General features: G+C 35.6%; 2 protein-coding genes, 1 long non-coding RNA gene and 1 pseudogene across 4 annotated transcripts; 1 reads left to right on the top strand and 3 right to left on the bottom strand.

Moving 5' to 3' along the window:
* Positions 1-21391: 21391 nt before the first annotated feature.
* Positions 21392-23063, bottom strand: LOC127118939 (probable mannitol dehydrogenase). The gene is made up of 3 exons (XM_051049171.1): positions 22986-23063; positions 21847-22000; positions 21392-21750 (listed from the first exon to the last, which is right to left on the bottom strand). The coding sequence occupies exons 1-3, from the start codon at positions 23016-23018 to the stop codon at positions 21545-21547; spliced, it is 393 nt and encodes a 130-aa protein (XP_050905128.1). The 5' UTR covers positions 23019-23063; the 3' UTR covers positions 21392-21544.
* LOC127120967 (probable mannitol dehydrogenase) lies at positions 22000-22697 on the bottom strand. Its single transcript, XM_051051593.1, has one exon. The coding sequence runs from the start codon at positions 22695-22697 to the stop codon at positions 22077-22079; it is 621 nt and encodes a 206-aa protein (XP_050907550.1). The 3' UTR covers positions 22000-22076.
* A 6328-nt stretch (positions 23064-29391) lies between the features above and the next one.
* Positions 29392-31478, top strand: LOC127118940 (uncharacterized). Of its 2 annotated transcripts, XR_007802457.1 has the most exons (4): positions 29392-29975; positions 30085-30173; positions 30272-30367; positions 31050-31478. It is a non-coding gene; the product is annotated as an uncharacterized LOC127118940 (long non-coding RNA). The 2 variants fall into 2 exon arrangements; XR_007802456.1 differs by having other exon boundaries at positions 29394-29975; positions 30272-31478.
* Positions 31479-36225: 4747 nt separating this feature from the next.
* LOC127118938 (probable mannitol dehydrogenase) lies at positions 36226-37892 on the bottom strand (annotated as a pseudogene).
* Between the last annotated feature and the right edge of the window lie 34197 nt (positions 37893-72089).

Consider the following 72089-nt stretch of genomic DNA (forward strand, 5'->3'; position numbering starts at 1 on the left):
CCATGAGCCAAGAAGACCTTTTTGAATATAGAGAGCTTGAACATTTTTGGGGAAGTTTGACGGGTAATGACGACCCTGAGGAACATGAGTTTCTTTCTGGAAACATACATAACCCAACTTTTCGTTATTTCGACAAGATCCTAGCACACACTCTTTTTGGGAAGAAATCAAACATCACCACAGTATCACGTGATGAACTCTTCATAATATTTTGTGTTTCTCAGTACCGTCCAGTGAATGGTGCCACCTATATGTTGGTGAGTTTCGACCGCCTTATTCAAGCTGACCGTGCACCGATCCTAATAGGAGGACTGATAACCATGATTGCTAATGCTATTTGATTGCGCCAACCCATGCTTGATTTGAACCCTTTATGTGGCATTGAGCCTATGAATATACCTTTCCTCTTCAACACTATGTTTATAGGAAACCTTGGACCTGAAGAGTTTGAACTAATAATTAATAACCAAGCTTTCTACCTATTCACCATGCCTAGTCCGATGACTAGTGTCCATAACCGAAACAATTGGCTCTACAACCTGAATGGAATACCTTCCCCTGTTAGATCTATTGAATCCATCCAAGACTATGAGATTTGTGACGACCAGATTCCTTATGCTGAGTCTGATCCACGGACACCTACAGGTTACCATGATGTTGCCTCTCCACCTCATCCTATCCTGACCGCAGAATCGGCAATACCTGATCTTAGACATCATATGCCCGGAACTGATTATAACACCGCCATTCAAGCCTTGATGTCAGAACAAGATGCCATCAGAAAAGAGTTAACTAATATGGGACATGAATTTCTGGGATACATGAGTAGTATGACAAATCAATTTCATGAGTTGCTACACCGTGTCAATTCCTTTGCCCCTCCGGCCAGAGATCCTGCAAGTGGCTAGAAGTTTTTAGTTAATTAATTTTAGTTTTAGGAAATCTATAGTTTCGTTTAACATTGTTTTAATCTTAGTATTTATTTTTCCATGTTTTCTTTTACCTTCAAATGTTACATTATGTTTATTTTATGAAGCTATTGCATTATTGGTTAAATTTTATTTTATTTTGATTTATGCAATATCTACAATTATCAATAATGATATTTACTGTATGCTGCTTACATAGCCTATTAGAGAAAAAAAATATTTATACACTATGGTGTGTAGCAGAGTAGCATGCATGGCAGTTCAAAAATATAACAATAGCAAAATATAATAAACATAACAACAACAAAATAAAAATAATAAAATAATAATAACAAATTATGAAGCACTCACGTAAGTGACCGTTGCAAGCTGACTGGTGTGACGAGCGTCACACAAGCCATCACGGTCGTCACGCAAGTGCATGTGACGCCCGTAACACCTTCCGTCACGAGCGTGACAGCTTCAGAATAGGTGAACGTTGGTGACCGTTGGGGACACGACCGTTACCCCCCCACCTTTTTATTTTCCCCATTCATTCACCTCTTTACTCCATCCCACTCACATTCCTCCACATTTATTTTTCTCTCACCCACTCCTCTTCCAATCTTCCAAAAACTTTTCCTATAAATACCTACACTCCATTTCTCCCTAAACCACATCATTCCAACAAACCACTCTATACAAATACATTTGCATCCTCTTTCCTTCTTTCAACCCACCTATCAATATGGCGGAAAACCAACAGTTCGGAAATATTATCTTCCGATCCGAAGATGATAATTATCAACGGGAGCAGTTCGATCGGTTTCAACAACGAGGTGTCGTCTCTACCAGATATCCTGATTTAAATTATTTACAAGAATTATGATTACTTCAAGGTGTGCAATGGATGCTTCAACTTGCTGATTTAACCTTTCTTTGCACACACAATCAACCTACCTACCCATCACTCACCTTAGAATTTTTAAGTTCTTATTCATACACCACTCCAACCGGTGAAGACGGGTACTTAACCAGTACCGCAAATTTCCGCATGTTCAACACCGAGTACTCACTATCCTAGAACCAATTGAGTGCCATGCTACACTTCCCTGTAGAAGGCCAAGTCCACCCAATAATCCCTCCGAACTCACAGTGGCACATAAACGCCTTCGACCTCTTTAGAAAAATATCCGGTGTGGAAACCAACAACTGGGATGTACTACTTGCTTCACACATACATAACCCAACCATCTGGTATTTTATCCGCATCCTGCAAAACACCATTTTTGGTCGACCCAACAACAACAAAGTCAACGCGAAGGAATTATTCTTCCTCCACTGCGTCTTTGAAATGACTACAAAGGTAAACGCCGCCTCTTTCTTATTTCACCATATCCGCACCCTATGTGCTAGAGGCCACCAACCTTTTGTGATTGGAGGATTAATAACCACCATAGCACTTGGTCTGAATCTAGGGGACCGACTTCAAAATTTACAATCTCTGCCACCCCTATTTATGGATATAAGCTATTGTCGCTCCAGCCGCTTAATCAAAAATAGGATAGGCGGAAGGTATTATCTTATGGTGAATAACCAAGAAGCCCAAGCGTTGTTTTGCCCAACATTGCCCTCACAGATGTCACAAACCCCGACCGATTCATCTACGATCTGAATGCTCCCGAACCTACCGAGCCTACACAAGCAAACCCGCCCCCAGACGAGTTTGAGGAAATGGAGCAAGGTGATCACGGTCTTGAACAACAGTCAGCCCCGCTTAACCCTTCCGATAATGCAACTGGTCAATCCTCCCGACGTCGTCGAAGAAGAAGGCCATCAACTAATGATGACATCATGGATGATATTGATGTTGTGCAGGCGCAAAATCTTGAAGTGATGCAACTGATGCGCCAGATGCAACATCAACAGGAAGCGAGGAATGCAATAACCGACCAGCGGTTCACTGACTTGCTCAACATGTTTGATGACTTGGAAGTACGTCAACGCTCACCGGGTCCGAGAACAAGAGGACGCAGGCAGAATTGAACATATTTATTTAATTTTCCTTTCTTTTCGCTTTTCTTTAAAACATTGGGGACAATGTTTCATTTAAGTGTGTGTGTGGGGGGGGGGGGGACTTTGTTTCCGTTATGATTATTTCTCTTCCAACATTCCTCTTTCAAGTATGTTATTTTCCATTTCATTGTTATTTCCCTTTTACAAAAAAAAAACAAAAAAAAATATAATATATTTATTTTAAGTCGAGTCCCTAGTATGAAAATTTTGCATTATCTATTCCCCTAAATTTTCTTGAGCCATAACAAACAAATTTAACACTTAACACACTCGATAAGTATAAAGGTTGCTCATTTTATAAAACTTGAGTGAAATCAAGACAAAATTATTACCACCTCAACGCTCTAAAAATCTCAACATGTTAGATCGGGATAAGTACCTATTATATCAATTCCTTGTACTTTTAGTCTTATAGTAACCCCGAGTAGTTTATACGAGAAGTCGGCACCATCTTAATAGCAAACTACGTGGAGAGCCGATGAATATATATATATATATATATATATATATATATATATATATATATATATATATATATATATATATATATATATATTAATATATATATATATATTATATATATATATATATATATATATATTATATATATATATATATATATATATATATATATATATATATATATATATATATATATATATATAATATATATATTATATATATATATATATATATATAATATATATATATATATAGGAAATACACTAATTAAGTTAGGTGATCCTTACCAGATCATTTAATCCAAAGGTTGCGGACCCTACAAAAGCACAATATGAAAGATCCATTATGAGTTGGTTCAGCAGGTATCTGGTGCTGAACTTGGTAGGGCGGACTACGGTCCGATCCCCCGCAATTTGCAATGGACTAAATAACGAAGTTATCCAACTTATGTACCAGAACTTCCAGCTAAAAAGAGAATCAGAATCGCTAACCGGTTACTCCACTATGTGCGCGAAAAGATAAAGGGCTTAATGTGATTTCGCTAGAATGAAAACGGGTGAAACAAAAGTAAAAGAACTAGGCTAGCTATAATAGCATGACTCGAACTGGTTTGCATAAGGTGGGGTTATCTGAGGTTGTAACGGTAGTTGTTGATGTTAAGATTAAGCTCAAGTTATTTTTAAACAGATTTACTTGCGACCTACTACGAATCGATGTGTGTTTGGAAATTTCATCTGGCTAGTATTTTAAACCGATTTCTACATTGAATCTTGCTTGAGGACAAGCAAAAGTCTAAGTATGAGGGAGTTTGATAACATGAAATAATATCACACTTTTGGACTCGATTTAATTAAATTATATTATTATTTGTTTCGATTTATTTTATATTATTCGATATTACTTGGTATTTTCCTTCTATTTATTACAGGTGACACTATTTGAAGCATACGTGAAAAAGAAAGAAAAGGAGGTGCAAAAAGAGGATAAAAAGCAATCCACTAAAGCCCAGCCCACAACTACAAGGAGAGGCGCTGTGATGCTGTGACGACCGCACAAACAAGGTGTGACGAGCGTCACGCCCCCTGCTAAGTGTTACGAGCGTAACACATGGTGTGACGAGCGTCACACCCCCATTCCTATATTTTTGGCTTTGACGCGTAACAGAAGCACGTTCACCTTTTTCTTCGCTTGACCAGTTGACGCGTGACAAAACCTACTGAAGGACTTTGGAAGAAACGGTCACTTGATGGATTGGTATAAATAGATCCAATGGTGGAACCCTGCGGCTCTCTCTCAATTTTCCAGTTTTCGGCACCGTGCATTATTTTTTACTGCTTTTTAATTTTCCAGCACTATACTTTCCTAGCAGTTTTTATTTCCTTTTCTTTTCCAGTCAATTTTCAAAGCATTCAATTAATTTTCTCACAATAGTTTCTACACCGGAAACTATTGTGTAACTTTTACTGGATCTAACCTTACGTTAGGTCATAGTATTTTATTCCTTCGCCTTTATTTTACTATCTGATCGAAGACTGTGAAGAACAAATCCAACCGGCTTGTGATGGAGTGTTCAAGCATCGAAGCTAGGAACAATCAAGATTTCTATTAATTTTACAGGTTCATTAATTTATTATTTTAATTTATATATGCTCTGTACTGCTGTTTATCTATATTGTCTGTCTGATATGGCTGTATTTAAATATAATTATTGTTTAGGCTTGTTTAGCATGTCCGGCTAAATAAACTTAGATATCGGTATGTAAAGTAAGCGGAATGAAGGAATCAAAACTAAGTTGGTTTAAATTTATTTAAAAATGTAATCACTCTTTTTTATGGTCTCAATTTACAGAGTTAATACCAAAGTTTTTGTACGAGAGTAAAAAGCATAAAGAAGTTAAAATCAATAGAACGACGGTTTGAGCTTTTAACTGGACAGTGTAAATTGGACACTAACTTTAAATCAGGGCGAAAGCAATTTTTAGAGTTAATTAAATTCTAATCATTTTCAAAAAGTATTTTTAAAGGTTAAATGTGAGGACGAGAGTTAAGCATTTAAGTTAATCATATAATCTAAGTCAATAGAGTGAGAGTTTGAGACAAGGGTGTTTAAATGGTTAGCATTTTCTTAAAAAGAGTTTCTACAGATTCTATTGTTTTCAAAAAGTGATTTTGGACTTAACTAAATAGTGAGAGCGTACGTTAATATAAAGTCATAGTTTGATTCAACAGAGCGAGAGTTTGAGAAAAGACTTTTAATCAATAGTGTCTGCTGAAAAGATTTATTTTAAAACTAAGAAACCAACGAAGATTTGATTCCCTAATTACGACGAACTACATACCGATATCCGCGTTATTTGATATTTAATCTAGATCTTATTTTAGTTTTACTTTCCCCCCTAATCATCAAAGGATCATCCGCCTTAGCTTTACGAAGTAACCTTAGAAAAACGGTATATCGATTCATAAAGTCCCTGTGGGATCGATATCTTTTAAAACTACGCGATTAGACTGTGCACTTGCAGTCATTACCCCATTAGACTCATAAAGTCGCGATCATAGGGATGAAACTATGAAACTCGTATAATTATAACATTTAAATGATTAACCTTTGATTGTAACTTAACAAGGAACTGAGGTGTTTTTCTAAGTTGATAAGAGTTTAATCATTATGAAATTAGGGTTAAATAGTCTTGGAATTGAGTAATCACGAAAGATAATAATGTTAACTAGCAATGTCGTATAAGGCATGCAAGAGAAAATATAAGTTATGACGATCCCCGAAAATATTTTAATATTTAGTATTACGACTAAGACATTTTCATTCAATGAATATAAATTTAGATTTTATACTAACTGTAATATTCCTGTTTGATACTTAGTGGTATTCACCAAAATATTAATTGTAACGTTTTGGTACACTTTTCAAATCACTATGATGTTTTTGGTGTTGTTGAAGGGCTCTTCAACAAAGTTTATTGCTTTTGTTTTTATTTTAATTTTACTAACATTATAAAAGTGTCTAACTTTGTATGTGAGGCTAACTTCTAGATGAACTTATGCACAAATAAAAAAAAATTGCTCGTTCAAATTAGAAGATTCTTCGATTAAAGAAAAAAAGATAGTTAAATAACCAAAAGAAGTTTGAGTAAAATAAAAAGATGAGTGATCCTAAAAACCAAGATCCCTTGAGACAACCAATAGTTTTGAGACCTAAAAGGCTACATACAGACTATGGTGGACATACATTTGATTGTAATATATTGACCATTGTCAACCAACCCGTAGTCGAAGTTAAGTTCGAATTTAAACGCATGTTACTTTTCCAGTTAGAACAATGTCAGTTTTCAAAAAGCACGAGTGAAGATTCCAATAGGGACTTAAATATTTTCCTTATCATGCGCACAACTATCATAGTTCTAACAAATGATGCATACGAATGATATGATCAACTAATGATACATAATAATCAAATGATCAACGAATTGTGAGTGAAACTTTCATTATATGTACTTTGCATGATGTCAAAATTAGGATACTTTAGCGTTAATGTATATTGGATGGTATCCTCTGATTCTCTATGTGCATCTTAGCATTAGGAAGCATAAAAGATTTTGGAAAGAAATAGGAAAAGGTCTCATGCATAAAAATGCATGGAAAATAATTTTTGTGAAAATTGAATTATAGGTCGGCATATACGACTACAGGTCGACCTATAGAATTTTTTTCTACTATAGGTCGACACATGCATCCCATAGGTCGAGACACATGTTGCATTATTAAAGCATGTAAGTTCTGTTCCATGTGCCACCTCTTCGGATCGACACATAGGCAGTACATGACCTTTACAGGTCGACACATGACCTTATACAAGCCGGCCTATGCGTCGAACAGGCCGACATATGACTTTCATAGGTCGACCTATGCAACGAAAATTTCCAAAATTTCACAATTTTTTCAAATCTTTTGCATTCCTTTTTTCTCCAAACATGCATGCATATAAATACTTCATACATGCACCATTTACTAGCAAGATTTCTAGTGAGTAAAACCAATACGAAATCAAGATTTCAAAGCATTCTCATCATCTTCAATCTCTCTTCTATGCATACACATAATCAAACTACACATAATCATTTTTTGGTTGGGTTCCATCTAGATTAGGGTTGATAACATCCAATTTAGGTTGATTGTACCGTAATATTTAGGTTGAGAACTTTGAGGATTTCAAATTTGAAAACCAAGGTGGGGTTTTCCTTCAAGATCTTTAGGGTTTGAAGGTTTTAGACAAGATTACGCAATCTGGATCCGACCGAGTGAAGTATTTGAAGAAAGAGAGGTTCTTGGCAAAGGAGTTGCATGGGACGGTGGATCATATTGGTAAATATTGGGTTTCAACGAGTGTGCGCTTGGAATTAATTCGACCGGGTGAAAGCTTTGAAGAACAAGGGGTTTTGTTTTCGAACGTACCGTGAGACAGTGAATTGAAGCGACATTGTTGGTTACTTGATCAATCTTTGATCAAGGTAAGAGAAGGTGGTAGAATCAACATCAAGCCTAGTGTTTGTAGGGTTAGATTGCTACATCTGATTAGTGCATTTTGAAACATATTCTTCTACTATTCTTCTTAGGAATTTCCTTAGTTTATTTTACTTATTTTACTATTTTATTATGTTTTTAGATTTAAGTTTATTTTTTGCTTTATTTTACTTTCGTACTTTATTTTCAGCATAAACAATTATTTGATACCTTGTCATTATGCAGATCATAACTTAAGCTATAGAAGTAGGATTAACGCGTTATGATATGCGTTGGAAAGCTAAGAAGAAAAGATAAAAGTTTCATTTTGAAGTCAAAAGCATATTCGGAGTTAAGAATGGCCAAATAATTCGTTGGAGTTTCAAACTTAATTAAAATAGTTAGTTTGGGCCGATTTTTGTAATTTTCGGGTCGAATATAAGGGTCCGAATTTCCCTTTTATTATATTAGGTCTTTCATTGATACATGAATCCAATTCTGAATTTTGATGATAAAATATTGCTTAGAAGATTTCATGGAGAGCTAGTTCTCAAAGAGTTGATCTGTTGTATTCCAATTTGAGGTTTTTATTAATTTCAGTTTAATTTCAATTTCTTTTCAATTCTTCCTATAAACTCATTTTCTTAATTCAATTACTTTTGTTTGCTTAATTCTATTGTTTCTTATAGGATAGAGTGGATTAAATTTTATTGTTTGTATGATCCTTGACTATAATCACGTTAGCGTAGCTTTTTCGTTATCGTGTTTGATTAAGTCACGTTTGCTTAATTCGCGTCTGCTTAAATCTGTTTGCTTAATTCAGAAATTAGGAACACACATCATATAATATCAATGTGCACTTGTCAGTGGGTATTGTAATCGAATGAGATTGAATCCTCTAGGGAATTGAAATTATAAGAATCGGTGATAAGTCGAAAATCGATACAATAGATTAGCTTATTTATCAATTTTGCTTTCATCTTTAATCATCTTCGATTTAAGTTTTGAACCTTAAAAAAACCCTTCTTTTCATTTTTTTTCATACTTGATTATTTTGCCAAGAGTCATTGTGATACGATACTCGAGGTGTTGTTTTCCGTTTACTATATATTATTACTCGTGTTTGACCCGTGTGCGACAACAAATCAAATTGGCGCCGTTGTCGGGGACTCTCATAGATTTTAACTATTATTATAGTCTAACCATTATTATAGTCATAGCTATTGTGTTTTAGCATTTTTTTTTGCTCTAACTTTCTTGCGTTCTGGTCTTTTCGCGGCTTAGGATTTTTTTTCTTTCTTTCTGTTTTTAAGAAAATTGTATCAGATTATTCTGATTCTTTGTTGATTTATTAGAAAAAAATCAAGGATCAAAAGTCTCTACTTAGGTACTAAATATTGGATGCCGCCCTAAAAAATCGAAATTCCCTATATTTTCTATTTTTTATGATTTATTTTCTGTTTTGGTAGTTTCAGAAAATTCCGCAAAAATTCTCAAAATTCTTAATTGACGTTATTAGATTAATTTTCGTGTTTTTGTATTTTTTTTCCTTTTATTTTAATAGTTTTTTTTCGTATTTCAATTGTTTTTTCCTAATAGGGACATTGTCGGTATTTTTCTATTTGTTGCTGCATTACTGAATTAGTTATGTGTTTTCTCATTGTTTGTTAATTTTTTTTTCTATTGAGTTAAATATGGTTGAACAAAGAACTCTGAGAGAACTTGTTGTCCCTGATGTTGATTATAATGCATTGTGTATTGAATATCTTGTTGCTGTCAAATCATTGATTAGGAACATGTCACTTAACTCCCAACAATTCACAACAATGGATAATTTTATGGTCCAAGTAAAAGGTATGAATGAGATTCAAGTTTCTTCTTCCAACAAATCTCTAGAAACCAGAATTGATGAACTTACCTCTTTAGTGAAACAATTGATGTTACCCATTCCACCACCACCACCATATAACCCTCCACAAGTAACCACCTCTTCACCTTCTGAACCTTCACTTGAGGATCTTGTCAAGCAAATGGCTGTAAATAATCTTCAGTTTCAACAATGAACAGATTCTAGTATCCAGACTTTACAAACACAAATTGGACAGCTTGTCACTTCAATGAATGTCATGCAGCAAGCTCGAGGATCGAACCAACTACCTGCCCAAATAGTAGTGAATCCAAAATGCCTCAATGTGAGTGCAATTTCCTTGAGATCCGAAAAAGTTGAAGAACCAGCCCTAGAAAAAAATAAAAAAATTGTTAGTGTAACACCTGAAAATAAACCTGAACATTCTATTGTTGTTGAGGTTGAAAAAAAGTATGTATCACTAATCCCTTTCCCACAAAGAGTACTGAAAAATAAGAAGATTGGCGAGGAAGATCATTCTGCTTTTCAAATAGAGTTGCTTTCTGAAGTTGTTGATGAAGCTTATTCTGATTTGTTTTCAGCTGATTTTCCAACTTTATCTAGTTTTGATGATATTTACTCATGTGATGATTGTACTAACACTAACCTTTCTGTTGTTTATGTTGAGATTGACGCTGCCTTGCAGGGTGATAGTGTAAACAAAGTTGTTTATGTAGTTGACGCTTTTGACATCCCAACTACCCCAAATATATCATCCATTGAACAACCATATTCTGTAGAGCCTGAACCACTTCCTGAGGATTCATATTATTCATCAAAGCTTCAACTTTAGCAGAAACATAAGGGAATTCAATGGACCTTAGCTGGAACTCGTGATATTAGCCTATCCATATGTATGCATAGGATCTCACTTAAAGATGAAATAAAAGTAGTGAGCCAACCCTATAATCCTTTCATTCTTGATATTGTGAAAAAGGAGATCACTTTCACGTTCCCATTCAACACTTTTACTTATCGAAGATTCTTCATTGATCCTGGAATACAAGGCAAATTCACTAATCAAAATTTCAAGGTCAATGGGCACTCCCCAAAGCTACTCCATGAGAACCTGATTTTGGAAGAAGAGACTGTAGAAGAACTCTCTTTGGGAAAGGCTGCTTATGCAATCATTTATCCGCCTTGACTCCTCGGGTGTGTTCTTTCCTTTTTCTCACTCTTATTTTATATTTATGTTCTTTCATGGACAATGTATGTTTTAAGTGTGAGGAAGGGAACCATTTTTTTTGTTTTGTTTACTTTGTTTTGTTTTCAGTTTTTCTCTGTTTTGGTTTTGGTTTGCTTTCTTAAAAAAAACTGCATGCTTTTTCCTTTGGTTTTTGAGTTACAATTATGAGTATTTTTCTTAATTCTCTTGACTAAAGTCTTGTGGTGTGATGTGAAAAATTTGTTGTGCATTTTTAGTATGATAGGTAGGACTAAACTCTAAATTGTACATCATTTGTGGTAGATCAATTAACCTTGTGAGATTTTGAGCCTTATATGGATAACATACAAAAATTCATCCTTTTCTTTCTTGTGTGATTCACTCATGTCTGTTAGTCTTTAGAACTTGAATTGACTCTTGTTGATGATGTTGTTTACTTGTGCACACTCATATGATAAAGGAAATTTTGTTTTTTGTTTTTTGTTTTTTAGTCAGTAAGCCAAAAAGGAAACCCTGAAATAATAACATCCCTTGTTTGAAACCCCCTTGATCCTATTATCCTTTTTTTGTTTAAAACTCATTACAAACCGAAAAGTGAAAAACAATGTTATCGTCATATTCAAAGAGTTGAAAGAGTCTTGTTTGGAGTTGTGTGAGGTTGAATAATTAAGTTTGTAATATTTCAGAAGTTGGTAGAAAAAGAAAAGAAAAATAGAAAAAGAAAATAGAAAAGAAAAAAATGAATAAAAAAAAAGTAGAAGGATGTCTACATGTCAATACATACTCCTTATGAAAAATAAAAATAAAAAATAAAAAGAGAAATGAGAAGAAAAATATGAATGAAAATAGTTACTATAAAGTTGTTGAAGTGAATGAAATATTTTGTAAATTCAACTCCCGCAGTTTCTTTCAAGTCTCTTTTGTCTCTTTGATTTTTAGCCTAGTACCCCTTAGGATTTATCTCACTCTTACCTAGGCCACATTAAAACCAAATAAAAGTCTTTTTGATCTTTGTGTGCATGTATTTTAATTTTAGATGTTAGAGTCTTTTCAAACTTATGGTAGTACTAACTTTCATGTTGTACTTTGAGTGTAAACAGTTAACCTAAACACTTAAGAGTTGAGTGAATTTTATCCTTGAGGATCTTACTACTTTTGGATGTACTCTTTGGTAATCTGTTTTCTTATCTTCTTTGAATGTCACAAGAAGTTGCTCACTAACACCATATTCTTGAAGCTTAGACTTAGAATTTTGCTTGTACCTTGTATCTTGATAAACTTTGGAATTGCATGTTTTATTTGTTCTTGTTTTTTTCTGTTTTAAGTTTTGAGTTTATAATTTTGCTCGGAGTACAAAAGTTCAAGTGTGGGGGAATTTGATCAGTGCATTTTGATACATATTCTTCCACTATTCTTCTTAGGCATTTCCTTAGTTTATTTTACTTATTTTACTATTTTATTATGTTTTTAGATTTAAGTTTATTTTTTGTTTTATTTTATTTTCGTACTTTATTTTCAGCATAAATAATTATTTGATACATTGTCACTATGCAGATCATAACTTAAGCTATAGAAGTCGGATTAACGCATTCTGATATGCGTTGGAAAGATAAGAAGAAAAGCTAAAAGTTTCCTTTTGAAGTCAAAAACAGATTCGGAATTAAGAATGGCCAAATAATTCGTTGAAATTCCAGATTTAATTAAAATAGTTAGTTTGGGCCGTTTTTTATAATTTTCGGGTCGAATCCCATAAGGGCCCGAATTTCCCTTTTATTATATTAGGTCTTTCACTGCTACATGAATCCAATTCTGAATTTTGATGATAAAATATTGCTTAGAATATTTCATGGAGAGCTACTTCTCAAAGAGCTGACCTGTTGTATTCCACTTTGAGGTTTTTATTAATTTCAGTTTAATTTCAATTTCTTTTCAATTCTTCCTATAAACTCGTTTGCTTAATTTGATTACTTTTATTTGCTTAATTCGATTGTTTCTTATAGGATAGAGTTGATTAAATTTTATTGTTTGTATGATCGTTAACTATAATCACGTTAGCGTAGCTTTTTTGTTATCGTGTTTGATTAAGTCGCGTCTGCTTAATTCGCGTCTGCTTAAATCCATTTTCTTAATTCGGAAATTAGGAACATACATCATATAATACCAATTTGCGTTTGTCAGTGGGTATTGTAATCGAATGGTATTGAATCCGCTAGGGAATTGAAATTATAAGAATCGATGATAAGTCGGAAATCGATATAATAGATTAGCTTATTTATCAATTTTGCTTTTACCTTTAATCATCTTCAATTTAAGTTTTGAACCTTAAAAAAACCCTTCTTTTCATTTGTTTTCATACTTGATTAATTTGCCAAGAGTCCTTGTGATACGATACTCGAGGTGTCGCTTTCCGTTTACTATATATTATTACTCGTTTTTGACCCGTGTGCGACAATGGATCAACATCTCTCTTGTATTCATACATTTTGCAAAGTAAGATATATTGCATTATCTCAATTCTCATTCGAATTGAGGGCAGACATACCCATAACGAGGTCGATTAAGGAACTGCTTAAATAAATCCTTGTATACTCTCTCTCTCTCTCTCTCTCTCTCTCTCTCTCTCTCTATCCCTCTTTTATTTTCGGTTTACAAATTATCGATTGCATTTTTCGTTTGATCAATTTTGTTTGGATCATAATTTTGAACACATTTTGAAATTGGTGTTGTTGTGTAGATGACAAACCATTTGGTTATGATTGGATTTTAAGAACAACAAACCACATAGAATTCCAAACATTCGCACACTAAGTGTTCGGAAAATTGCTTCACTTGATTATTTGTGTGATTTTTCGTTGGAAGTAAACTTTCCCTATTACAATGTGTTCAACTAGTTGTGATTAGTTGTTGTTGATCGATTTTTGAATCATTATCATATTGTTGCTGTTAATACGCGTATCAGAGCTTTTTGATAGCGGGTTCCGTTAGACGATTTTTGATCCAGGATATTTGTAACCTTCTTCCACACTATACATTTTTCAAACTATTTTTGTCAAATTTTTAACTCGGGATCTATTCATCCTCCCCTCTAGATCTAGGCGTATCATCTAACATTAACGCCATAAAACATAATCACTTGGGCTCATATAGAGAATACATTCCTAAAAAAATACTTCCCATCGTATCTTTTTGTTTAGAAGAAGTATGTCACATCAACTTTCTAACATATAGAAGGAGAATCACTCTTAATTGCATGCCAAACATATTCATTGTAGATATTATGTAATAGACTTAAGATATAAACAAAAGAGATATTGGATATAGTAGATGGAGGTTCCACTAACTTCAAAACTGTTACCAATATGGTAAGAATAATGAAGTTATTGTTGCTAACAAATGTTTGGAGCTATATGACACATGTTATAATGCCAAAAACAATTTAGTTGATCTAAAGTTGGCGGAGGACATCAATAAGAATATAGAAGAAGATATAACAATCAAAGTGGAGAATTGTTCGAGGTACGTAACTCACCAATGATATGTTATTTATCACTGAAATGGTGTTAGTTTTAGAAATGTTCATACAAATGGTGTCAGTTTTAGAAATGGTAATACCATTAAAATATACTATCCATAGTTCTTACAAAATAGAAATGGTGTTATGTACTAGCTAGAAATAGTGTTATTTTGGATGAAATGTTGTGTGATGTGGCTTTGAAGTTCATGTTAGCGACAATAATTAGAAATGGAAGAGAGCACGTCAAAGGGCGGGTGGCGAGTTCACATCAGATGCTACACGCAAAGTGGTTGAAAAGATTGTAAGTAGATACTTTTTTCAACATTACTTATTTTAGTTAATTCAATTTGGTAAAGATGAACTTGTATATGTGTTGTAGGATGTACTGGTTGAACAATCTAAAGTTAGTAATTTCATCCCCCGAGATCGTCATGACATCTTGGTACAAGTGATTGGAACCAAGGAGTATTTTGGGTGTGTCTGTGTTTTTGGAAGAGGCGTCGACTTGAAGTTACATTTTGGACCATTATAATCATTTAACAAAGAAAGCGTAACAGAGAAATTGAAGAGATAGTTTCTAAAAAGTTATGGGAGGTATTAGAATAGGAATAGGATAAGTGGACTCAGGAGGTGATGTAGAAAGTTTTAAGTTTCGAAAACGTCGATGTGACGCCCTTTTCTTTATAGGCGTGCTTATTTACTCTGATTATATGTTAAATAATTTGGGGTAGAAAAATGGGTGTTACAACAGTGGTATCAGAGCATGGTCGACCAGTTGGTCAATAGTCACTAATGTGTTACATTAGTAGCAGGTTGGTCCGTCCGGCCAGGTTGTTTAGTTATGTTTGTTCCCTAGTATATGACATGTGTGTGAGAACATTGTCGGTGCTTGTTTTATTTTCCATTGGCAGGTTGGGAACTCGAGGATAAGATGAGGGAATCGTATTCGAAGTTGTTCGTTTGAGGAATTTTCGAGGACGAAAATCTTTTAAGTGGGGGAGAGTTGTAACAACCCATTTTTTTAGTATTTAATTATTATACTATTATTATTATATTTTAATTTAATTATTTGGAGTGTTAAGTAATTAATCGGTTGTGAGGTAGTATAATAATGGATTCATTAACTTAATTAGTGTGGGAATTAATTATTTAGTTGATATGAGACATAATTGAATTATTAATTAACTTGGTTGCATAGTGAGTGGTTAATTATTTAAATTTAAATAGAGGTATTTAAATATTAGGTATGATTGGGCCGAGTGATTAAATTAGATGATTTAAGCCCAACTAGAATATTATTATAAATAGTAAGAGTGAAGGAAGTGAGAATTAGAATTCACTTGAGCACTGAAAGCAATAGAGAAAGAGGAGAGGAAAAGCAAGAGGAGTCAAGGTTTCCATCAAATTGACAAGGTAAGGGGGGAAATCCTTATTATTATGGGCTAGTATGATTGGGTCAATGGGTAGGAACGTGTTTTAGGTTGAAATCCTTAATTGGCATGGTTTGGAATTATTAGGTCTTGATAAATACTCTTGAATTGTGATGATTAAATTATGCTAAAACTGTGAATGAATATATAATTGGATGAGTCATAATTTTCTGAACGTGTAGCTTTTTACAGAATCGAAATCGGAGGTCCGGAAGTCCTCCAACGATGAAAAATACGGGGAAATCTGCATTCTGTTTCGTGTTAGCGCAGGAACAACTTTCTGTTTTGCGTTAACCGGTTAACCCAGGGCGTTAACCGGTTAACACTGTTGCGATATTGAAAAATTACATTCTGTCTTGCGTTAACCGTTAACCCAGGGCGTTAACCGGTTAACACTGTTATAAATTGCCAAGAAGCGCATTCTGTTTTGCGTTAACCGATTAACCCAGGGCGTTAACCGGTTAACACTGTTTGAAAAGTGAAAAACTGATATTTAAATGTTGTGTGCGTTTTGGAATGAAATCTATGTGTACATATTTGATGATTGGCCTATATTGGTGAATAATATATTGTATGAATGTGTATGTATACCATTATTGAATTGTGAATGATTTATGGTTATGGATGTGTATATGTAATCGTAATTTATGTGTTGTGATGAATGTGTATATGTACCAATTGTGAGTCATGGTGATATGTGGGATGTTAAGACGGTATATAGATGGTCTTAATTGCATATGTGTTGATATGTGTGCATTCATTCATAGCATGGTTGACTTCATTGTGGAAGTGGTTAAGCAGTGATCCTTCATTGGAAACAGACGTAGCAGACGTTAATCCTTAATTGGGATTAGGCGTAGTATTTAAGCGGTGATCCTTCATTGGAAACAGACGTAGCAGACGTTAATCCTTAATTGGGATTAGGCGTAGTATTTAAGCGGTGATCCTTCATTGGAAACAGACGTAGCAGACGTTAATCCTTAATTGGGATTAGGCGTAGTATTAAGTGATGATCCTTCATTAGAAACAGACGCAGCAGACGTTAATCCTTAATTGGGATTAGGCGTAGTATTTAAGCGGTGATCCTTCATTGGAAACAGACGTAGCAGACGTTAATCCTTAATTGGGATTAGGCGTAGTATTAAGCGGTGATCCTTCATTGGTAACAGACGTAGGGCTTTGGTCTTGTCCGGATCGGAAGCGTGGCTTGGATTCTAGATATTGAATCGGAAAGCGGTGAAACTTTGAGTTCACATTGAGGTACCACATGCATAGAGTCACATTGTCTTGCATTTAGTCGTATATAGTTATGTGATCATTGAATGCATGTATTGATGTGGATGCGATGTACGTTTGAAATATATGAGATGATTGTTGGTTAATATTATTGACGTGATTATACCAAGTGTGATGAATTCTTAAATTGTGTTTTAATTCATTGTGCCTTATTATGCTATTTCATAATGATTTGAATTCTCACCCTTTCTGTTTAAATGTTACCTTTACATGGGTATCGTGCAGATACTACAGAGTAGTATTGCTGGAGTAGGTGGACGGTAGCTCGCTCAAGATTAGCTAGAGAGTTTCCGTATTTAGTTTGAAATTAGATAATGAGTCAATGCTCTGGTCATGTAACACTAGGTAGATTAGTGGTATTGAACTCATATCTTATTTTGATATGCTTTGTGTCATTAACTGTTTTATTTTATTTGAAGTGATTATTGAGTGATGATCATGGTATGGGACATGGATCATATTATGAAATACATGAGTATTCTTTATTTTCTGCTGCGAACGCATATTGCTTGAATATTCATGATGAGTAAAATGTGTTACTTCAAATGGCCAGGTGTATTGTTGGTTTTTGAAAGTTTTAAGTTTCGAAAACGTCGATGTGACGCCCTTTTCTTTATATGCGTGCTTATTTACTCTAATTATATGCTAAATAATTTAGGATAGAAAAAGGGGTGTTACAGACTCAGGAGGTGATGTAGAATCTGGAGGAGCGGGGGAGAATATTGCAGGAGGAGCGTGAGACGATGTTACAGGAGGAGCGAGGGAGATTGGTTGAGGAAGAACGAAAGAAGTTGTCAGAGGAAGTGCATGATAAGTGTACCTGCAATGTGGTTGAGGTATAAGTATAAATTTAAAAAATTGTGTTGTATGTTTTTATTTTTATTTGTGTATTTTAATTTTTGAATTATATTTCAGTTGTTTTTATGATGTAGATATTGAAATCAATGGGTGTACTCAACCACCCAATTTCAGACTAGTTAGACTTACCTGAGAAATTAGTTGAGAAAGTTGTTACGGATGGTGCAAGCACGAAAGATAGTTGTTCTGTCCTGCAACACAATATTGAGACTACATTACCTCAACAAAATAACACTCATAAACTATCAAAGATGATAGTGGATATTCCAGACATCTGCGAGTTTATTACATTAAAACATGAACCATAACAAGCTTATACACTTCCTATGAGTTGTATTATGGAATTTTTGAAGGGAAATGATTGGCTGGACATAATCATACTACAATTGTGGTGCTCGTAAGTATAAATTTTACGGATATTTCAATTTATATTCATTGTTCTCATACTTTAAGATAAATATTTGACTTTTGCATTAATTTTTAATTAGGTCCATGCATGAGATGTGTGTTGAAAAGAAATTAAGAAAATATTGTTTCTTAGATCCATTGAAAATTCAATTTCAAGATATGACAACAAACATTATCAAGATTTACATACAAAATAAGTTGGTAAATGAGAATAAAGAATGTTACATGAGACCGTTTTACCATGCGTAAATAGATATTAATTTGTGTTTTCTTTTATAAATCAATTTTATACACATTATTGTTTCTCAATACTTTCTCAATTTATATTCATTGTTCTCATACTTTAAGATAAATATTTGACTTTTGCATTAATTTTTAATTAGGTCCATGCATGAGATGTGTGTTGAAAGGAAATTAAGAAAGTATTGTTTCTTAGATCCATTGAAAATTCAATTTCAAGATATGACAACAAACATTATCAAGATTTACATACAAAATAAGTTGGTAAATGAGAATAAAGAATGTTACATGAGACTGTTTTACCATGCGTAAATATATATTAATTTGTGTTTTCTTTTATAAATCAATTTTATACACATTATTAGTTATTTTGAATGCTTATGCAATTCGCATTGGAAACTAGTTATTATATATCTGAAGCAAAAAGTTATAGTTATGTTATGATCGTTACACTATAAACTTAATGAAAAGATGTCACGACATATTTAGCGGGTAAGTGGTATTATTTGTAATTTTCAAATTTTTCCTTTAATTTTGAATAGTTTTTATTCATGTTTAATTTTTTATTGATAGATAGAGTTATGGAAGGATACAATTTTGTGAATCGTAACCTACAAGGTAGAAAGTCAAGGTTTCTTTTCCCAAAAGTAACTATTAGTTATTCTTCTTGATATTCTTTTATTTATGCTAATGTATTAATTGTATTTTGTGTGTATTAATTAATAACTATATGAAAATTATTTGTTGTCGCGAAAACAATCTGACAACGTTTCTTGCGGATACTATGTTATGAGACATATGTTAAATATTGTCTCTAGAGGAATCATCAATTCATAGCTTAAGGTATTAAATTTATCCATATACATTTAATTTATTGATATTTGTTAATTTAGTGTTGTTGTTCTTAGCTTATCACAATTTATTTTTTCTCAAATTATAGGCGTTTAGCAACGAAGTACCATTCTCACAAAAGGACATAAATGACATCTAATCATGTTGGGTAGGTACCTTCTTTTCTTATTATGAATATCAACGACACTAATTTTTCTTGGTTGTTGTAAGCATTGAATAACGAATTTGTCATTATATGTGCAAATATGTATAAGTTCTCTTGGTAGAGGTTTTGTGTCTCACTGATGTCCTCATATGTATTGTAAGAATTATATGATTTTGTTTTCAAATATGTATAAGTTCTCTTGGTGAACCATTTTGGATATGTGTACATTTGATTTTGTAAACCATGTATATTTGGAATTCTATATTTATGTTATGTATAAAATAAAATGATCTGATTCAGTCACAAAATTTGTAGTTTCTGTGGAGACAAATGATACATGTCAATTAAAATGAGAACAACGTAAATACTGATCTTTTTTCCTCGATTATTAACAAAAACCGAGAGGTATGTGGCGCACTACATAGTTTTTAAAAATAAAAAAATGTTGTTGCGGGGGATTGAATCAATGAATATTTCAACTATTCCTTCGATTATTCCAAAATTGAGAGGTAAAGTGACAAGTTTTTATATCGTCCTTCATTACCTAGCATATGTAACCAAAGTAAAATCCTCGTGTCCGACATAAAATGTGTTTTTTGTAGTAACTAGTACATTCATGCATGAATGAAAAATATGAAGATTCATGACAATCTGATGGCTTATAAGATTTCACAGCCACCTCAAGGATGTTTTCCCAACACCACAATGACAAATTTTTTAAGAGAGCGTATAAGTGTAAATACCATCACAGCTAGAATTCATAAAGTTGTCGAAGATCAACCATGCTAAAAGATAACCAATAAAAGTGAAACATATCCCGACCACATAGAAAAGGATACGGAAATTCTTGAACCTACTAAAAATAAAATGAGGTTGAATATTAACTAATCATACTAGAGAAAGAAATGTTTCCAAAGCCTCAAATAAGACATCCTTATCCTCAAAGATCGAAGAAACCAAAATATGAGAAATGCTTTGACAAATGTCTAGAAATGTTCAAGAAGATACACATCGACATACTGTTTTCCCATGTACTAGAGAAGATGCTAACATCTACAAAGTTGATGAATTACGTCATCTCTAAAAAGTGATTTATGAGTTATGGTGACATCTTATTGATTCTTGATTGGTCATTTTTTCTTACATGTAAAATCACAATCTGGAAGACATTCTACTAACTCTAAAAGTGTACCAAGAGGTAGTCAAACTAGACGTGCTTAAAACCATGAAACATAAACAAGACAAATAATATTTATATTAACTCTAAAATGACTATTTGACTAATTAATAATTTTATGAAGTTTGAGTGATATTATGCTTTAACAAAATAATTGGTTCATATTCATGCCTTTATTCAAGGACAAAGAATTTGACAAAATCATTTACTACCATGCAAGTTCTTAATTTTTCAAAACCTAAAGAATTGCCAATTTATGGACCAGACAGACAAACCAACAAGATGTTCAAACAAGATTAAACTAAAAACAAGATAATTTAGAGACAAATACACAAAATGGAAAATCAAAATGATATCATGAATCATGATGTTATCACATCTTAGAATAGCTATATTATTCATTCTCATAATTATGAATCGTGCAAAATTTAAATCCTTATCATTTTAGCCTAAAGACACTTGATCTCATAGTCCAAAACCTTTGTTCACACCCCAATAATAAACAAATTGCGAAAATTGGATAAAACAAAACATTATTTGTTTCAGTGATTTAGAAACTGCCCGAAATTCAAACACTAAAGTTATGCAAAATTTAAGAAGCTGGTTTCAAAGTGTTTCCAATGTCAATCACAAATCGATATTTGACATCTGCTTTCAAGAGTCGCTCAAATGCGGTGTTAACATAATCCACAAGAATAACTTCAACATCAGGTTTCACACTGTGTTTAGCAGCAAAATCAACCATCTCTTGAGTCTCCTTCAACCCTCCAATCGCACTTCCAGCAACCAACTTTCTTCCTGCCAATCAATGTTATGTTACCATCATGAATACGTTATCGCTTCAAATCAAACAAGAGTTCTAGGAAATTATTTTTCATATATATTCTTGCTTACCCAAAAGTAAAGGAAAGACAGGAATCTCCAAAGGCTTATCTGGTGCACCAACCATTACAAGTTTTCCATGAGACTTCAGTAATCCAGTCAGAGGTCCGATGGGATGATTCATCGAAACTGTATCAATGATACCATCTAAAGAACCAACTGCAGCCTATAAAATTGTTACCATAATTAGTTATAGTTAATTGATTACCATTGCTAATATTTAAGTATCATAAAATCTGAATCTATATCTGCAACTTTTCTTGGTCGTGGCTTATCAGAAATGAGTCCGCCCCCAAGTGTTCTAATGCCTCATTTTCTTTGTTAGGCGATGTACTAATTACAATAACATTAGCACTGAAAGCTTTTGCGAATTTCACAGCTATGCGACCAAGCCCGCCAAGCCCAAAAACACCTATACGAAGCCCGTGCTTGTCTAGTCCATAACATCTAAGAGGACTATACACAGTGATACCAGCACAAAGGAGAGGTACAACAGCATCAAGAGGTAACTCATCAGGAATGCGAACCACTAAGAGCTCATCTGCAACCATGGAGTCAGAGTAGCCACCGGGTGTGGTTGCGCCGCTTGTGGGAGTATATTTAGGGCAGTAATTCTCAAGATTTTTCTCACAGTTTTCACAAGCTCGACATGAATCAACCATAAAGCCCACACCCACTTTGTCTCCAACTTTGAACTTTTCTACTTTGCTTCCCACCTTTGTCACAACACCAACAATCTCATGCTTGTATTTTGGTATATGAGAATTAATCAAATTAAAGCAATGGCATTGAAGGATTTCAAAAACAGAAACACAAAAACCACCGAAACGGTGACGGAAGGTGCTGATAATGTTATTTACCATTTTAATGATGAGAAAAAATCACAAATGAAAAGTCCTTACTGCCTCAAAATGTTGTTACGGATACAAAATTTTTAAAATTCAGAATATGATAGTAAATCATAGAAAATATTCTTTATAAATTCAAAATTTTGAAAAAAAATTGTTTTCCAATGAAAGTGGAATCAAATTGTATGGTCCAATGTGGTGATTAATTCACACCGAGATCATCGCGAAAGCCTTTATGAAACCACAACATAAAACACTTATATAATAACTTGATTAAGAGTAATGATTTTAATTAAAACTTACCCAGGAACAAGTGGATAGGAGGTCATGCCCCATTCATTCTTTGCCATATGGAGATCTGTGTGACATATCCCACAGTACAATACCTTGAATGCCACATCCTTGTCATTTGTTTCCCTGAATAATAATAATAATAATAATAATAATAATAATAATAATAATAATAATAATAATAATAATAATAATAATAATAATAATAATAATAATATTAATAATAATAATAGTAATAATAATATTAATAATAATAATAATAATAATAATAATAATAAAAAAAATAATAATAATAATAATAATAATAAAAATAATAATAATAATAATAATAATAATAATAATAATAATAATAAAAACAACAACAACAATTAGGTAGTGAAAAAATGTATAGAATAAAGAGGTGAATGAATGAATGAAATGAACCTTCTAGAAAAACTGAAAGGGGAGAGAACGCCAGAAGTATCTCTAGCTGCCAAACTGAAGGCAGTGAATAATACAATTTATTTCTTAGTATTTACTCCCTCCGTTTCTTTTTAAGTGTCGTTTTAGCATAAAGCTCTCCAACCAAGATAAATGAATTGTTATAATTTTTTTCCCATTGTACCCTCATTTTAATCCACCATATACTTTCTCTTTCTAAATAAAATTCATTAATATAAGTACTCATTAATTTTTATTGACCAGCCAATACTTTGAATAGGAATGGGAGTTATGTATGGGAATGAGAGTACGTATTAAGAAAGAGAATTTTATGGAAAATGTGGAGTGAGTTATTACATATATTAAGAAAGAAAAATTTATGGAAAATATAAAGTTGAGTTATTTAAATAGTAAGGGTATAATTGACAAATTGTAACATTAAAACATCAAAACGACACTTAAATAGGAACAAAAAAAATCTTCTAAAACGACACTTAAAAAGAAACGGAGGGAGTAGTAACAATGAAACTATATCGATATTGTACATATGTGAGATGAGCTATTTATAATCATCATGTGTTGTTTTGTTCTTGTATTGACATATTATGTGACGTTATGTATTTAATTTATTTTTTTGGCATATTTGATTATGTTTTTGTTTGCTCTTAAATAAATTCTCAAAAGTAGTTAACATTTAATTAAAAGCTTATTTCTTTTTTTTTTCTTCCTTTTTTTCCTTTTAATAAAATTTAAATAAGTAATAATGATTTTTCTCTTTTCTTCTTTTTTCCTTCTCATACAAATTTCAATAAATAATAATGATTTTTTTTCCTTTTTTTCTTCTTTTTTACTTATAAAAAATATTGATTTTTCTATTTCATTTTGAGTGTCAGATTTATCAAACAATTTATCAATTGAGTGCCACCTTTTATTAATAATATAACATTAATCATTTTTGTTTGTTTGTATTATTTAGTTATTATTTTTTAATTTATTTGTATCATTTCCAAATGATTAAATAGTAATATGAAGGGAAAAAAGAAGTGAAGGAAAGAATTTTATAAATTAAATGTTAAATCCAATTAATTCATCAAACATAAAATATATCTAATTATATTTTGGTTTAATTGACGCTTTGGTCCCCATCACTCTATTTTAAATTTAAATATTTTAGATCCCCTATTTTTAATTTAAACAATTTTGGTCTCCCTCTCATACTTTTGCACTTAAAATTAACTATGTTTTTATTTTTTAAACGACAAGTTACATGCAAAATACGACAAATCATCGAATATAAATTTGTTATTGAACTTTGTAGATGAAAATATAAGTTAAAAAGCAAAAAATCTCATCGATTTTATATGAAAAAACATGAGAAAGGGAATGAAACCGTGTGGATTTAAAGTAGGGAGACCAAAATTATTTGAAATTAAAATAGGGGAATTCATTTCGTGCATCAGACAAAATTGGGAGACTAAAATTGTAATATAGCCTCATATTTTTCATGAATAAATATTCTCTTATTAATTATTTATTTGGCTAAAATAATTTAACATAACACCAACATAATGGAAACCAATTTTTTTTGGTAAATATCTTTTTGCAAGACTCTATCAAGAAACATGGTATTATAATTGAGATTATATAGAAATAAAAGGCAAACAGACAATAAGTTGTGACGCTGTCCCTTTTTGAATGACAAAACCAATTTTCTTAAAAACTACATCCATTGTCCTTGGTGACACAAGATTGCTCTGCATGAGTCTTTTCACTATCTACAAAGATCTACTACTTCTAGTGCTAAAAAAATCAAAAGTCTCAAAGGAAAATGGTATGAAAGCATGTTGATTATCGAAACACATTTTCTCGTGTTAAGCCATTTTACTTAAAGCAACTTTAAAGGTTGCATGCGCCATAGTAAAATCTCCATCCCTTAGCCCCAACTGTAAGGAAACATCATTCAAGTCTGCACATGCATGTTTTCCTCCTACCCACTCATATACCTGAACAACTACTGGTATGGGTGTCGATCTCCCCTTTCGTGGGTCAGTAAAAAAATTCACAAGTGTCTCTTTCTTTACATATATTCTAGCTCACCGAAATATATCAAATGAGACATTCCTAATAAAGTCATGTTATTAATTGAAGAATGAAAGCTCTTTATAATGAACCGTGTATCCCCAAATGTATCCAAGCACGCCTTGCGGTAAATAAGGCAAACCTCTAGGAAATAAAAGAATCATAGGTCGATATTTAAGGATAGTACGATATGGGACATATGTTGACCTAGTCCAACTATACGAATAGAAAAGAGAAAATCATGAGCATGTGTTGCTTGCAAATAATCAAATATTATTTTATGTCTTGTGGTCAAGTCAAACTTTACTTAAAAGGGAACTCACCAAAACATGTTGTACTTAAGGAGGGACGATGTCTTTGCTAGTAGAAATGCTAAGATAAAAATTTGGAATCACAATACTAAAAGCATCCAAAGCTCTGTCAAAATAAAATTCCATCCATACATCTCAATATCTCTCAATATATGATCCTGTAACGTCCAATATTATGACTTATATGTAACACCCTAACAACCCCAACGCGAAATAATGTAATTTCAAAAAAAAAATTATGCACATAGGGTGTCACACAAACACAACATAACCTGCTTCGTAACACGGGTTAGATAAAACATATAATAACTTAACATTTGTCATCATATACTCGCCTTTACATAGGCTCATCACAACATAAATAATTCAAATAAAGTAACTCAATAACGAATAAGTCGCATAACTCCTCGTTCAAACATATAACATGGTTATGGAAGAATTCCTTCAACATCGACAACTTAAAAAATAATAACAAATAATAAAGCATAATGCTTTCCCGCCCAGTGTTACATATTAGAGCAACGAAGTCTTAAATATCACATAAAATTAGAAAATAAGAGTAACCTCATGCCATCCTTCACCTCTAAGTAGCTAATCACTTACCTACTCGTATGTACCCTAAGAAGAGCACAAAATCACACAAACAACAAAGGTTGAGAATACACTTGAAATATATAATGGTGCAAAAGTATGCAAGGGTAGCCTAAACAAACATCAACAATCATTTCAAAACCAGTCATTCAATTAACCATATAAGCATTCTCAACCACCAACGTCAACATAGTCATTCAATTACATATGCAAACAATGAGTGCAATGTACTTAACACCATGACTTTACATTCATACGGTACCATTATGTACAACACATGTCCATCTCGCTCTTGAATTCCCACCTTAAAACCATATCACACAAATTCTCTACTAACACATTTAGTAATGCTTCACTGATTCCCATCTAGAACCGGCTACTCACTCCTGAATACACACCATCAGACCAGAGCATACCAAAATTGGACCAAAGTCCATACACCATGATGCAAGATTTTCAACAACATGCAATATCACCAAAATTATCACCATGTAATTACCAAAAGTATGCACAACATAACACCAATTGATTAATTCCACAATCATTAATAAACGAAACCAAAATATCTCCAAAGAGTGGCCAAACAGTAGCCTAATCTCAACATAACATCAAAATCAGACTGACAACTCAATTCCACACAACTGAGCGAACGACATTCATTCTAGCAACATGAAGGGTTACACGTCACTAAGGTGACGCTCATCATCTGCCCATGCCACCTCATTTGTCATCCCTATGATGCTTGCCCTATAAACTTCGGTCTGGGGACCATGACGATCTACCAGTCACACAACTGATGCGCATATGCGTCTCAAAGGCCATGACGACTTGGTCGTCATGAGGGTGACACCCGTCACCCTGAAGCAGAAGACAAAAACTTCTTTTTTGGCCATTGAGTTCAGTGTATAACTTTGATTTTCCCTTCCCATCCCTCAAATCGATCAGCAAAATTAGGGAAAACAATATCTAACATCAATACATCATATATCTATCAATTAACATGGATTTTCTTTAATTAATCATGGATTTTACATGTTTTGCTCATCACACATATATAAACACCAATTCATACTATCAACACTAACACGAACACACAATTTCCATGGTAAATTAGTACCCGAAATTCGCATAATACAACACATAATTCATGTTATCACAGAAATCAAGTTATATTCAACAATCATTCATCAAAAAGGAAAAATTAGGGGAAAACTCAATGGGATTAAGGACTTCCCTCTATCCAATGGGGTCCAAAAGAAAGTATTGTTGTGTACAAGGAACAATATATCATTGGCCGGGGAAGAAATGGTCCAAGATCAAAAAAGAATAGAATTTTGGATCCATGAAGGAGATAGACTCTGAATCAAAGAGAAAACCGACGTCTTAGCCAAAAAAGAGTGAATTAAATGTTTGGGGACGATCCAAACAACTCTTGACTCATGATGTGGATTATAGTTATATCGTCCTAAAAAGATGTAAATGGAGTCCAAGGAGAAGTATATTTAGTCTTAAAAAGATGGTATCGATTGAATGAATGAGGAAGGAAGGATTATGATTAATAAATAGGATAGCTCACGAAGAATTCGAATTCTACTGCCTACGTATCCTCATAGTGCAATAAGGAAATTAGAGCTTTTGTTGTTCAACCCACTAGGAATGAAAGAAAGATGATTGATGAGGCAAAAGAAAATGATTAATTGAATGTGGAACAAACTTGATAGTTATTTGGTAAGAACCAGACTAAAGTCTATAGGTAAATGTGGATACGATGAGCAACGAATCAAACGTCCCGCACCCAAAGATATCCAAAATGAAAGTAGGAAAGCTCCAGTCTCATCCCTTCTTTACTACTTAAGGCTCGTGACATGTAATTCTCATCCTAACTTTCAAGTTGTTGGAGAAGAGTCTTTGTTGTTGCTTGTAGTGATGATGAATACCTTATCAATCATTCGATTCGAATTGCACTAATAGGTGAATATGATGAGCAATTAGGTCAAGCGTCATGTACCCAAAGATATTCAGAATCGGGGTAGGAATTCTCCAGTCCCATTTCTTCTCCATTTCTTAAGGATCATGTCGTACAACTCTAATTTTGATTTAACAAGCTCTTGAAGAACCACCTTTGATGTGCCTTGTATGATCCACTACTTGGTATGATTGAAGATGCCTTGATTGAGAGTCTGACCTAAGGCCTCGAGCTCCACAACTTACAGAAAAAGTCTTATTAAGTGACCAAGGATCTTTTGTCATTCCAATTAGGCTGCGGGATTATACAAGATCAAAGGATTTAGTTGATCAAAATTGCTTTTGATCAACTTGAATCGAGAGTTTGATTTGATTTTGTGAACTAGGTTACACCTAATCTAAAGGTTAGAATTTATTACAAATTATTCTAAAGGATCATGCAATTGTTAATTAGAACCTGATTAAAATTCTATGTCTAAGTTTACTCCTAAGGGAACATGTCATGTTAAATGGCTAAAACAACAAAATAATCTCAAAGGGGTAATATCATCATTTCACGAGAAATCCAATTATCAGCACAAAATGAATTCTAGTTAAAATATATAGCCTAAACTTTGATTAAGTCTAGAAATTGGTTTTAACATAACGTTAAAAAATTGACTAAATCCTAAAATCGATCAAAACCTAACTAAACCTAAATAATTCTAATTAAATTCTATACCGAAATCTAATTAAATCCTAGATTCTAATTAAAATTCTAAAGCCTAATTAGAAGATCTAAGAGTCTTGTAATCCTAAAAAAACAATAGCCTAATTAACAACTCATTAAGCCAAAATAACTTGATTTAAAACAAAGGGTGTAGAACCTGAAATTGTGGTATGTTAGCAAAACGGGTTGGGACTTATAGTTGCTGGCCCAACCATTGAATTAAAGGATTTTAGGGATGAGGCCTCATAAAAGAGGGTGCACCTCACGAAGATTCATATTGGGCCTTAGGCCCACGGAGCTAAACCCGCATTCCAAACCCGGTCCGAAGCTAGAGTCTTCGCAACGTCTTCTTCCTTCCAACTTCATTTGTCATGCCTTCTAGAAACCCTTCGGACACAACGAATATGATGACGAGATCGACATGAATCGCGGCGTTCCACCTTCAGACCCCAACCATCTTTGTGTTCGCGCTTTGGAATTCACGGATTGCGTCTTGAAGAGTTCTTCATCGCGATTCGGAAGAAATGGTATCGTGACTTGCGATTCGTTAATGGAGCTCAAGGATGCAAAGTCGCGTCTCAAGCTCAACATTACGTTCATGGATAGTAATGTGTTCCTTACTCGCTCACGATTCACGTTCGTGGCATCGCGTTCTGGCATTCATCACCATCTGCTTCAACGTCGCATGTTCCAACATCCATCATCGTGACTTCGAACTCAGAAGCAAGGCGGTGCATTTGCGATTGCGTCACGGAGTTCTCCATCGTAGATTTACGGTCTTAGAACTGTGTAATCCGTCGGTTTCACATGAGAATTCGCTTCACCGATTCAATGATTCAACGCTCCAATCGTCAAATCCTGCTGTGGAAAAATGGCGTCGAAAAATAGATCCAAGTCGTACCGGATCATTGCTTTGATGGTGAATTGGTATGAACTCTTTTCTTCTTCTTATTCTTCAATTTTCTTTCTCCTCTTCAGTCCTTCTTGGAACTGCTTCTGTTTAAAGATTCATACCATGTCATTCTTCCCTTTTCAGCTTCTTCGATGTGGTGCTGTTAGCAAGAAGTACTCTCATTTTGGAATTGGAAGAGGATGGAGATTGAAGCTCATTCTGCCGGATTGAAGGTTGAACGTTGTGGATTGATTTATTTTAGGAATTCAATTTAAAGGTTGAGTTCTTTTGATGAAGAAGGTTCTGAATGTGTGTTGAGAGTTTTGTGCAGGATATGGAGGAATATTGCAGAAGGTGAATTGAAGATTGCAGAAGGTGAATTTGCTACCAAATTGGGGAGATTTTTGCAGAATGAATCATGCCCCAGGTTGAAGATAGGCGCGCCTCTTATATACATCTTCGTTATGTTTTCAAATTCACATGAAATGGCTTCCAAATTCTCCCTCAAATTAAGAAATTTGTTACAAGTTAGTTATAGATGCAATTCCAAATGAAATGTTAATTGTCAATGGAATCTCTTCTAAATTCAGTTAGTTTTGAAATGAAATGAAAATTATAAACTGAAATTTGATGAGATGCCTTTTGGTTAGTTAGTTAGGGATATTTTAGAGTCAGTTGAATGAGTATACAATTTCGGTTAGGTTGTTAGCTGATTTAGTTTGGAATGGAGAGTTTTAATTTCTGTTTGTTTTAATTTCAGTTGCAGTTAGTGAATTTGGGTATTGACTCCGCCGAAAATTTAGTCACCAATAATTCTGCCAGATGAGGCATGTACTAGTGAAAAAAAATCTATTATTGCTTATTTGCAGGTGTTCTGTTAGTGAACCAGTTCTACTTATTTTGTTTATTAAGTTCAAATAGTTATTTTGTTAAACTAAAATTAAAATATCAAGTTTCTGTTAAGTGGTATTGTTAGATGTGGATTGGAAGCGCATTGGTGGAGCTGGAGTTGTCGCTATTGTATATGCTTGGTTCAACTATTTGTTTTTGTTTCGAATGCTTGGTTAATGAATAATGTGAGTTTATTTTTTTATGACTTGGTTTTGCAGATCGGATGCTATGCGATATTATTTGGAAATATGGTTGTGATGACATGATGATTGAACTGACCTATGTTTACATGGTTGTTGTATGTATGGTTCATTGGCTTTGAGAGACATTGGTTATCATGGAGCAAGGTTTGGTTTTACATGGTTTGCTTGTGATTTGACCATGGAGCTGATTTGGCATGGATCATTGCTTGGAATTAATTTTTGGGATGTAGGATATTCTTTTGGGTTTATGTTTGAATGGTGTAATTTAGAATTTGTTGTAATTTGGAAGTGTAATGGTGCAATCATGGTTACGCTTAAATGAATGTGGTTATGTATTTTGATTTGAGTGAGAAATGTGAATTTCTAATGATTTGGGAATGTTGGTTTTCAAATAGCTTTTGTATTGACAATGGTTATGAGATGAAGATAGTTATTTGAAATGTACATGGATTGTGATTTATGTTGATTTATGTATGGTAGTATGAGAAACATTGGATTAATGACTTAATGATCAAAGTTTAGAATTATTGATGTGTATGGTTTAGAATGATTTTTGGTTAGATGGTTGACTTTGGTAACTGGTAGACCAAAAAGTTAATTATTGACTAAAGTTAACATTTGACCAAAGTTCACAAATTATGTACTTTTTCATGTAACGAACAATGTGATGGCATGTAATGGCTATTGGAATGAAGTATTGGTGAATTTAAATGAATTGACTTTGAATGGATATAATACTTGAATTTGTATGAAACTTTAATCTTATACGAACTGGATATTGTAATGGATGAATTTGAACATGAAGTTTACAATTTGGATGGAAATGACTTGAATCAAGACTTGTAACCCGAATAGAACCAAAACAAAGATCCATGAATGAGACCTTGAATAAACAATGTCATGAATGCACCATAGATCTATGGATAGATCATGAATGAACCATGACCAAATCAATGAATGGGCCATGCATTTGAGATGACTAGACGAAATGGACCCTAGCAGGGCATGCTTCCATGAGCTAAGCATGAAGAGATGATCAGATGAAAAGAATCTAAACAAGACAAGAATAAGGTATGGGCTAAGCATGGAAACAAAACCAAGGAAACAACATGAATGTCTAAGAATAAGAGGCCATGAGACGAACCTTAACCAAGCAAATGGGTCAAACACAATGGATGATGAAGAATAAAATGAAATTTGGGTTATTGGGCATGATTAGGGCTTGAGTAAGGTCAAGATCACAATGTCTAGCATGAACCAAGAATATCAAGCCAAGCAAGAAGTCAACACAAGTAATCCATCAATATTATGAACTACAGTTAAGGCTTCCGACACCTCAATGCAAGGCGCATGATTTACAAACATCCCAGATCAATAGTGAGGGTTTTGAGGAATACCAAGTTCAAAAGTCAACCAACATGGCCCTCATGCACCAATTATCCCTAATTAGGGTTTCAAACACAATACAAAGCTCCATAAGCTACACCTCAGATCATGGACCCACAATTAGGGTTTAGAAGTCAGATATCCACAAAATCAATCACAAGATCCTCAAGATCAAGAATTAGGGCTGACATATCCAGATGAATGTCAAGATGTAGGCCTTAGGAGTTAAGGTCCCAAAGAATCGAGCAGTTAGAGTTTCAACCCATATGATGAGAAAAACCACCATCTTCAGGCCAAAACCCTGATTTTCATTGCACAACCTTGAACTTACGATGATTGATAGCATATGTTAATCATAAATGAAGGATGCACATGAATGAAATATGAATGAGTATGGATGGATATCAAGTTATAGGTTATATGGAAAGCAAAAGGGGAGGGAAAGTTTTGGGGTATGACAGTGATTCCCAGAATGCCCCCATATATTCTCCTATTTACCAAATTACCCTTTTTACTCTAATTTTATTTAAATATTAGTAATCCTCATAATTCTCTAATATTTTTAATTTTATTATTTAATTAAATAACTAGAACTATGCTCCACCAACCCAAACACCTTATACTAATATCAACCATCTAAACACCATCCGAATGCATACAAAAAATGAATTTAAATAATTAAACATACGCAAATTCAATTAAATAAATAAATTAGAAAAACAGAGTGCTACAACTCTCATCCACTTAACGAATTTTTTCCCTAAAAAATTACTTAGAGGAAACATAGTCGGATATGACTCCCTCATCTGGCTCTCCAACTCCCAAGTTATGCGTCCACTAGCTGGTCCTCCCCACACTACCTTCACTAAGGCAATCTCCTTACCATGCAACTGCTTCACTTCTTGATCCTCTATCTGCGTGGGTGATGCCTCAACAGTCAAGTTCTCTCTCACATGTACACCATCAACTTTGATCACATGAGACAAATTCAAAATGTATCTCCTCAACTGAGACACATGAAACACATAATGAAGATTAGCAAGCAGCGGTGGAAAAGCAGTCTGATAGGACACCTCTCTTATCCTCTGCATAATATTATATATACCAACAAACATGGCATGGGATTTCAAGACTTCAAAGCTCGACCAACACCAGTTACCGGCATAAATCGCAAAAACACATAAGCTCCCTCTTGGAACTCAAGTGTTTTCCTCCTTTTATCATGGTAACTCTTCTGACGCTTTGGGAAGCTTTCATCTTATCTTGAATCATCTTGATCTTTTTAGTGGTCTGTTGAACTATCTCAGGTCCAAGCACAACACTTTAACCTGATTCATACCAACACAAAGGTGTTATACACCTTATACCATACAAAGCCTCGAACGGTGTCATTCCAATGCTAGAATGGAAATTGTTGTTGTAGGTTAACTCAATCAACGACAAGTAGTTATCCCAAACACCACCTTGTTCTAGCACATAAGCCCTTAACAGATTCTCCAAGGATTGGGTAGTCCTTTTCATCTGAATGTTCATTTGCAGATGATAAGCATAACTCAACTCCAGCTTAGTACCCATCAATTCTTGCAAACTTTGCCAAAATCTCGTTGTGACCTCAGATCCCTATCTGACACAATACTCGACGGAAAACCATGCAGACTAACAAATTTCTCAATATACAACTCGACTAACTTCTACAAAGGAAAATAGATCTTAATTGGAATTAAATGAGATGATTTAGTCATTCTATCAATAATAACCTAAATGGAATCACATTCATTCTTTGTCTTCGGAAAACTCGTCACAAAATCCATATAAATGATATCACACTTCCAGTCATGAATACTCAACAGTTGCATCAGGCCATACGACTTCCGATTTTCAATCGTCGACTTCTGGCAAGTCAAACAAGCATAAATAAACTCGGCCAACTCCTTCTTCATTCCTGGCCACCAAAACATTTTCTTCAAATCTTGATACATTTTAGTGGCACTAGGATTAATACTCATACCACTCATATGACCTTCCTCAAGAATAATCTTCTTAAGTGTTGGTACATCTGGTACACAAACCTTGTCTTTGAATCTCATCACACCATTCTTGTCGACTATGAAATCACCTCTTTTACTTTGATTGATTAACATTAGCCGGTCATCCAATCCCAAATTGATTTTCTAACCTTCTGTGATCTCTTCATAGCTACCACTAGTCAACTTCAACATACATAACTTCATACTATTAGGAATCTCTTCACACACAAAACTCAGATCTCTAAAATGCTCAATCAATTCCAACTCTTAAACCATCAGCATCAACTTCCTACTTAATGCATCAGCTACAACATTGGTTTTACTCGGATGGTAACTCAAGCCAAAATCATAATCCTTCATAAATTTGAGTTATCTCATCTGCCTCATATTTAACTCCTTCTGATTGAATAGATACTTCAAACTCTTGTGGTCACTAAAATTTCAAATCTAGAGCCAAACAAATAATGTCTCCAAATTTTCAACGTGAACATCATAGCTGCCAACTCCAGGTCATGTGTAGGATAATTACTCTCATGAACCTTCAATTTCCAATAACCATAAGCCACAACCTGACTATTCTACATCAACACACCACCTAGACACATCTTTGAAGCATCACAATAAACTAAAAGGATTCACTTGGATTCTGAAAAATCAAAACTGGAGCAGACGTCAACTTCCTCTTGTGTTCACTATATTTGACATAACAATCGGTTGGAAAGCAACACTTCAGATGGTTGTTGTGTTATCAACCACTTAAGCGGAGTATATTATCTTCATTGAAGCTATGAAAGAAGCATTGTGGCTTGAAGGTGTTGCTAAGGAGCTAAAATTTCAAGGCCGAGTTATCACTATTAAATGTGATAGTAAAAGTACAATACATATGTCAAAGAACTCAGCCTATCAAGAGAGAATTAAGCACATCGATGTGAGGCTGCATTTTGTTAGAGAGATAATAAATCTTGAAGAAATCCAACTGCTGAAGATTTTGATTGATGACAATGTTAATATGATCACCAAGCTATTGCTAAGTTGCAAGTTCTTCCAGTGTATGCAATTGATAAAGTTGTATGATGAAAGCTAATTTGTTCTCTTAATGTTGTGGAGTTTGTTCCAAGGTCAAGATTTGTGGTATTTTGGATCGAAGTCTAGTCTCAACAGTAACTTCATGTTTTGACAGGATTTGTGCATGTTGTAGTCGAAGTCTATTAAAGCATGCAAGAGTCTAAGGTGTATGTGTTGTATTCGAAGCTTGTTGTAGTATGATGTCGAAATTTGTTAACTTGTAGTTTAAGTTAGCATGTCGAATTGGGGCAATTTGTTGGGCCAATTGTTTAGTATGTTAGTTGAAAGTTAGGGTTTAATTTTCTTATAAATAACATACTAGTAAACACTTCTCTATCAATCTCTGACAATCATGTCCAGCTGGAGAAAGTTCAGCTGAAGAAAGTGGTGTGGTTGAAATTCAATTGTAAATATTTTTCCTTAATATGTAACTGGATAAAGAGTTCAATTTTATATCACTTTGAATTGCCTTTCTCTTCACTTCTCTCTTTTCTTTTAGATTGTGATTTTCTTGTAAATCAAGAAACCAATCATATTATCTTTTTCAGACATCACTTTCACAACATTATTTATAACAAATTTTTCAACGCAATGTTAATAAAGTAGTTGATGTGAGACTATTAAGTCTTTCTCCCGACCAATTTTTCCAACCAATTTTTGTCAAAAATAAACAATTTTTTTAATAATAAAATATCGATTATTATATTTGAATATACCAGAAACTTAAACTTAAATAATATACCGACCATGTATATTACCTAAGAAAGGGGTTCAATCCAAAAAGCTTACATTGTTCATTCTCATGAATGTAAATCTTGCCAAATCTCTATAATTTTCAACAGCAAACATTCTATGTCTACTATCAAAAACACTTATTGCATACAAGAAGTGAAAAACAAATGACTATTCAAACTGCGAAATTTAAGAAGTTGGTTTCAAAGAGTTTCCAATCTCAATCACAAATCGATACTTGACATCTGCTTTCAGGAGCCGCTCCATTGCAGTGTTAACATAATCCATATCAATGACTTCGATTTCAGGTTTTATATTGTGTTTAGCAGAAAAATCAATCATCTCTTGAGTCTCTTTCAACCCTCCAATCGCACTTCCAGCAACCAACTTTCTGCCTGCCAATCAGCATCAAAATGTTATCGATTCTAATCAAACAATTTATCAATATTTTTTTTTCATATATATGATCGTTGCTTACCTTGAAGTAAAGGAAAGACAGGAAGCTCCAAAGGCTTATCTGGTGCACCAACCATTACCAGTTTTCCATGAGACTTCGGTAATCCAATTAGAGGCACAATTGGATGATTCGCAGAAACTGTATCAATGATACCATCTAAAGTACCCACTTCAGCCTGTAAAATTCTTAACCTTATTAGTCAATAGTTCAATTGCAAATTTTTTAGAATCATAATTTGAATTTATATATAATATACCTGCATTTTATCTTGGTGGCGGCTTATCAGAAATGAGTCAGCACCCAAGTGTTCTAATGCTTCTTTTTCTTTGTTAGGTGAAGTACTAATTACAGTAACATTAGCACCAAAAGCTTTGGCATACTTAACAACCATGTGACCAAGCCCACCAAGCCCAACAACACCTACATGAAGCCCGGGTTTATGGAGTCCAAAATATCTTAGAGGACTATAGACAGTGATGCCAGCACAAAGGAAAGGTGCAGCGGCTTCAAGCGGTAAGCTAAGGAATATGAATCACAAAATGTTCATCTGCGACCATTGAGTCAGAGTAGCCTCCATGAGTGATTGTTCCATCACCATGTTTAGCACCATATGTGAGTGTAGATCGAGGGCAATAATTCTCGAGACTTTCCTCACAATTTTGGCAGGTACGACAGGAATCAACTAAGCATCCCACTCCAACTCTGTCTCCAACTTTTGTCTACTTTGCTTCCCACTTCTGTCACTATACCAGCAATCTCATGCCTGTAGTCATACATACATGAATTATTATGAAATTGTAATAGAAAAGGATTTTAAAAAGCCTAACAGATGTGATTGTTTAAAGCATATACCCAGGAACTAATGGATACGTGGAGACGCCCCATTCATTCTTCACCATGTGGAGATCAGAGTGACATATCTCACAATACAATACTTTGAATGCCACATCTTTTTCATCAGTTTCTCTGAAATTCAATAAAATAAATTGTCAATTATTGGTGTAAAATAATACTAATAATTATCTAAAAAGATGAATTAAATTAATGAAGAAGAGGTGATATAAGTGAAGTGAACCTTCTGGAGAAATTGAATGGGGAGAGAACACCAGAAGGATCTCTAGCTGCATAACCAAAGGCTTTGTTAGGATGCTCCAATTCAGGTTATGTTGTTGCCATTTGAATGTGAAGAAAATGAAGTGAATGTCACTATGCTATGTATGTATGTCTCTTAGTCTGGGTGGTGGTGATAGAAAAAAGAATACTATGTTGGTTGTTTTCGATATTACAAGGATGTGGGAGTTATTTATAATGAGCAGCATATGCTGTGCTGTGTCGTGTTGCGAGGGGTTGTCGTCGTTGTTGTCGTATTTACGTATTCGGTGACGTTATCTATAGCGTGTTTGACATGTTAGGTGACGTTTTATTTTAAGAGGTCGGTCAAAAGTCGGAGACATTTGTACTTCCTTTTGTATTCAAAATAGTTACTACTTCCTTCCGTTTCGTATTACTCTCTTAGTCAAACTATTACTGCAACTTATTCTACACTAGTTTACTAATCTATTGAATACATTAAAGTTAGATAGGGTTTTAGCAAGGATAAAAGGACAATTAAATGAAAATATTTTATTTATAGTAAGAAATATTTTAAAACAGTAAACACTCTCTTCTTCTTCTTCTTCTTCTTATTATTATTATTATTATTATTATTATTATTATTATTATTATTATTATTATTATTTTAAAAGGAGGGGTAGAAGCCAAAAAAACAAAAAACACTACCTACGAAAAATCCAGGGAGAAACTTCCCCTAACAAGTGGGACAAATAGGCTGAGTCACCGCTATAGGACAATTATCATATAAAAAAGTTTCGATGTCATGATTAAAATTAAGATTGGCTAACGCATCCGCTATTTTATTTGTCTCCATGTAGACATTGAAAACTCTGATATTCCAATCTCTGCTCAACATCCCTTTCACATTATCAAGCATATTCTTTCTAGATATGATGATCACCTTATTTCTAGTGATTGCTTGATACACTTCCTTGTTGTCAATTTGCAGATTTATTCTTCTATAACCACTATCATAGGCCAGATGGCGACCAATTTAAACTACTTTCAACTAATATTCTAGAATTGAAGCTATTCCCATTTTGTGAGAAAAACCTCCATGCCAAGATCCTTAGTTGTCCCTAATTAATCCCCCACACCCTGCTTCCTTATTTTTCTTGACTGTTCCATCTGTGTTCAGAGTAAACGAATCGTCGCTAGGAGGAATCCAATTAATCATATGGGTGACTTCCGACACATGACATATCTTCTTTAACAAGGAAAAGTTTTCCTTGTACATAGTTGTTTTCTTATTGATATCATTCTTCAAGTTAGCAAGCATTATATAGTCTTCATTATGCTTCATTTGATTCCTCTAGTACCATAATATATGGCAAGTGATAGCCCATGTATTGCACCAAGTCACACCAGAGAGATTTCACATTAATATATTCTCGTAACACATGAATAACTGATTCCTCTTCACCATGAGAATCAGTACAGAAAGGCAAGTTTAAGTTTCTTAGAGAGAGCAATCGATTGGTTATCAAGCTATTATTTTTCACCAACCAAACAAAGGTTCTCACTCTTTCAGGAACTTCTAACTTTCAGATTCTACTCCAATCCTCAAAGGTATCATCAAAATCATTACATCTGATTAATTCATACACATTAGAGATACCTAATTCCTTATTCCTTATTCTAGGTACTAATTCCCTATTCCATTTCTGGTCAAACCCATGCTCTTATGGGTTAATGCATGATCCCTTAGTAGATGTTACTAAGTTCAGGGGCTTTTTCCCTGCTTACAACCGAACTAAATCCATAGTGAGCATCAAGGAACCCATAAATTTAGAGTACATGACTGCTACTCTGCATGTTTTTCGTTTATCCCCTCCTCCTAAAAGTAATGAGGATTACATTTTTGGGTGAACAAAACTGAAGCTAAAATGAGTGATACCTAGAAGATCAGAGGAATTTATGACCTAATTTAGATGTCGAGGACTGGTCCTCTTTATTGCCAAAATATGCTTGTCACATCTTTGTACTTTTGGAAAAGTACCGCCAACAAATTCCAACTTCCCTATGGGATGATGAAACCCACTATCTTCGACATAGCGACCATCACTGGCCTTTGCCCAACTGGCGAAAGCTTCAACCCCAATGAGAATGACGAGGATACCATAAATTTCAACACAAACTGTGCCAACTTTGGCAAATACATCGAAGACCATCATGACCTTACCACTGACGAAGTGTTTGATGAAGAATACATTCATTTTCTAGCTTCGTGGTTGTCGAGATGTATCTTTTACTGGAAATCCTTAAAGGTATCTAAGAGATACTTAACCCTAGTCAACCAATTACATGAAAGGCGAGATATTTATCTTGGCCAATTGATATTAGGGTCCCTCTATGAATCTTTAGGTTTAGCCACTAAATCCCTAAAAAACCTTCAACCTAAAGATAACTTGTTGTTGGTTAGGCCCTTATGGTTGCTCCAGTTATGGCTAAATTCCATGTTTGAACCTTCCCTAGATGTCAAAAAACCCAATGGTGCTGACGAAAACATTAAGAAAAAGTGTGTTGAAGGTACTCGACTTGATCAAATAACCCCAGCAGACAAAAATTGATCAGATCAAGAAGCTTTTTTGGCTTATTTCATTATGGTCGCCAAACGCCACAACTTCACCCGCACAATTTCTCTTTTTCATCTATAGAACTCAAGAGCCTAAATAGTTCACCAGAAAATTTCCTACTACTGGTGAACATGAGGTTGAACCAAAGAAGATATGGGTAGTTTTCCTCACTCTAAAGATTCTCTCGACTAGACTTGGGACCTCCAAGGAAAACGTGGAAATATTTTTCAATCAACCCAATTTGGTATCACGTTAATCTGGGGTTAGCTAAACTGTTCCCAAGTCCTTTTTTAGTCGAAAAACTGAACTCTGCCTTTGCATTGTCGATTACTCAGAGGATGAATACCTTTATTATCTTGTTCGACATGCTGCTGACCATGATGTACTCACCCCATTTTCTTTTCAACCAACCTTCTATTGCACCAAAGAATTCGAAACTTGGTGGAGAGCCTACCATGCAAAAGAATTTCTTGAGGTCGCAACATTATCTTGATATTTAACAGACACTTTCTCTTCTCTACGGTAAAAGTTAAAAAAAGGTATAGACAAACACATCAAAGAGATCCAAGCTTTCCAATGATATTTTGGAATTGTGTATGACCCCAATGATCTTAGTCAGACGACACATGAAGAAATTGTTACTCTTAAATAAAAAATGATGTTGAAACTTCCTAACTTGAAAATCCCTAATTATGTAAAGAATAAGAACATATTTGCACTGAACTATTATCCTCCCAAGTTTCCCCTTTTGACCACCAGTGAGATGGCTCTAGATTTTCCCCCTCCATTTCCATGGTGGTTCATCTGCGGAGAATACTTAAAGGTACTAAAAAACGAGAGCTTAAAACTTGCTAAACGAGTGACTCTGACTAAGCATGATCTATATAGTTTCAACTGACACCTTCATGTCGACAAAGACCATGTCAGGGTTGAAACCCTTATACATGAAGGTAACACAAGTGAATGATATCTCCAATCAACTTAACCAATTATTCTTCTCATCCTTATTTATAATTATCTTTGTATGCTTTCAGCGGTCGAACACAGGAAGAGAACAAGAGATGGTGTTAGTGCTTTCATAACTTTAAAGAAACTAGAGGTCGAAGCAACTCCAATAAAAAACTCACAGGTCAGTTCTAATATCTGAAACAATATTTTGAATTGTTTGCCATATTAATCATACTTGACTTTTCTCTATACAAATTTCTTTCCCTTATCCAGGCTGATGGCGAAAGTCGACCCATACCTGTTGAGGATTCCTCTCATAAACCTTAAGCTAAGAAGAAAAAGCCAAAAACTACTGGAGTTGGATCTAGAAAGGTTGTGCCTAACCCAAAAGCCTCTCCTACCACTAAAGCAAAGAAGGAGAAGAAAGTAACCTCAAGAAAGGGTGAAAAAGAAAACAAGACAACAAGAAAACTGGTATGCATTGATCCTAAAAGTGCCAACTCAAGCCCAAATGCGGATGCTCCGAAAGTGAGTTTACTTTTTCTTATCCTTTTCCTATGTTCAATGTTTTTCCAAATACTAACACTTTAATTTTTCAGGATAATCCTTTGACCAATTCTGTGACGAGTTTCAAATGCCCAACATCTCAAACCACTAGCTCCCTCTCAATCCAACCTGCTCCACTTAAAGAATCTGTTGAACAATTCGAGAAACCTACTTAAACAAACAACAATGCCTCTCATGACTCAGCTGACAAAGAACAACCTTCAAAAACATCACTTTTGGCAACTGATGACCAAAAAACACTTGATCAAGAAGGGCCAAAAAACACTTGTCCTCCTGGAAGCCCAAAACAAAACAATGAAGCTCACAAGTATCCATAAATCATTGACCTTGTTGCAAACACTGAACAACCAACTATAAATAATGCACCATAGATTAAACAGGAAACTGTAAAGATTTTAACTACTAAACCAACTCCTTCAGTCAATAACTCTCTATCTCTAGAGGAGTTGGAGGAGATGAAGAAGACCAATCCACGAGCTTACGTGAAACTAATGATGAGTACCAGGGGTACTTCGACTGATAAATGCTTAAGTTCTTCGACTGCTTCCATTGCAAATACTGCACTTGAGATTGTCAATAAGGTTCTTCAATAATTAAAAGACAAACTTGCAGAGGCTAGCCTATTTGAAACACTTGAAAAGAACTTAATTCATGGTTACGGAATCAAGTCATTGCTGAAAAAACTAGACGTTCCAAATGCCTTCAACGATGTTGTCAACTTTGTGGTAACATTTGGACCTCTCTTCAACCAGATTTTTTCTTATTTCTAGAGGAAACATGAAGCGCATACAAAGATGAAACCTAAGGTAGATTAGAGGTAAAAAGCATGTAACTTGGCTAACGAGTCCAACAATCGAGCTAAACAACTAGAAGATGCTCTTCTCCAAGAAGATGAACATGTCGCTGCCTTGGATATAAAAATCCTCAATTGGAAGAAAGAAATTGAGGTGTTGCAGTTAAAGGTTTAAGAGGCTGAAGACGAATAGAGGGAAATTCGGAAGGTTAGTCAATATAAATTATATGCAGAGTCCTGGTTGGAATCCAACATCTGGATAATTTCCATACTTTGGATGTCGAGATTGAAGGTTTTACCTCCACTATTTCACAAGTTTATTGTTGACCATCTGTAGCAAAGACCCAATATGACAAGCTCAAAGCCTCTTTCCCTTTCTAGGATTTGCATTTTTATTATTTCTATTAAGGTTTTATGTCGTTTGAATGAGATTTTGGTTTTGTCAAATTTTAAATATACCCTTTGTGGAAGTTCGACATTCAGGCCAATATTTTTAGCCTTTTCAATTTTGAAGTAAATTTTCTATTATGTGTTAATATGGATTCCTTGCAATATATGCCTATACTACTTTAAATATTTGCCATTTATTCGCAGGATTCAACCGTTAGGGGTCAGTTCCTTGACCTCATATGCATTTGCGAACGCCTGCAGGATTCTAAATGGTCCTTCCTAATTAGGCGACCACTTGCTCAAGGTTCTATAATTTTTATCCATGGGTAGGATGAATTTCCAGACTAAGTCTCCTAACATGAAAGTTTTTTATTTAAATTTCTTATTATACACTTTCACTACTCTTTCTTTTTGTCTCATTAAGACATCTAGAGTAACTAATCTTTCTTCGTCCAAGCCACTTAGTTCATCCAACATCATACCCCAATAATACTTAGTTGGAATTTCAGATTGTCTTTGGACTCTAACTGACTGCAAATGTATCTATCGAGGGGGTACTGCATCATGATCATAGGCAAGTCGAAATGATGTGGAATTAGTTGACTCATTGGGAGAGTTTCGACATGCCCAAAGTATTTGGCTTAAAGTTTTATGCCAATTTCTTGGATTTTAGCCTACGCGCTTCTTAATTAAAGAAATCACAATTTTGCTGGCCTCCTCCACCTTGGCATTAGCTTGGGAATAATAAGGTTTTGAAGTTAGTAACTTAAACCTTATCTTTGAGGCGAACTCTACCACCTTTTGACATGTGAACATTGATCCTTGGTCAATGGTAATAGTCTCAGATATTCCAAATCTATATATAATATAATTTTGGATGAAAGTAATTACTTCTTCTTTGTCGAAATTAGGCAAAATGATGGCTTATATTCACTTAGTGAAATAATCTATCCCCACCAAGATGCATTTATGCCCTTTCGACGATGAAGGCTTAATTTTGCCTATTGTGTCTAAGGCTCATCCTCTAAAACACCATGGCTTAACTATTGAGTGTATCTCACTTCCAGGTACATGTTAGATACCTGAATGCATTTGGCATTCTTGACAACCTTTGGCGAAGCCTATGCAATCTTTCAGCATAGTTGGCCAATAAGCCCCTAGTGGAAACAACAACCATTTCATCTTATGGTCTAGTTGATGAGAGTCACATGATACTTTATGCACCTCAAAGATTTCTAAATATGCTCAACTTTCACCAATGCACTTAAGAAGAATCCTCTCATGGTTTTCTTAAATAACTCATTCCCCAAGGCACCTCAGAGATTGCTAAATATGCTTAACTTTTGCCAAGGTCGTGTACTTGATCTTTCAATCAGGCACTCCGATTGGATTTCCCAAATATTCAACAAAAGGTCTCTACCAATCATTGTCTTACATTAGGTCAATGTCCAAAACATCGAAGGTTTCAAAATTTTCAAAAAACTCATAATTTTCTAAGTTTGATGATATCTCAGTTTTGTATGCCCTGTAAGACCCCAATTTTGATCCTAAGATCCCTCATGCTATCTCATCATATGCATTAGCTTTTGGGATCACACCTTGGCATCCTCCTTACCCCTCATTCATTGGGTTTGCATTGGGAGAGATCACCAAGCATATTTGATTGTATCATACTTTGTTTTTCAACCCAAATGCAAAAAATATGTCAATATATAGTTTGTTGCTTTTGTAGGTAGTGTGTGTGTTCACCAATACTCCATCAAGCTCATATTTAGGGTCTGAGACCCTCAATGCAAGGAGACTAATCAAGAGATAGTTCAAAATGACTCTAGACATCATATATTGGTCCTCGTGATCTTCATTTATCATTTTTATCAAGAAATCATCAAGAGTTTGAAGCTTGTTTGCCTTGGAAGCCCTAATTCATCTGGGTATCTTGTGTGACTCCTTCAACAAGTTTCTTCAAAATTTGATAAAATATTTCAAAGGATACTTCATATTACATCATATTATACATATATGATCCTCCATGACTCTCAAATATCAAGATAATTTCAAGTTTGCAAGTTGGTTCATGGTGGTTGACTAGAGAAAGTGAAATGGTCAAAACCAGGGTTCCCTAGACTCTATCTCCTACAACTTTTGTCATATAAAAATGATTCCAAGAGAAACGTTACTCCTTATGACATTAAAAACAACTTTAATGTTGAGTTCAAGAGCTAGTTTTGCTTGGAAAATCATTTTTATGATGAAAGTTTATAGGTCATTTTGTCTGAACCCTAGTTAGAAGGTCAACTTCCAAGGACCATAACTTTCTCAATTTCTATGAGACGAAATCCATTTGAGTTTCATGATCAAATTAAAGATGTCCTCTTCAACTTTTATTCTTGGAAGATGTTCAAATTCAACTTTAAAAGGCATGTTCTAAGAGGAAACATTATAGGTCATTTTGGGCCACTACCATTGAATAAGTGATTTTCCTCAACTTCTAAAATACATAACTCCTTCATGACAAATCCAAATGAGGTCAAATTTGTGACCAAATTTAAGAGGTTTGAAATATATACAACTTTGATGAAGGAATAGTTTCCATTTGAAGCCCATAACAAAAGTTATTTAAGGTGGAAGAAGTGAACATTTGACTTGGTACTTGGAAAATTTTCAAATATGTTTGATTTTCCAAACTTACACCTCAAAATTCATCATGATCCCTTGATCTCACCTTTCCAAAAAGTTCAATATCATCTCATTTGGACAAGAAATGGAGGACTTGCGCATGAGTTCTTTTCAAAGGTTCATTTTGATGAATGTGAAATTCACATTTCAATCTCCTTTGCATGACCACATGACATGATTTCAGCATTGCACATGAGTGATTTTGGACCTAATAACATCATTTGATGGGCCTATCACACGCCCATGCAAGCATGCAAGGGAATTGCTATTTTTGGCCGATTTTGGAAGTGTGTGAAAATCAAATGCATAGCCTATATATAAGACCATCTTGGCTTAGAATTAAAGACCTCATTCCCAAGCTTTGAACCTGCAATCCAAACCCTCACCATTAAAGGATAATCTTGAAGGTTTTCATTTGAAAATCGAGCTTCAAATCTCATTCCGTTTCGATATTGAAACTCCAAGAGTCCAAGCTTTTCCTTGATCCAATTTAACTCCTATAAGCTTCTGAATTCAAGCCAAGGCCAATTGGAAGCAAGGTCAAGCAAGTTTGAAGCTCACTCGAAGGTGATTTTCCAGAATTTTTATCTCTTCGATTCTCTCTAAATTCTTCATTATTCTTTTTGATTTTTGGTTGGTTGAAGTCCTACCAATGTAGGAAACAAGATTGAGTTGCTTTGAGGTCAAATCGAAGCAACTCAGTTCATGATCCTCAAAATTCAAATCCCAGTATCTTTTTATATACTTGGAATTAGAGAAAATTGAGGCGAGATTCGTGATCCTGAGCATTTTCTCTTTGAAATAGTGTCCTTGTTTGTCATTTTCCTTTGAAATGAAGTTGGACCAGTCCGGTGGAGGTCACCGGAGAAGATGACCGGAGCCCTAGCTTCGGTTGTGTGTTGTCACACTTCCTGGCCATCTGATCAAGCATGAATGTTCTAATATGGACCATTGCTTCTGATTACCACACATACATTGCATTGACCAAGGTCCACCATGGAACACGCGCGTATGGCCATCAGATCTGCCACCTTAATTAATGAGGGAGATCTGATGGCCATTGTTTTTTCTATTTTTATTTTAATTTCTGATTTTATGTTTAATCCTTTTATTTTGTTTAATTCATAATAATTTCATTTTTAATCCAAAAAATATGGGACTTTCACCAAAAATCTTTAAATATTTTTTTCTTCCATATTCTGAATTAAAATTATTTTTTGGATTAATTTTGATATTTTTCATGAATTAAACGTTTTTGTGCATATTTTTAATTGTTTAAAAATACTTATGACTTTTTAAAAATCATGAATTTTTTTGCCTAAGATCCTTTGACCTTGTTTGACCTAGGATAAATCTCTTGGCCATTTATTTGGGGTTTTGAAGAGGTTTTAGGTTTTGAGCAAATTAAATTGTATTTTATTTCATTTTTAATTGATTAAATGTGCAAAAAATTATGTTAAGCCATTTTTATGGTCTTGTGATGTTTGACTATTTGTTTGGGCCTTGGTCAAGGTTGATTTGAATTTTGTTGGATTAAAACCATTGGATTTAGGGGATTGATGAAATGTACATTTCATCTCCCAAAATGAATGAATGGTTTTAATTTGATAAAATCCTCCCTTGATCAATTTGTGTTTCTATCTTCTCCTCCCTCTTCATCTTCATCCCTATTCTTTCCCATTCCCTCATTTGACCAATGAGATCTCTAATGTCTTAAGGCTAATTGGTTCATCACTGACCTTGTGTCAGATGAACCAATACAAGTATGACTGAGATATGTCCATCCCTCTTGATCTTTTCTTTTAGTGTGTGGTATGTTTTAGGAGTTTGGTTCTTCATACCAAATCTCTAACATGCATTAACACCTAAATTTTTATTGCCCAACCTCAGGTAGTTGTGACTTCTACATAGGTCCAATTACAATTGCTTAACATAGGGCTAAATTTAATCCTAAAGGCATAACATTCTAGTAAGTGAGATTGTAAGTCTCCCATTCTTCATGGAATTGTATGGAAACTTGACCTTTTTTCCTTTCATGAGAGCTAGTGGCATACTTGTTGAATTATCAAAGTTGGAGCCATTCTCATGAAAGATGTCTTGGTTTAAGTATCCATGCTTGTGAATGGATGGTTGAGTGTTCTCCAAAGAATAACTTAATCAATTAAAAAAAACACTGCTAACACTTGACTAACCTTTGACTAACATTTGACTAAGTCTTGTTAATATTGCTTTACTTTCAAGTCATTTACTTTATGCAATTTAACTTTCAATCATTTATCATTCATTGCCATTTACATTCCATCCAACTTGTTTATGTTTATGTCATTTTCACTTTGCTGAGCCATATCTTGTGATTGTATATATTGTTTGTGCATTTTGGTTTTGTTTGTGGTCTTAGGACCTTAAAATACTTAATAACAATAAAAACCCTAAAAAATGTTTGGTGGACTGTTGATCTTGATCTGAATTCTTGGACTTAGAATTAGGAAACATTCCCTGTGCAAAAAGGACTTGGCCAATGCCAACATTTTGAGACTGAGTTATTGTGAACTAAGCCTTCATCTGGTGCAAGTCTTGGGATTTATTTGAATTCATCTTCTACTTTGGTCTTGGTGCTAATTGTTATTTTGATCTTGTGTCTGATGCCTTGTTCTGAGTTGATCAAGGAATATTTCATCTGGTACATGAGAAGATAGAGAAGACTGCTAGATATGGGAATTGCTTTCTTGGACGTGGCTATCTTTATTTGATGCCTTGATCTTCTTAATGTCTGGATATTGCTAATTGCTCCTTAATTATTGCTTGATTCAAAGTCCAAAGGGAAAATGGGTTTTCTATATGACATTCTTGTCTGTTGGGTTGCATCCCATGTGGTCAGATCTTTTCAACTCTTAACTTTTAATTTTTGTACTTAGGATAGCCTCTTCATCTTCTCCCACTTCTTAAATTTCAAAATCTCTCCCCCTTTTCAAAAACTTTCTTTGCATGTGATTTCGAACTTAGACCTTATTTTAAATAGAAACTTTGTCCTTATGCCATTGGATTTTCAAACTCTTTCTTAAATCAAATTTGTAAATAAATTTAATCATATTGACTTAAAATTTCAAAAAAAAGGAAAAAAAATAACTAACAATCCCATTCAGATTTTTGCCCCTTTGTGCCCTTTTCATTTAAACTTTTGTTAAAAGCAATTCACCGACTTTGAAATTGTTACCACGAACTACGAGGTTTTGATCCTTCATTTTTATGTTGGTACATAGGCACAAGTACGAAGGTCTTGTCAAACACAAAAATATAATCAATAAATTCTTTTCTCATCCCCACACTCTATTTTTCTCAAATATCTTTTATACCAAAAACACATGCACACATAAAAAAGGGCTCCCTAGGAGTACCTAGGACACTTTGGATGCTAACACCTTCCCTCTGTGTAACCAATCCCCTTACCTGTAATCTCTGGCATTTTATTAGTTTTAATTTGAAAATTTATTATCTTTGGGTTTTGTTCATACCTTTCCCTTTTCCTTTGGAAACAATAAAAGCGCGGTGGCAACTCTGGTTTTATTGATGTTAAGTTTATCCATAGCTTGATGGTCATGAATTTAGCGCTACAAAAATTAAATGGAGACTCTGCTGGGGAGTAGTCCTCATTGGGTTTAGCCTACTTCTTTATGTGTATATATTTGTATATTTGATGTTTGTATATTTGTTTGTGTGATGTAATATGTCTGTTGTGCTTGGTGATCTCTGAGTGGTGAGATAAGTTCTAACCCGAACTTGAGTGCAATTAAGATAGGAAGATGATATAGTCATGTTCAACTTGTGCGGAGTAGTCCTTAATAAGTTGGATTGAGACCCATCTACTTAGTGGAGACCCTTTGGGAGTTACTAATGTTACACAACTTATTTGTGGTTAGGCATTACTTCCTTTGATTTGGGGTCCAAGAAGCTAATGACCATAGAAAATTTAACCCAACTTGGCCTATTTAGGATGTAGTGCGGAGGCTGTTCAGGTGTAGACCTGATAACAGTTGTTACGCGATAATACACTCAGACGAGTCTCTCTTGAGAATATTATGGGTTGATGCGCCAGTCATTCTAACCCGTAAGATTCGATAGATGAGATTAAGACTCTAGGAACTTCGATAGAACACGATCTACAAGTTTTTATCCTTAGTACACTCCTTTGGGATGGTTCTTAACCCGACTCCATGCTCGTGACTCACAACAAACCCTTTGATTCTCGGTTGATCCGATCAAGTCTTGTCAATATAAATGGAACTTGGGTGTTGATAAGGTGAAAACCATAATCCACCAAAATGGATGATTGATCTTGATGATGACTTGATCCATCCCTTGAACTTTGTTTGTGTTTGCCTTGTGTGTGATCTCTTGTTTGTGATTGTTGCATTCATGCATACATGCGCATCATAACATTCATCACAGAAAAATAAATTTCAAGGAACTGAGGTCTCATTGCAAACATTTTCAGACCATGGATTATGGACGAAGGAACACTAAGAAGTATAGTTTCAGATGTTATGATTTGAAAGAGCTAAGGAAGTTATCATCTTTTGTATTAGATCCCTTGGAATTCAAGCAACGTCATGGGAAGCTTTTGTATGAGTTATCTACTGATGTGGTTGAAGGACTTTTGAGTGTCTTGGTTCAGTTCTATGATCCTCTTTACCGATGCTTCACTTTTCCTGATTATCAGCTTGTGCCTATGTTAGAGGAGTATGCCCATCTCTTGGGGATACCCGTATCTGACAAGGTGCCTTTTAGTGGATTGGAGGAGATTCTCAGATCTCATATCATAGCTGAAGCCCTTCATCTGAAGAAACCTGAGATTGATGCTCATCTGGTGAAGAAATGAGGTATTCTTGGGTTGACTTCTGAGTTCCTCATTGGTAAAGCTACTGTCTTTTCTCAAGCCGGTAGTATGGATGATTTTGAAGCCATCTTTGTATTGCTCATCTATGACCTAGCTTTGTTCCCTAACATTGACGGTTTTGTTGATGTTAATGCCATTAGAATCTTCTTGATTGGGAATCATGTTCCTACTCTGTTGGGTGACATGTATTTCTCTTCGCATTTGAGAAATTCTAAAGGTGATGGGACTATTGTGTGCTGTGTTCCTCTTCTGTACAAGTGGTTTATTTCGCACTTGCCTCAGACGCCTGCTTTCTTAGAGAACAAACAATGTCTACGGTGGTCTCAGAGACTTATGTCTCTCACTAATGATGATATTGTTTGGTATGATTCTGCATTGGGTAGTGTGGATATTATTGACAGTTGTGGTGAATTCTCTAACGTGCCTCTCATTGGTACATAAGGAGGAATCAACTATAACCCTGCTTTGGCTCATTGTTAACTTGGGTTCCCCTTGAGAGATAAACCTAATAACACTCAGTTAAAAGGTCTTTTATATCAAGAGAGTAAAGATCCCCAATATTTGAAGTAGAGGATGATACATGCTTGGAATAATGTGCATAGGAAAGGAAGATCCAAGCTTGGCCCGTGCAACTGTGTAGCTTTGGAAGCTTATACTATTTGGGTGAAGAAGAGAGCTTTGGAGCTTAAGATGCGATATGCTTGTGAAAGACCTATGTCTTTGGTTGTGGTTGAGCCATAAACTCTCCATTACCAAGATGTAGAGGAGTTGGAAGACGCACTCACCAAGATGAAGCAAGAGAAAGATATGTGGGAAGAGCAGTTCCATGCTTTGGGACGAAAGCATGAAGGGTTACAACTTGAGTCGAAAGACAAAGATGCGCTTATTGAGATTCTTGAAGACCAAGTAGTGAAGAGACAAAGAGAGCCAGAGGGTTTATCCTCCTCTAGCATGCCTAAGCCTTTCGGTGCTTGGAAAAAGATTGTTGATCAACTAGTCCTTGAGAAGGCTCAGATGACGACATCCTTTGAGTCCGAGATTCGACGCATCTGAAGGAAGTACGCCCCCCTGCCAGATCATTCGATACAGTTGCTAAGGGATCCTTAGGATGATAGTTTCCTTTTCTCTTGTATTTGTACTTTGGTTTCTGAAATTGTACTAAGTGTAATCCTTCCAAATTTTATGAATAAAAAGAGATTTTTATGGTCAATTAAATTGTCACTATTTAAACATATATTTGAAAATAGGACTACATATGTTCCTTGAAATTAAAAACAAACAAAAACATTGCATTTCATGCATCATTTGCATAACAAATTTTCTTTTGCCAGATGTCTTATCGGTTATTCTTCTGTGCTTCAGCCAAGCTGACTCATCGATACAACACTCACGCTAATCAACCAAGGATAATGGAGCATCTAGAGCAAGAGAACCGAGAGCTGAAGGATGAGATTGCTAGATTAACAGCGCTGATGGAATCTGTCATTGCTGCACAGAACCAGTCATCACCAACTCCCGCAACTCCTCCCTAGAGGACTGTCATTTCTGAGGTTGCTACCTCAATTGTTCCTGTTGCTTCCAGTCAATCCGGTCCTTCCATGCCTGTTGGATTCCCTTGGGGGATGTCATCCAACTTTATGCCTGAAGGGTATGCACCCACTTTTGTCTCTCTACCGATATCTAGCTCGGTCATGTTAGTGCCACCACCTGTTGTTCACACTCTGCCTCATGTTGAGGACACTATCTACCATTCTGAGCCATCTGAGGGTCCAGACGTGTATGAGAAAATGAACGAGATGAAGGATTAGTTCCTCGAGCTGTGCAAAGAGTTTAAGACTTTAAGAGGAAAGGACTTGTTTGGGAAGAGTGTTACTGAGCTCTGCCAAGTACCCAATGTGAAAATCCTGATGAAGTTCAAGGTCCCCGACTTTGAAAAGTATAAAGGGAACACTTGTCCGTCGAGCCATCTTGTGATGTATGCCAGAAAGATGTCTACTCAAAATAATAATGATCAGTTGCTTATTCACTACTTCCAAGACAGTTTAACTAGTGCCGCTTTGAGGTGGTATATGGGCTTAGATAGTGCAAGCATCCATACTTCAACGAATTAGGCGAGTCCTTTGTTAAGCAATACAAGTACAATGTGGATATGATGCCCGATTGAGACCAGCTAAGGTCTATGTCTCAAAAGGATAAAGAGACGTTCAAAGAGTATGCCCAAATATGGAGGGAGTTGGCTGCCCATATTAGTCCACCATTGGAAGAGAAAGAAATGATGAAGATCTTCTTGAAGACGCTGAGTTCGTTTTATTACGAACGTATGATTGCAAGTGCCCCAAATGACTTTACCAAAATGGTAAACATGAGGATGAGGCTAGAAGAAGGAGTCCATGAAGGACGTCTGTCTAAAGAAGAAGTATCGTCTAGCAAGAAGTATGGTAGGAGTTTCTCCAAGAGGAAGGAGGGAGAAACTAATTCAGTGTTTGTGGGGAGGCAAAGAAGGCCTCATGTCAGAAAGAGTTCTCAACCTCGACAACATTAACATCAAGTTTCATCAGTGATTCTTGTATTTTCCAACAATTCCAATAATCAATCAGTTTCGATTCAACAGTAACAACGTCAACAACAACCACAACAAAGAACCAACTACAACAACAACAATAATAACCAATAAAGCTTTGAGAGGAAGAAGGTATCCTTTGACCATATTCCTATGTCGTATGCAGAATTGTACCCATCCTTCGTTCTCAAGAACCTCATTCAACCCAGAAATCCTCCGCAAATTCCCGAGCCACTTCCATGGTGGTTCAAACCTGAACTTCGCTGTGCTTTTCACCAGGGAGCCCCTCGCCATGACATAGAAAACTACTATCTATTGAAGTATGAAGTCCAAAAGCTTGTAAAGAGTGGGATGGTGTCCTTTGAGGACAGAGCGCCTAATGTGAAAGTTAATCCATTGCCTGCTCATGGTAATGCTTCAGTCAATATGGTAGATGGTTGTCTTGGTGAGCTTAAGGTTTATGATGTTTGCCATATCATACAATCTTTGGTGGTAATTCATAAAGACATCTATTTGGTCAGTGAATGTGAGCATGACCATGATGGTTGTGTGATTTGCAGTGTGAACCCTCGAGGATGTGTTATTGTCAAGAGGGATATTCAAAGGTTGATGGATGAAGGACTTATTCAGGTTTGCCAGTCAAGGGATATAGATGATATGAATTTGGTCGTGCCTGTATTCAAATCCCCTGAGCGAGTAGTTATCCAGTTTGATAGCAGCAACAACAACAATGTCAAAAGATCGGTATCGCCGTTGGTTATACAGTTAGCGGACCATGTTCCGTATGCATCCGATAAAGCTGTGCCTTATCAATACAACGCCATAATGATTAAAAATGGTCAAGAGATTCCTCTACCAGTTGAATACTCTGTGGTGAACATTGTTGATATTGCAAAGGTGACCCGTAGTGGTTGTGTGTTTGGTCCGGTTTTTCCGAAAGAGATAGAAGGTGCTGCAGCAAGTAAGAAGGCAAAGATTCCAGTAACGAATCCAGTTAGTACTTCAGTGTGTCAGTCTGGTGAATCCAGCAAACTGAAGGCTAACGATGATGATGAAGTGTTGAAATTGATCAAAAGAAGTGAGTTCAATGTTGTGGAGCAACTGCTCCAGACTCCGTTAACGATCTCCCGCTGTCACTATTAATGAACTCTAAGGCACATAGGGAGGCGTTGCAGAAAGTGTTAGAACAAGCTTATGTTGAGCATGATGTGACTGTGGATCAGTTTGACCATATTATTGCCAATATTACTTCTTGCAATAATCTGAGCTTTTGTGATGAAGAGCTTCCTGAGGAAGGTAGAAGTCACAATTTGGTGTTGTACATTTCAATGAATTGTAAGGAGGACGCTATGTCCAATGTCTTGGTCGACATTGGGTCATCTTTGAATGTTCTTCCAGAGTCAACTTTGTTAAGGCTTTCTTATCAAGGCGCCCCAATGAGGTACAGTGGCGTAATTGTTAAAGCGTTCGACGGTTCCTGAAAAACTGTCATTGGTGAAGTGGACCTTCTAGTTAAGATATGTCTGAGTGATTTCCAGGTTACTTTCCAGGTAATGGATATCCACCCGTCTTACAATTGTTTATTGGGAAGGCCATGGATTCATCAAGCAGGAGCTGTAACGTCTACTCTACACCAGAAGTTGAAATTTGTGAAGAACGACAAGCTTGCCATTGTTGGTGGAGAGAAGGCACTATTGGTAAGCTATCTGCCATCTTTTACATATGTTGAAGCTGAGGAGGAGGTTGGAACGTCATTCCAAGCCTTGTCTATTGCTGAGGAGAAGAAAACTGGGGAACCCATGTCTTCTTTAAAAGATGCACAAAAGGCTATTGAGGCTGGCAGCATTGATCAGTGGGGTCGTATGATAGAGATTTCCGAGAACAAGAATACGACTGGATTGGGATTTCAACCAGGGCCGTTCAATGTCAAATCTGAAGTTATGCAACCAAGTTTCCGCAGTGGAGGTTTCATTCATGGGAATTATCAACACTCAGCTGCTGTGATCGAAGACGGTGAGGACGAAGCTTGCGCCAACTTTGTGACAAATGGCCAGATTTGCAACAATTGGGTTGCTGTTGATGTTCCTACTGTTATTCATCGCTCTAAGTAATTTGTTTTTCATTTTAAAGAAAAAATACTTCTCATATGCCTAAGGGAGAAGCAAACATTGTTTGACATTTCTATTATTATCATAAATAAAATACAATTTTATTCATCCACATCTATGATGTTTTATTTTTACTTTTTGCTTTTATGAAAATGGTAATCACAAAGAACATAAATAAATAACAATCTTCCATCTGCATAATATTTGGTCACAATTCATTTCTCTAAAATCAAAATATCAAATTATTATGCAAGTTGGTTCTCAAACCCATTGAATACAATGATCCTACTCCCTCTCCAAACTTTGGTTTCCCTGTGTTTGAAGCTGAGGAAGAGACTGATGATGAAGAAGTATCTGATGAATTATCTCGTTTACTTGAGCATGAGGAAAAAACCATTCAGCTGTTTAAAGAGCAGATTGAATTAGTCAACTTGGGTTTCGAAGATGATGTGAAGGAAGTCAAGATTGGGTCTCAACTGTGTCCAGAAGCTAAAAAGGGGTTGATTAATCTTCTTCGAGAATATTCCGATGTGTTTGCTTGGTCCTATTAAGACATGCCTGAGTTGCATTATGAGATTTTGGAGCATAGATTTCCGTTGAAGCCAGAATGCCCGTCGATCAAGCAGAAGTTGAAAAGAACTCATTCTGATGTGGCAGTTAAGATCAAAGAAGAAATGCAAAAGCAGATTGATGTTGGTTTTCTTGTAACCTCCGAATATCCATAGTGGGTGGCCAATATTGTGCATGTTCTTAAGAAAGATGGAAAAGTATGTATGTGTGTTGATTATAGAGATTTTAACAAAGCTAGTCCAAAAGATGATTTTCCTCTGCCACACATTGACATGTTGGTAGATAATACAACTAAATTCAAAGTCTTTTCGTTTATGGACGAATTTTCCGGTTATAATCAGATCAAGATGGCACCTGAAGATATGGATAAGACCACATTCATTACACCTTGGGGAACATTCTGTTATAGAATGATGCCTTTTGGTTTAAAGAATGCTGGTGCAACATATCAGAGAGCAATAACCACTCTTTTTCATGATATGATGCATAAAGAGATTGAAGTTTATGTTGATGATATGATTGCTAAATCAAGTGATGAAGAAGAACATGTTGAACATTTGTTGAAATTTTTCCAGCGTTTGAGGAAGTACAAACTCCGCTTGAATCCCAATAAATGTACTTTTGGTGTTCGCTCTGGTAAGTTGTTGGGCTTTATTGTCAGCGAGAAGGGTATTGAAGTTGATCCTGTAACATCCGATAAAAATAAGATAATTATTTAAATTAAGTTAATAGTATATTTATTAATTTAATTAAATAATTGGATTATTATTATTATTATTATTATTGGAATAAAAGTTGGAATTAGAAAAAGTCCCATTTGGTAAAAAGAGGTTTTCACGTGAAAACAGAGAAACGACTCAAAAGTGGAACAAGGAAAAAGGGCAAAGAGCCAGAGAACAAGGGTTGAAGAGAGGAAGAGCTCGAAGCTAAAGGATTGTCGGATTAACTCAGGTAAGGGGGGTTTATCATCGTTTAATGGGTATTATGGGATAACATGTAATGGGTAGTGATAAACCATTGATTTGACTCTGATTAGAATGATGTATGCTGAAATTGTGGAATATTGGATGAACGAAATTTGGATCATAATCGAAGGAAATTCGTAGGAATTAGATATAAAAATGTTAGAATTTGTGAAATTGAATAGGGTATGAATTGTGTTGGATGATATGAACGAATACTGTGTAAAATTGGACTGTGGAAGGTTGAATCAGATAGATCTCGTAGCAGAGAAAACCATAGCAGATCTGGAAATTTGTTTCTGGTCATACGCGTATGGCACTAGGCAATACGCGTATGAGATGGTCTGGTACGCGTATGGCACTAGGCAATACGCGTATGGATGAGGAAGATGATGTTTTGAACGTGGTTTGGTCTCTGTTGGCACGCGTATGGGGAAGTGATACGCGTAGCATACGCGTATGAGATGGTGTTACGCGTATGGAATTTGGTTAGGAGATGGGCCATACGCGTATGGGAGTAGGCATTACGCGTATGGGCAGAATTGTGATTTTTCTGAGCTGTTGTTGTGCAGTTTTTGGTCGTTTCAGCTGAGTGATGTAATTTAGCTGATGTACGATATAGTAAGGATCATCTCCCGTTGTTTTGAGCAGTGTAGGTATTAGTAGAGTGTGCTAATACTGTGATTATTAATTGGCATGACATGATATGATTTTGTGATAATATGCTGATGATGTGTGAAAATATGCATAATGTTGTGAATGTATATATTATGCATGTATTTGTGAATGGACTGTTTTATGGCTTAGAGTGTGAGCATATGTCCATTGTGGATTGTTGTTGATGGTTGTATGCTAGGTGAATTCGCATGCATATTGTGGCCTTTATGGTGGTAGCTAATTCCCATGGTGAGGAATTAGTGAGTAAATCATTGTGGATTGTTGTTGATGTTTGCATGCTAGGTGATTAGCGTGCATAGCATAGCCCTTGGGGTGGTAGCTAATTCCCATGGTGAGGAATTAGTGAGTGAGTCACTAGGTCTCAAATGAGTGGGACTAGTGGGCTTGGTAGCCGTATCTGGATTTGATCGGTGAGGTGAACTATATGTTCACAATAGTCGGTACCGCATGCATGAAGTCTCATTGCATAATATATGTATGGCGTATAATATGAATGGATGTATTCCAATATTATACGTGTGTTTGTGTTGATATTGAGTATGAGTATGAGTTGTATTGGTATTGAGTATGATGTTTGAGTTGATGTGCCGTTACTGAATATGTGATATGATTAGGGTGATTAATGTGTTATTTACTTAGCATTACATGATAATTTATAATGCTTATTACATCGATTGAGGAACTCACCCTTACAACTATGTTTCAGGTAACGAGCAGTGATTGAGTAGAAGCTAGAGCTTGGAGTCTAGTGTAGTTCCTTAGTGGGTCATGCTCTGATAGATGTAACATCGGGACGGGATGTTTTACCTTGTTGAATGATTTTACATGTAATGTGTTACATGTTTTGCATGATTGATTTGATTTCTATCCGCTGCATATTGTGCAAATGTTTTATGTTTTGAATTAATAAAAGAGCATGACAGTTATTTTGATGATCGGTGTGAAGTGATTGTGTGACACCCTTAATTGCACCTTTACTCTGATGTATATATTTGTTGTTTTAATTAAATATTTGGGGTATTTTAGAAGGGTGTTACATTAGTGGTATAAGAGCATAGTCGGTCGAGTCGAGTCGTAATTATTCTGTTTCCCCGTACGGGATAGGTGTTGTGTAACCCTATCAGTACTTATTGTTTTAGCTTGTTGGGTTTTCAGAGTAGAGATGGCTGGAAGAGGTAGAGATGATGCTGCGATTGCTGAGGCTCTGGGTATGCTAGCTGGAGTACTTGGAGGAAATCTGAATATTGTGGGAATGGGAGCTGCTCGTCAACTGAGTGAGTTCCAGAAGAACAATCCCCCAATGTTTAAGGGAGCATACGATCCAGATGGTGCTCAGAAGTGGTTGAAGGAGACCGAGAGAATCTTCCGAGTGACTGAGTGTGCCGATAACCAGAAGGTCAGGTTCGGTACGCATATGCTGTCAGAGGAAGCAGATGATTGGTGGGTTGCTACCCGCACGGAGTTGGAATCTGCTGGGAATGCTGAGATCACTTGGGCAGTGTTCAGAGAGAGATTCCTGAGGAAGTACTTTCCAGAGGATGTCAGAGGAAAGAAAGAGATAGAGTTCTTGGAATTGAAGCAGGGCAATCGGTCGGTTACTGAGTATGCTGCTAAGTTCACAGAGCTGTCGAAGTATTACACTCCCTATGCTGAGGCTGCTGGGGAATTTTCGAAATGTGTGAAGTTTGAGAACGGGTTACGTCCCGAGATCAAGCAGGCTATTGGGTATCAGCGGATTAGAGTGTTTTCTGATTTGGTTGATTGTTGCAGGATTTTTGAACAGGATACCAAGGCTAGAGCAGAGAGCTATCAGCAAAGGGTTGATAGGAAAGGCAAGAATCAGAATGATCGTGGGAAACCGTATGCAGCTGGCAGAGGTTTCCAGAGACAGAGTTGGATGAAGAGGCCTAGTGGGGGAGATTCTAGTGCCCCTGCTAAGTGTTTCAGGTGTGGTCAGGCTGGACATCGTATCCATGAGTGTACCAGTAATGAGAAGAAGTGTTTCAAGTGTGGAAAAGGTGGTCACTTGGCTGCAGAGTGCCGGTTGAAGACTGTGACTTGTTTCAACTGTGGAGAGGTGGGTCATATCAGTCCACAGTGTCCTAAGCCGAAGAGAGAGAACCAGTCGGGAGGCAAGGTCTTTGCTTTATCGGGTTCTGAGACTTTTGCAGATGATCGTTTGATCCGAGGTACGTGTTATATTAATGGCTTTCCTCTTGTAGCTATTATTGACACAGGTGCGACTCATTCCTTTATATCTTTGGATTGTGCTGTGAAACTTAAGTTAGAGATATCTGAGATGCTTGGTAGTATGGTGATTGATACTCCTGCGAAGGGTTCAGTGACTACTACTTCAGTTTGTTTGAATTGTCCTTTGAGTATTTTTGGTAGAGACTTTGGAATGGACCTTGTGTGTCTTCCACTAGTGCAGATTGATGTTATCCTGGGTATGAATTGGTTGGTGTTTAACCGAGTTTATATCAACTGTTTTGATAAGACTGTGATCTTTCCTGGGATTGAGGGAGGAGAGAGTTTGTTTCTATCAGCAAGGCAGGTGAATGAGGCAGTAGCAGATGGGGCAGAGTTGTTTATGCTGTTAGCGACTTTGGAGGCTAAAGATAAACTAGTGATTTGCGATCTAGCCGTGGTGTGTGATTTTCCTGATGTGTTTCCTGAAGAAGTGAATGAATTACCACCAGAGCGTGAAGTTGAGTTCTCGATTGAATTGGTACCTGGTACTAGGCCGATATCGATGGCTCCGTACCGTATGTTTGCTGTTGAGTTAACTGAATTGAAGAGTCAGTTGGAAGATCTGTTGGATAAGAAATTCATTCGTCCGAGTGTGTCACCGTGGGGTGCACCAGTGTTATTGGTTAAGAAGAAAGAAGGTACTATGAGGTTGTGTGTGGACTACAGGCAACTGAATAAAGTAACGATCAAGAATCGGTATCCTTTGCCGAGGATTGATGATTTGATGGATCAGTTGGTTGGTGCGAGTGTGTTCAGCAAAATATATTTGAGATCGGGGTATCATCAGATACGTGTGAAAACTGAGGATATTCAGAAGACTGCTTTCAGAACAAGGTATGGACATTATGAGTATTCTGTAATGCCTTTTGGTGTGACTAACGCGCCTGGGGTATTTATGGAGTATATGAATAGGATTTTCCATCCGTACTTAGACAAGTTTGTTGTGGTGTTTATTGATGACATTTTGGTGTATTCGAAATCTGAAGAAGAGCATGCTGAACATTTGAGAGTGGTTTTAGGAGTTCTACGAGAAAAGAAGTTATTTGCTAAACTATCTAAGTGTGAATTTTGGTTAGAAGAGGTTGGTTTTCTTGGTCATGTGGTTTCAAGAGGTGGTGTTGTTGTTGATCCTTCTAAGATAGAAGCGGTATCTAAGTGGGAAGCTCCGAAGTCAGTTTCTGAGATAAGGAGTTTTCTTGGACTTGCAGGTTATTATAGGAAGTTCATTGAAGGATTCTCTAAGTTGGCGTTACCGTTGACGATGTTGACTAGGAAGAGGCAAGCGTTTGTTTGGGACTCAAAATGTGAAGAAGGTTTCCAAGAGTTAAAGAGAAGGTTAACTACTGCTCCTGTTCTGATATTACCAAGTCCGTCGGAACCATTTGAGGTTTTCTGTGATGCTTCATTGTTGGGTTTGGGTGGTGTTTTGATGCAGAATAAGAAGGTTGTAGCTTATGCTTCGAGACAACTGAAGGTTCATGAGAGGAACTATCCGACGCACGATTTAGAGTTGGCAACTGTGGTGTTTGTTCTGAAGTTATGGAGGCATTACTTGTACGGGTCAAGATTCGAGGTTTTCAGTGACCATAAAAGTTTAAAGTATTTGTTTGATCAGAAAGAGCTGAATATGAGACAGAGGAGATGGTTAGAATTTCTGAAGGATTATGACTTTGGTTTGAATTACCATCCGGGTAAAGCAAACGTGGTGGCTGATGCATTGAGTCGGAAATCATTGCATATGTCTATGTTAATGGTTAAGGAATTGGATTTAATTGAGCAGTTTAGAGATTTGAGTTTGGTGTGTGAGAGTACTCACAACAGTGTTAAATTGGGAATGTTGAAGTTAACGAGTAGTATTCTGGATGAGATTAGAGAGGGTCAGAAATCCGATGTGCTTTTGGTTGATAAGTTGACTTTAGTGAATCAAGGTCAAGGTGGCGAATTCAGAGTTGATGAGAATGGTGTTTTGAAATTTGATAATCGGGTGTGTATTCCGGATGTTACAGAACTTAAGAAGAGTATTCTTGAGGAAGGACATCGTAGTGGCTTGAGTATTCATCCTGGAGCTACGAAGGTGTATCATGATTTGAAAAAGTTATTTTGGTGGCCGGGAATGAAAAGAGAAATTGCGAGTTTTGTTTATTCTTGTTTGACTTGTCAGAAGTCAAAGATTGAGCATCAGAAGCCGTCTGGGCTAATGCAACCGTTGGCTATTCCAGAGTGGAAGTGGGATAGTATCAGTATGGATTTTGTTTCTGGTTTACCGAGGACAAACAAGAATTTTGAAGCTATTTGGGTGATTGTAGACAGATTGACGAAATCGGCTCATTTCATTCCGATCAGAATGGATTATCCGTTAGAGAGATTAGCTGAGTTGTATATTGAGAAAATTGTAAGTTTGCATGGTATTCCGTCGAGTATTGTTTCGGACCGAGATCCTAGATTTACATCTAAGTTCTGGGAAGGTTTGCAGAGGGCTTTGGGGACTAAGCTGAGATTGAGTTCTGCATATCATCCGCAGACTGATGGCCAGACTGAGAGGACGATTCAGTCACTGGAGGATCTTTTGAGGGCTTGTGTTTTGGAAAAGGGAGGTGCTTGGGATTGTTATTTACCTTTGATTGAGTTTACCTACAACAATAGTTTTCATTCGAGCATTGGTATGGCACCGTTTGAAGCTTTGTATGGTAGGAGATGTCGGACACCTTTATGTTGGTATGAGTCCGGTGAGAGTGTTGTGGTTGGACCGGAGATTGTTCAACAAACTACGGAAAAGATTAAGATGATTCAGGAGAAGATGAGAATTGCTCAGAGTCGTCAGAAGAGTTATCACGACAAGAGGAGGAAGTCACTTGAGTTTCAAGAGGGAGATCATGTGTTTCTTCGTGTTACTCCGATAACTGGGGTTGGTCGAGCTTTGAAGTCGAAGAAGTTGACACCTCGATTTATTGGTCCTTATCAGATTTTGGAAAGGATAGGGGAGGTAGCCTATCGTATCGCTTTACCGCCGTCACTTGCGAATTTGCATGAGGTTTTTCATGTGTCTCAGTTGAGGAGGTACATTCCTGATCCGTCGCATGTAGTCCAAGTAGATGACGTACAGGTGAGAGATAACCTGACTGTTGAAACATCACCTATGAGGATCGAGGATCGAGAGTTGAAGCAGTTGTGGGGTAAAGAGATTGCTTTGGTAAAGGTAGCTTGGGGAGGACCAGCAGGTGGCAATGTGACTTGGGAACTTGAGAGTCAGATGAAGGAGTCTTATCCGGAGTTATTCACTTGAGGTATGTTTTCGAGGACGAAAACTCTTTTAGTGGGGGAGAGTTGTAACATCCGATAAAAATAAGATAATTATTTAAATTAAGTTAATAGTATATTTATTAATTTAATTAAATAATTGGATTATTATTATTATTATTATTATTGGAATAAAAGTTGGAATTAGAAAAAGTCCCATTTGGTAAAAAGAGGTTTTCACGTGAAAACAGAGAAACGACTCAAAAGTGGAACAAGGAAAAAGGGCAAAGAGCCAGAGAACAAGGGTTGAAGAGAGGAAGAGCTCGAAGCTAAAGGATTGCCGGATTAACTCAGGTAAGGGGGGTTTATCATCGTTTAATGGGTATTATGGGATAACATGTAATGGGTAGTGATAAACCATTGATTTGACTCTGATTAGAATGATGTATGCTGAAATTGTGGAATATTGGATGAACGAAATTTGGATCATAATCGAAGGAAATTCGTAGGAATTAGATATAAAAATGTTAGAATTTGTGAAATTGAATAGGGTATGAATTGTGTTGGATGATATGAACGAATACTGTGTAAAATTGGACCGTGGAAGGTTGAATCGGATAGATCTCGTAGCAAAGAAAACCATAGCAGATCTGGAAATTTGTTTCTGGTCATACGCGTATGGCACTAGGCAATACGCGTATGAGATGGTCTGGTACGCGTATGGCACTAGGCAATACGCGTATGGATGAGGAAGATGATGTTTTGAACGTGGTTTGGTCTCTGTTGGTACGCGTATGGGGAAGTGATACGCGTAGCATACGCGTATGAGATGGTGTTACGCGTATGGAATTTGGTTAGGAGATGGGCCATACGCGTATGGGAGTAGGCATTACGCGTATGGGCAGAATTGTGATTTTTCTGAGCTGTTGTTGTGCAGTTTTTGGTCGTTTCAGCTGAGTGATGTAATTTAGCTGATGTATGATATAGTAAGGATCATCTCCCGTTGTTTTGAGCAGTGTAGGTATTAGTAGAGTGTGCTAATACTGTGATTATTAATTGGCATGACATGATATGATTTTGTGATAATATGCTGATGATGTGTGAAAATATGCATAATGTTGTGAATGTATATATTATGCATGTATTTGTGAATGGACTGTTTTATGGCTTAGAGTGTGAGCATATGTCCATTGTGGATTGTTGTTGATGGTTGTATGCTAGGTGAATTCGCATGCATATTGTGGCCTTTATGGTGGTAGCTAATTCCCATGGTGAGGAATTAGTGAGTAAATCATTGTGGATTGTTGTTGATGTTTGCATGCTAGGTGATTAGCGTGCATAGCATAGCCCTTGGGGTGGTAGCTAATTCCCATGGTGAGGAATTAGTGAGTGAGTCACTAGGTCTCAAATGAGTGGGACTAGTGGGCTTGGTAGCCGTATCTGGATTTGATCGGTGAGGTGAACTATATGTTCACAAATAGTCGGTACCGCATGCATGAAGTCTCATTGCATAATATATGTATGGCGTATAATATGAATGGATGTATTCCAATATTATACGTGTGTTTGTGTTGATATTGAGTATGAGTATGAGTTGTATTGGTATTGAGTATGATGTTTGAGTTGATGTGCCGTTACTGAATATGTGATATGATTAGGGTGATTAATGTGTTATTTACTTAGCATTACATGATAATTTATAATGCTTATTACATCGATTGAGGAACTCACCCTTACAACTATGTTTCAGGTAACGAGCAGTGATTGAGTAGAAGCTAGAGCTTGGAGTCTAGTGTAGTTCCTTAGTGGGTCATGCTCTGATAGATGTAACATCGGGACGGGATGTTTTACCTTGTTGAATGATTTTACATGTAATGTGTTACATGTTTTGCATGATTGATTTGATTTCTATCCGCTGCGTATTGTGCAAATGTTTTATGTTTTGAATTAATAAAAGAGCATGACAGTTATTTTGATGATCGGTGTGAAGTGATTGTGTGACACCCTTAATTGCACCTTTACTCTGATGTATATATTTGTTGTTTTAATTAAATATTTGGGGTATTTTAGAAGGGTGTTACAGATCCCGCCAAGGTCAAAGCTTTGTTGGGATTAATTCATTTTAAATTGATTAAATGTGTAAAAAATTATGTTGAGCCATTTTTATGGTCTTGTGATGTTTGACTATTTGTTTGGGCTTTGGTCAAGGTTGATTTGACTTTTGTTGGATTAAAACCATTGGATTTAGGGGATTGATGAAATGTACATTTCATCTCCCAAAATGAATGAATGGTTTTAATTTGGATTGCATCCCATGTGGTCAGATCTTTTCAACTTTTAACTTTTAATTTTTATACTTAGGATAGCCTCTTCATCTTCTCCCACTTCTTAAATTTCAAAATCTCTCCCCCTTTTCGAAAACTTTCTTTGCTTATGATTTCGAACTTATACCTTATTTTAAATAGAAACTTTGGCCTTATGCCAATGAATTTTCAAACTCTTTCTTAAATCAAATTTGTAAATAAATTTAATCATATTAACTTAAAATTTAAAAAAAAAGACAAAAAAGAACTAACAACCCCATTCAGATTTTTGGCCTTTTGGGCCCTTTTCATTTAAACTTTTGTTAAAAGCAATTCACCAACTTTGAAATTGTTATCGCGAACTATGAGGTTTTGATCCCTTATTTTTATGTTGGTATGTAGGCACAAGTCCGAAGGTCTTGTCAAACATAAAAATATAATCAATGAATTCTTTTCTCATCCCCACACTCTATTTTTTTCAAACATATTTTATACCAAAAACACATGCACACATGAAAAAAGGGCTCCCTAGGAGTACCTTGGACACTTTGGGTGCTAACATATTCCCTTTGTGTAACCAACCTCCTTACCTGTAATCTCTGGCATTTTATTAGTTTTGATTTGAAAACTTCTTATCTTTGGGTTTTGTTCGTACTTTCCCCTTTTCCTTTGAAAACAATAAAAGCGCGGTGGCGACTCTGGTTTTATTGACGTTAAGTTTATCCATAACTTGATGGTCATGAATTTACCGCTACATGCCCCCCAATTTTTGACATTGACAATGTCTCTAAATAGATGTCTACTTAGATTAGGTTATCTTTAATTTTGACCAAATCCTCTAATCTCTCCGTATAGATTTTATAACCTGATGAAATTTGGGCTAAGTCATTTGCCTCCTGGTTCTCCAGTCGAGGTAAATGGTTTATAGAGATGTGGTCAATCTGTTTCAGTAAGGAATTAGCAATAACAAAGTACATCATCAAATGTTATTTGATTCACTTATATTCTTTTCTCAATTGTCTAACCACCAACTTTGATTCACCTTTTATTTCGACGTCTCTTGCCCCCCAAGTCTAATAAAATATGAAGTCCCATTCTCAAGGCTTCATATTCAAGCTCGTTGTTTGAACAAAGGCCTTTGATCCTAAACTTGAACTTGGTTGGTATATCCTCCGGAGAAATTATAAACACTCCAACCCTCGTTCCATCTTTATGCCTAGAACATTCAAAGTATAATTTCCAACGTCTAGTCTCTACATAACTTTCTATTGCTTCGACCACTGAATGGTCAACAATGAAGTTTGCGACAATCTGGCCTTTTATTGCTTTCAAAGGACAATAAGTCAGTGAATATTCAATGAGTTCTAAAGCCCACTTTCCTCTTCGACTAAGAAGTATAGGTATCGCCAACATGTGCTTGATCACATCAAAATGAGAATACACATAAACGTCAATAGGATTTATATAATGCTCAGCTTTTTACATAAAAATTATAGACACATACATAACCTTTCTATTTCATTATACCTATTTTCTGCATCAATCAAGATTCGACTGGGGTAATAAATGGCTATTTCAACATCATTTTCATCCTCTTAAGCTTACATACTTCCTATGGTCGAATCCAATGCAACTATGTGCAATTTCATATTCTTATTTCTACTTGGAGGTAATAAGATAAGAGGCTTCATCAGATAATCCTTGATTTTTTCGAAAGCCTCTTGTTGCTCGCTCCCTAATGTGAAGTAACTTTCTTTCTTGAGTCGAAGGAATGGTGAGAAAGCTTGAGTTTGCCACTTAAATTGGAGGTGAATCTTATCAGGAAGTTTATTATCCCCAACAAATATTGGAGTTGTTTCTTTGTCGAAGGAGTATTGAGATCCAAGATCTCTTTCGTTTTGTTTTGATTGATCTCTATGCCTTTTTTGTGCACCACGAATCCCAAGAAATCTCCTGCATGGACATAAAAAACACACTTTAATGGATTCATTTTTAATCCATATTTCCTCATCCTCAAAGGATTGTAGAAGATGACCTAAGTGACTTGCATGAATGTTTCGATGAAGTCATGGAACATTGAATTCATAGCCCTCTGATAGGTTGCACCAACATATTTTAACCCAAAGGGAATTACTACCCATTCATAAGTTCTTAAGCGCTCGGGCATCGAAACGCCGTTTTAGGTATATCTTCTCAACCATAAAAATCGGGTTGTACCTAGAACATCCATCTAACATACTTAGATATTCAAAACATGCGGTTGAATCTACTAACATTTCTGCGGCATGCATTTGGTACTCATCTTTAGGCGTAGAATTATTCAAATCTCTTAAATCTATACATACTCTAAGAGTTCCATTTTTCTTTATAACATGCACGATATTTGTCAACCATTCGACATACCTGGCCGTTCTAATGTACTTACTTCTGAGCAGCCTTTCGATCTCCACTTTGATCTTCGACATAATTTCTGGTGCAAACCTTCTTGGTAATTGCTTCACTAGCTTCTTACTAGGTCAAATTGGTAGTTTTAACTCCACCATGTTTTGACTCACTCTTGGCTTCTCGTTGTAATCTCAGGCGAAAAAATCTTTAAATTCTTTAAGTAATTTGACCACCTTTTTCTTCATACTTGGTTCGAATTTAGCACTGATGTAGCTTGGTCTTTTAACTGCTCCATCACCGATATCTATTTCCTATAAGGGATCTTAGGTATGCCTCTTTTTTTTGTAGAATCAAGCGAGTCTTTTTCAAATCCCAAAGGCTTATTGTCATAAATACAATCAAGCCTTCGACTATCTAAAGTTGTTGTCTGGCTATAAAGGGCATCTCCAAATTTATCAGAATTTTTGACAATGGCTTCAAGAGCCATATTTTGCAATGCTTCAGCCTCAAGGGCCGAGTTTAGTCTATTTTCGGCCATATAAGCCGAAATCTGAGCCAAAGAATTCAACTCAGTAGTCATTTTCATCAACCACGGTCCACCAAGTGGGTGTGACATTTCCCTCTTCGAAAGTGTGCCCCCTGCATCCTCCTTATCCCATATGTAACCATATCTGGGATGGAGGTCCAGGAAGTATGTTGCTTCATTCTAATGAGTGTAAACATCCTCTACTATAACATGGCGGGATCTTGGGAAAGTTTCTGCCGAAGTGTTTCTCGCCAACCTTATTGACTTCAGCCATATAATAGCCTTGGTCGGCTTCGATGTTCTATACTATGCTATCTTGGCACCATATAGAAATCCTTTGGTACAAAGTCGAAGTGACTGCACCTATTCCATGGATCCATTCACGTCCAAGCCAAAAGTTGTAGTTTACATTAGATGCAATTACAATAAATAATGTCGGCCTAGTTATAGTGCCAACTGAGAGTTCGACTTGAATAACCCTCAAGATATGACTGGTCTTGCCCTCATAATTTGACAGGACCATGTTGTGAGGTCGAAGATCTACATTCGACTTCCTTATTTTCTTAAATAGAGAATGCAACATCAAGTTAACAGTCACTCCTCCTTCAACAAAGACCTTATTGATAGCCATATTATCTACCTTCACCCTAATGAACAAAGGTTTCACATGATACATCATCCCAACATCTCGCTTCTCAAAAATTGTTCGTTGTTCCTTGACAACACTATTATTCATGACGTAATTGTAGCGGTAAATTCATGACCATCAAGTATGGATAAGCTTAACGTCAATAAAACCAGAGTCGCCACCGTGCTTTTATTGTTTCCAAAGGAAAAGGGAAAAGTACGAACTAAACCCAAAGATAAGAAGTTTTCAAATAAAAACTAATAAAATGCCAGAGATTACAGGTAAGGGGGGGTTGGTTACACAGAGGGAAGGTGCTAGCACCCAAAGTATCCTAGGTACTCATAGGGAGCCCTTTTTTATGTGTGCATGTTTTTTTTGGTATAAATGATATTTGAGAAAAATAGAGTGTGAGGATGAGAAAAGAGTTCGTTGATTATATTTTTGTGTTTGACAAGACCTTCAGACTTGTGCCTACGTACCAACATAAAATGAGGGATCAAAACTTCGTAGTTCTTGGTAAAAATTTCAAATAAGTCGGTGAATTGTTTTTAACAAAAGTTTAATAAGAAAAGGCACAAAGGGCCAAAAATTTAAATGAAGTTGTTAGTTCTTTTTGTCTTTTGAAATTTTAAGTCAATATGGTTAAGTTTATTTACAAGTTTGATTTAAGAAAGAGTTTGAAAATTCAATGGCATAATCCCAAAGTTTCCAATCACTAAAACAAAGTCTAAGTTTGAAATTACAAGCAAATAAGGTTTTTGAAAAGAGGGAGAGATTTTGAAATTTAAGAAGTGGGAGGAGATGAAGAGGCTGTCCTAAGCACACATATAAAAGTTAAGGGTTGAAAAGATCTGACCAATGGGATGCAATCCAATAGACAAGAATGTCATATAGAAACCCATTTTCCTTTGGTCTTTTATCAGGAAATAATCAATAAGCAATGAGCAATATCCAGACATCATGAAGATCAAGGCATCAAATAAAGATAGCCACATCCAAGCAAGCAATTCCAATAGCTAGCAGTCTTCATTGTCTTCCCATGTATCAGATGAAATATTTCTTGATGAACTCAGAACAAAGCAACAGACACAAGATCAAAATAACAAATAAGTACATAGACAGAGTAGCAGATGAACCCAAGAAAATCCCAAGGCTTGTATCAGATGAAGGCACACTTCACAATAGCTCAGTCTCAGAATGTTGGCATTGGCCAAGTCCTTTTTACACAGGGAATGTTGCCTAATCCTAAGTCCATAAGTTCAGATCAAGTTCAACAGTCCACCAAATGTTTTTTAGGATTTTTATTGTTATTAGGTATTTTAATATCCTAAGACCACAAACAAAATCAAAATACACAAATAATAAATACAATCGCAAAGTATGGCTCAAGTGAGCAAAGTGAAAATGACATAAACATAAATAAGTTATATGAGATGTAAATGACAATGAATGATAAATGACTGAAATTTTAATTGCATAATAGTAACTGACTTGAAAGTAAAGAAATGTTAACAAGAGTTAGTCAAATGTTAGTCAAAAGTTAGTCAAGTGATTTTTAATTGATTAAGTCATTCTTTGGAGAACACTCAACCATTCATTCACAAGTATGAATCCTTAAAGAAAGACATCTTCCATGAGAAGGGATCCAACTTGGATAATTCAACAAGTATGCCACTAGCTCTCATGAAAGGGAAAAAGGTCAAGTCTCCACACAATGCCATGAAGAATGGGAGACTTACAATCTCACTTACTGGAATGCTATGTCGTGAGGGTCAAATTTAGCTCTATGTTAAGCAATCGTAATTCGACTTATGTAGAAGTCACAACTATCTGAGATCGGGCAATAAAAATATAGGTGTTAATGCATGTTAGAGATTTGGTATGAAAAACCAAACTCCTAAAATACACCACACACTAAAAGAAAAGATCAAGGGGGAGGGACCTATCATAGTCACACTTGTATTGATTCATCTAACACAAGGTCATTGATGAACCAATTAGCCTTTTGACATTAGAGATTTTATTGGTCAAATGATGTAATGGGGAAGAATAGGGATGAAGATGAAGATGGAGGGGAAGAAAAAAACAAAAATTGATCATGGGAGGAATTTCATAAAATCAAAAACCATCCATTCATTTTGGGAGATGAAATGTACATTTCATCAATCCCCTAAATCCAATGATTTTGATTCAACAAAAGTCAAATAAACCTTGACCAATACCCAAACAGAAAGTCAAACATCACAAGACCATAAAAATGGCTCAACAGTATTTTTAAGCATTTAATCAATTAAAAATCAATTTAAAAATGAAATAAAATACATTTTAATTTGGTCAAAACCTAAAATCCCTTCAAAACACCAAATAAATGGCCAAGGGATTTATCATAGGCCAAACAAGGTCAAAGGAGCTTAGACAAAAAAACTCACAATTTTTAAAAAGTCAGAAGTATTTTTAAACAATTAAAAATATGCACAAAAAGATTTAATTCATGAAAAATATCAAAATTAATCCAAAAAATAATTTTAATTCAGAACATGGAAGAGAAAAATATTTAAAGGTTTTTGGCGAAAGTCCCATATTTTTTGGATTAAAAATGAAATTTCTATGAATTAAATAAAATAGGAGCAATTAAAAGAAATTCAGAAATTAAAATCAAAAGCAAAAAAACAAGGGCCATCAGATCTCCCTCATTAATTGAGGTGGCAGATCTGATGGCCATACGCGTGCTATCTATGGTGGACTTCAGTCAATGCATCACACGCGTGGTAATCAGAACCAAGGGACGAGATTAAAGCATTTAAACATGATCAAAGGGATGGGAGGGTGCCAACACACCACCGGAGCTAGGGCTCTGGTCATCTTCTCAAGTGACCCTCATCGGATTGGTCCACCATCAACCTTCACTAAAATGAAAAATAAGGACATGGCTTTAAAGAAAAAATGCCCAGGAGCTCGAATCTGACCTCAATTTTCTCAAATTCAAAGTATATTGAAAGATACAAAGATTTGAATTTTGAGGATCATGAACTGAGTTGCTTTGATTTGACCTCAAAGCAACACAATCTTGTTGCCTACATTGGTAGGACTTCAGCCAACCAAAAATCAAAGAGAATGGTGAAGAATTGAGAGAGAATCGAAGAGAGAAAGTTTTTGAAAAATCACCTTCGAGGAGCTTAAATCTTGCTTGATCTTGCTTCCAATTGACCTTGGCTTGACTTTAG

The sequence above is a fragment of the Lathyrus oleraceus genome, chromosome 2 (assembly GCF_024323335.1).
Source record: "Lathyrus oleraceus cultivar Zhongwan6 chromosome 2, CAAS_Psat_ZW6_1.0, whole genome shotgun sequence".
Classification (NCBI taxonomy): Eukaryota; Viridiplantae; Streptophyta; class Magnoliopsida; order Fabales; family Fabaceae; genus Lathyrus; species Lathyrus oleraceus.

Coding starts and splice junctions, on each gene's coding strand:
- LOC127120967 (XM_051051593.1), bottom strand. CDS start 22,697: ATGGTAAATAACATTATCAGCACCTTCCGTCACCGTTTCGGTGGTTTT.
- LOC127118939 (XM_051049171.1), bottom strand. CDS start 23,018: ATGGGGCATGACCTCCTATCCACTTGTTCCTGG. Junction 22,001..22,985: donor TCCTATCCACTTGTTCCTGG/GTAAGTTTTAAT, acceptor ACAATTTTATAG/GCTGCAGTTGGTTCTTTAGA. Junction 21,751..21,846: donor TGTCTTTCCTTTACTTTTGG/GTAAGCAAGAAT, acceptor ATTGATTGGCAG/GAAGAAAGTTGGTTGCTGGA.